Raw genomic sequence first — 72,089 nt, 5'->3', positions numbered from 1 at the left:
CCAGGAAAAAATCCCATGTCAATCTATAGAAACTTTTTCTCCTAACACTTTAAAAATCAACACCAACCCCTAACCACCACCACCACCACCACCAGTGACTTTTTGACCTCCAAGTCCAGTCACTGTCTTCTACTACTTCCCACAATAACCATTCCCTCTCCTCTCCAAAATGCAGTTCAAACCTTTTATGACCATGGTTCTATAACCATAGATTAGGAATGTCAAACAGCCCCTCCCCCTCCCCACACATGCCCATTCTGTTTTAAAGCAGATGTGGAAGAAAATCCGTTTTCAATCCTTGTCAATCCTACTGATCTGTCAGAGGATAAGTGTATGGACAAAAAGACTAAATGCAAGTTTAAACATCTCCCACCCTTTAACAATCAGACCCTGAGAGCTTGGAGCCAGCATATCCAGTGACTTATGATATCTCCTCCTAACAACCTGTGCCCAAATAGACAGTCTTAACAAGGATAAAGAGACAAACTATAAAGTTTACTACTTAACAAGATAGAAAGAATGCCTACTTCTTATATTTTCAAATAGGACCCCATACAATGCCACACATAAAAGGCTAAATAACTTCTCTTAATTATTCTCTCTGAGAAATCACCCTGTCTTTCTTGTAACACAGATGCTCTTCATTTAAACTTTCTTCTTGGTTCTGGTTTAGTAACTACTTTTAGCCCTCTGTTCTGAGCTTGCCATTACTGTCACATCAGTAAGGTGTAGTCAGACTTTCTTTGGACTGCTTGCTCCTGAATGATGACACAAAGACTTTTTATTAAATATGATGACACAAAGACTTTTTATTAAATATGAAAGCTTGCCCTTAGTTTAGGCTTGTTGTCAACTAGCTTTTATAACTTAAATTAGGCAATTTATATTAATGGACATTCTGCCACCTGGCTGGTTACCTCTCCATAAGTCCAACTTCCCCATGTCTCACTGGCAAATCCCACTTCTTTTCTTCTTTGAGTTCCTGTCTCTTCCACGAAGTCCTGCCTGTCTTCTCTCGCCTAGCTATTGGCTGTTTAGCTCTTTATTAAATCAATCAGAAGGTGTCTTGGCAGAGACACATTTTCACTGTGTGCAAAAAGATTATCCTATAACAGTAATGTCATAGGACTGGCATAATGAGTGGGCTAGTTCTTTGATGGACTCATAATATGATCTCATTTTGGAGCCTCACATCCTGGGTGGCTACATCCTTCTGTGACCTCTTCCTAGTCTCTCTTCACTTTCTGTCTGTTACGAGAGTGTAACAGTGTTCTGGACATGTTCCACCACTACTCGCTGTGTCTTCCCACAATTCCACAACAGATGGAGACAAGGACTGTGTGTTGAATCTCTGCATTTAGGCTTTATTCTCCTTGAAGTTGTGTCTGTCAGTCATTTTGATCTCAAAATGAGGACTCCCACTAACACAAGGACAGCAAAAGCCATTTCTATAAACAAAAGGCCTTTTACCCCAGCCCAGCCATCTTTCATTGCCATGTCTTATACAGAAGGAATTAACCTCTTGATTAAAGATGAAGATACTTTGTTTTTTTTTTCTAACATTATGAACTCTTACTTGACATCAATGCTTGTGTTTATTTCTTCATTCTCAAATTATTTGCTTTACCTCTAGGCACCTAGACAATAACATCACTGTTGAGCTAAGTAACTGTCTAAGATAATTGCACTTAAGTAGTAATTAACTATCTTGGCTGGCATATGATTGCAAACAATTGTTAAAACTATTAACTGATTATGGTGTTGCTGTGACTTTTCTCCCACAGGAGGCAATAAAAATTTCAAGGTAAAAAGATGACTCACAGGCAAGGGAAGTTTCTAAGAGAGAACAATGGGCAGGTGTTTCCCTCTGTTGCTTGATAGTTTACCCCAAGAGTTCCTTAATCTTTCATATCTTTGTAAAAAAATTACATAAATATAAATTGTTGCATATTAATATTTGGGCACAATTTTAATAAGAATCTAGCAAATAACCTTGCATCAGTTGGGTCTGAGAAGTAAAATCTAAATGGTCCTTACAATAAGACTCTCTGATTTCTCCTGTTAAGTCACAAGTCTCTCTCACTGTGAAGAGACACCTTGACCACAGCAATTCTTATAAACAAAAATATTATTTAGGGGGCTCACTTATGGTTTCAGAAGTTTAGTCCTTTATCCTCATCAAGGTGGGACATGACAGCATGCAGATATTGCACATTGTACTGGAATATGAGCTGACAGTTCTAAGTCTTGATCCACAGGCAATAGAAAGTGAAGTGTGTTGCTGGGTGTAGTTTCAGCATAGGAAACCTCAAAGCCCACCCCCACAGTGACATACTGCCTCAAACAAGTCCACACCTGCTTCAACAAGGCTGCATGTCCTAATAATGCCACTCCCGATGGAGAACCTTTTCTTTCAAGCCACCATATAATGTAGCACAAAGCTGCATCTACTTGGAGTGTCCTCACTGCTCCACAAACAGAATTAGGCAGGTGTCATGGAGCTTTTGCAAATGGAGCATCAGGTACCTCTGTCAAGGTGCTTCATTGTAGAGGGTAGAGGACATGAAACTAGAAAATATGCCCTCATCTAACACAGTAACATAACCTGAAAACTGATGGAATTCCTGCAGGTGTCCCTAGTGATTGTTGTAGGCATCAGCATTCTGTGGCCAAGAGGCTATTCTATAGCTTTATTTCATAATCTGGGGGTTAAAAGAACACCTAAAGATGAGGGTTTGCTAGTGAATGAAAACGGTGATGGTAAAATTTGGTTGACAAGTTTGACTGAATCTAGAACGAACTAGGAGTGAAGCTGCTACACACACAATGAGGACGCTTCTTGAGTTGTCTATCTGAAAGGGGAAGACCCACGCTAAAAGTGGCCTCCATTATCCAGATAGAAGGGATTTTGCCTTTAGTCTTCTCTGATGCTCTTGCTTCCGTTGATCCTGCTGTTTATGTCTCTCCATTCCATTTTTTGCCATCAGCATCTGGCTTCTTCAGGCTTCTGACATGGACTGAGGGTGAGCATGGATCTCCAGGACCTCTGGGCCCCAGCAGCCAACTCAGACTGCTGAGGTACCCCGTCCTGAGGCAAGAGCATGAAGAAGCCATTTGTTAGGTCAACTAGACCTTACTATGCAAGCAAATCTAATAAATATCCATTTAAAAGTATTCCTTGTAGCCAGGTGTTAGTGGTGCATGTTCTTAATCCTAGCACTTGGAAGGCAGGAAGATATCATTGAGTTCAGGGCCAGCTTGTTCTACAGAGCAAGTTTCAGGACAGCCCGAGCTGAACAGAGAATGCTTGTCTTGAAAAACACAAAAGCAAACAAACAAAACATTCACTACTTTGATTCTGTTCCTCTGGAGAACTGGCTAATAGCATGTCTAAGTCCCTCAAAGGAATCTAATTCTCTTCGTGCTTTGAGCTAATGCAATGTCCCCACATCCATTAAATATAGATACTGCAAATGTGTAATAACCTGTGTCTCCTAGAAGCCAGCCATATGGTTTCATCAATCAAATCACTAGTTCTTTTAATTGAGTAACTGGACAAAGCAACTGTCAGAAGAGTTGTCTAAGATTCCAAAGAGGGGGTTATTAGCAATATTGTTTCACTCCAGCTTATATTTGCATTACATTTAAAAGCATGTTTATTCACTCTATTTCTTGCTGCTGAATTCTACCTCCTATTTCATGAGCTTCTAGCACTAAATGAAATCAATGTTCCTGGGGCACATGGTGAAAGACTGTGCTCCTGTCTGATTTATAGGGAAGCACTGGAGAAGAGAGTCTCGGCTTACCATGGGTGAATCATGAAGCCACCTAAGCCTGCTCTTCCTTGGTTAAAATCATTCCCATTTTCTCCATTTCAAGCTGCAGTATTTCTTCCTTCTTATATGTCAAATTAATCTTTGCCCTTAGAATTATTACCACCCAGAGGAAACTTAACTGGTTTGGTAATGGATTTGTTGGAGTAAACAAAACATCTGTTATCTTTGGCATTCTATCTTACTGCTGGCTTGAGTGTGCTGATCCTTTGAGCTAACAAAATAGCTTCTGACTCCATTTTGGGAGAGGTCGGGTTCTCAGAAAGAGTAGCTCCAGGTATCTAGAAGGCCTTACTTAGGGATGCTTCCATGTAAATCAGGTGAAGCTCAGTATGTTTGAAGCATTAATTAGTTAAACCTTTTGCACACTGCATTATACAACTGTATCGTGAAGCTTTGCAGACTCTAATGGTTTCACCTTTGCTAAATCTATTGCTGTTGTCTACTTGACTTCACCATTGTTTCTTTTCCTTGACCAATGCTTTGAAACCCTGCTTCAGCCGTCTTCCTTCAAATGTTCCAAAAATAATGAGTATATTTATTTGGGGACGTTTGGGTGCTAGTTTTTTTTCCTTTTCTTTTTTTAAAATCATGTAACAGAATAGTTTTTATGATGGAATGAAAGTAATGGCTTTGATTTTGTTTTCCCCTTCTAGCTACATGGTTTGCTTTAACCTACACTGCTAATATTTCTCACTTCAATATACCTTTAAAAATATTGTGAGTCATAAATGTAGCCATATCACCTTGTCTGCAATTCCCCATATGTTCTAGAATGAATGATTTGATGGGCAAGAGAAAATAGTCATATTCCTATGCCTGCCAATGTCTGCTTTGGAAGCAAGTACACATCTGCATGCATTCATTTCACTTCTAAATTTTGTTTTTAATTTTTAAATGATAATTGCATAGGTTTACAAGTTAAAGGTAGCTCTAGGGTATAGATACACATTTTTTTTTAATTTAAATTTTCAACAAACTGCCTTTACATGTCACTCCCAGTTTCCTCACCCTCCCCTCCTCTCCTGTCTCCCCCCCCAACACCCATCCCATCTCCTTCCTGCTCCCCAGGGAGGGTGAAGCCTTCCATGGGAGGATCTTCAAAGTCTGTCACATCACATGGAGCAGCCCTCTCCCATGTGTCTAGTCTGAGAGAGTATCCCTCTATGTGGAATGTGCTCCCAAAGTCCACTTGTATGCTAGGGATAAATACAGATCCACTACAAAAGGCCTCATAGACTTCCCAGTCCTCCTAACTAACACCCATGTTCAGGGGGGGTTAGGTCGGTCCTATGCTGGTTTCCCAGCTGTCAGACTGGAGTCCGTGAGCTCCCTCTTGATCAAGTCAGCTGTTTCTCTGGGTTTCTCCAGCCTGGTCTTGACCCCTTTGCTCATCACTCCTCCCTCTCTGCTACTGGATTCCAGGAGTTCCTCTCAGTGTTTAGCTGTGGGTGTCTGCTTCTGCTTTCATCAGCTACTGGATGAGGACTCTAGGATGGCATATAAGGTAGTCATCAATCTCATGATCAAGGAAGGACATTTAAGGTAGTCTCTCCACAATTGCCTACATTTTTTTTTTTTGGTTGAAAAATTTTATTCTTGTTTTTTATAAGCTCAACAAAGCTGCATTCTAAAAGGATATCTTAATTTATACTCTTATCAGCAATACAGTGGAGATGTCTGTTTTCTCATTTTGTTGCCAACACCAGATATTATTAGTTTTTAAAAATTTGTCAGTCTAGTGGGGAAATAGTGTCATTTCGCTGTGTTTAAAATTACATTTGGGTTTGCAGTGACAGCAATATTTTACATGTTCATGAGACATTTCATCTTTTTTATTAATTACCTATCCATAACTTGTATTCAGTTTTCTACTTTGCATTATACAGTCATAAATCTCATAGCAATGTTCCAGTCAGTGATAATCACATAAAGATAAGAGAATCTACCGTATTAAAATGGAATTCACAATATTCTATTGCTAGTTACATGGTGCCGTCATAACATCATGGTGCAATTTATTATTATTGTCAGACTCATCATGATGCTGCTGTCAACAATCTATTGTGTAGCCAGGCGTGTGAAAGTATAGCAATATAGCCATACATATCACATAATTATAATTAACGTCTATTGCTGATTTTATATTAAATTAATTTTAGACAATACTTTTCCTAAAATAAGCGGTTCATGTCAGGCTGTGTTGGGCTGACAGGTATGCATCTCATGTTGCCAGCTCACACTGTGTCTCTGGGTTGTTTCAGGATCACATTGAGCTACTGACTCACACCATTTGGGTTTGTGTACGAACACCATATGATACTGATACATGACATCTCTCAGTGGATTTCTCAGAATTTATCCCTGCTGTGAGAGATGACTGTGATGTATGTGAATTAAAGTTATTTATGAAGCATATTTCTTCAGTTTGTTAAGCTTTTAAGTTTGCTAATTATATCTTGTGGGATATGATTTACAGTCAATCATTTCCAAAGTAGATACAGTTTTTGTCTTAATGCACTTTCTTCCTTCTAAATTGATATTTCTAATTTTCATATTTTATTGTCATTAGTATCTGTGGATTTTATTTATTGTATATGTAATGACATAAATATCAAAACTTATTTCCCTCCAAGTAGAGTTGGCTGTAAGACTTTCTTAAGAATAAACAACATTTTGTTCACAGACTTAAAATTAAAAATTATCAAACACCCAGGCTGCAAAGTTACATAAAACAATTTCTTGATTTTCTTCTACTTGTAACTGAGTTTTAATCAACTAGAATAAGCATCCATTTTTAACTAAGGTAATTTTTATTATGATATACTCCAAAATATTCTTTGCAATATTCATAGATTTTTTTTTCTCTTGATAAGGCTCTGAATTTAGCATATCCCATTTTGTAAGACAATACTGAGGGGTGGGATTCTGCAAATAAAGCTAATTTGGGAGCATCCACTGCCTTTAAAATTTAGATTTAAATAATTATGTGTTCTGTTTATATATATAATAACTGTAAAAGTGAAGTTTTATGCTATTCTTTTAACAGAGATCATGTATTTCTTAACACTTTGCATAGACACCTTGAGAAAACTTTTTTCATATCAGAAAGTTGATTTTTATTATTTTTATATATTAATTACACTGATATGAGGGATGATACTGATCTTGTAAATTCAGCAAACAAAAATTTTTCATTGGTATCATGTGGGATTCTGGGTCATTGCAGATGCTGATGATATTTACAGATACTTCTCTGTCATGTGCTGATTTCTTACTTATACTGACACGCAGGAGCCAGATTAGGAATGAGGTGTGCAGGCTCTGTGTCTTGCTCTGTCTTCAAGCATGACAATAATGGTATTTATAATTACGTATTGATTACTCTTCATTATTATTTTAAACAAACATACCTTATCAGTTTATAAAGTATTTCCATGTACTTGTTACCAAATATGTTATGATCATTCCTTTAAAAGGCAACTTTTGCATTTACTAAGGTAATCATGTTTTCTTAATTTATATCATGGTGTAATAAGTAACAATAATTGCTTACATTTGCTTGATCCATTCTTATATTTATTTTCAGTAATGTCTGACTCTTCAAAGTGTACCATTCTATTAAATGGTTCACTTACAAATGTACACACACACAATAAATACTCAGTACACCACAAACACATACCTACTGACTGAATATTTTGTTTCAATTTTCATAACTATATACATCAGCAAAATGGATGCATTCTTTCATGGTAATCTGGATTCATTTAATGAGTTTGAAATTCATTATTTTTTTTCTATTTGAAGTGTGGTATACTTAGACTACCAGATATGTCCCATGTCTGCATGACTGAGTGGACTATCTTGGGGCTGGGGAACTTTCTGTTGAACTTCCTTATGATACCTCTCTGTTTTTTAATTTCTTCATGTGTTCTATCACTTTAGGAGTCAGTTTGTTTTATAATAACATAATAAATATGATCCTAGGAAATAACATATTGGGTCCACCCAAACATGTAATGTTATTGATGCTGCAATGTGTGATGCATTTGCATCACCAAGGTACATGTCAGTTTGTCTCACTGCTGTGTTGCAGGAAATTCATTCCTTATACATGTCGATCAAGTAGCACCATTACTCTGAACTGCTAATGAACAAAATACTCAATGACACAAAGTCATTCATACACATCAAGGCAGAAAAAAATACCCTGTTTGAACAAAACACAAAATCTTTACAAAATGCAGATAATCTATAGTTAGGATCATCAAAACCAATGTTTAGAGAAGAATCTCCAATAATTTTTTTTAACAAAAAATAATTGCATCTCAAAGAACCGTCATTAATTTTCCTAGTGAAAGATATATTGTCTTCAATATAATGGCTTCATCTCATTTTATTTTTCAAGTTCCGTGTGTGTGTGTGTGTGTGTGTGTGTGTGTGTGTGAGAGAGAGAGAGAGAGAGATTTTATTTTTCAGGTTCCGTGTGTGTGTGTGTGTGTGTGCGTGCGTGTGTTGTATGTGTAGTGTGTGTGACATGTAATGTGTATGCGAGTGTGGTGTTGTGTATGTGTGTGTTTGTGGTATGCTGTGTGTTGTGGGGGGGCATGTGTGTGCGTTTGTGGTGTGTGTAGTGAGTGTGTAAGCACATGTGTGTGAGTGTGTACATGAGTGATGTGTGTGTATGTGGGAACTGTTAGTGTAATGAAGTTCATAAGTGCTCATCTCTTCCAGGATCTAGTACTCCTCTTAGTAAAGCCTTCAAGAGAGTTTGGCAATTATATAAAATCCTGGACCCAAGGATCAGGTAGCTGATTTTTGGAACTATTTATTGTAGTTGTTTTCTCCAAAGACCATTTTATATCCAGGATGTAACTAACTTATACAACTATAAGGAAGATTCAAATCAATCTAGTAGCAAGTGTGGGGTAGAAAATTATGTGCTTAGAAAGAGAGAGGAAAAATTAGAAAGGCTGAGATTCAATTAAGTGGGAATATGTAATTTGTTATGAAAAATTGAATAGCTTTTCCATGTTTAGTGTTTCCTGTTAGTGTCTCCTTGGGATGGTGGTCCTGTGCGTAAGTAGGGCTCTAACTGGGTGCAGATGGCTCACAACTGTTAAGCTGAAGGTGAATGAAGCATGAATTTGTACAGAGAATCCCAACTTAAGAAATATGTTTGCTGCATTCCATCAGCACATTAGAGATTCCACTTTGGAATTAGTTGTTATAATACTCTCTAAATTAAATAAATGCCACTCTTAGGGAAGTTTGGTACACAAGGTAATTTAATTAAACTGGCCTTGAATATCAATATATCAATTATGAAAATACAAAAAGAATTGAACAGGGAGATAAAATTGACCTAGGGTGGGAAATTGGGATGCAAATTAGGGTTAGGGGCAGTAGAAGGTGTTTAAGGTGAAGGTAGCAGTAGAGTTTACTATTTACTTTAAGCTTCCTTTCCTTCCCAACTCTTTTCTCTACTTCTATTCACTCAACATATATTTAGCAGGTTTCCCTACAAAATAATGTAAGTTTAAATGTGAAGACCTGTGGGTCATGCCTAGAGGAGCTTGCAGTCTTGCAACCATCCATTTGTTTCCATATGCCATAACACTGTGTGTTTCTAGGTTTTCTAGGCAGAGCAAAATGTTCTTATTATTAACTAAGCTGAGCAAGCCTATTATTGTAGTATGAGATTCACACTTACTCACCACTGGTCTTAGAGTTGTAATGAGTGATACACAAAGCTGGATAGTGGTGATGGTCCAGGCTCAGACCACCTCTGACTCCAAGGAGGAAGCTGGATCCTGGTCAGTGCTATGATATACTTGGCAGGACAAGACCCACATGCAGGCCTGGGATGGTCCATTCTGAGACTTGATGAGAAAATATAGGCTGCCTGGTATAGTGGGATATTTACTTTGTCTCCTTCTGTGTCACTGACCACGCCCATTGGGGGGGTGGAGCCAAGGGCTGAAATGACCTGTGGAAGGAGGTCTGGGGAGCCCGGAAATGCTCTCTTGCTGGTGGGTCACAAGAGGAGAGCATCCCATGGAACTTGGTGGTGTTCATCTGTCTAGGTTGTAAGTTATTTCTCCCTGAATAAACATCTATTCAGCCTATTTGTTTATCCTGATCTTTATTAAGCCACAATATCTGGTGTCAGAAGCGGGATCAGGATTTTCACGGGACCTGGGTTTCACCCAGGCTGCAGACGCCATTCCCGAAAGGGCAGGGTCCCTTGCCTAACCAGGAGGACTCACCACAGCTTTGGGACATCTGCCTCTGCCCTATAGCCTTGTGCTTTGTGGTGCAGGGCAGATGTTCACTATTACCGTGATCAAAAGTATGGTGTGTTTGCTGGAGAAAGAGAGACAGAATGGTTCATGCCCTTTGTGTGGACAGGGACATATCTAAAGAGGTGAAAGAGGTGAGGATCAGGTTGAGGTCGGTGGCTTGGGTGTCACCCAGGGCCATGGCGATGTCTGGGCCTGGGCTGCTTCTGGGCCCCAAGTCTGGGCTAATGGCTGTCTGTGATGCAGCTACTGTCTCTGTTGATGTCCATGGCTCCTGATACTACCAAACTCCTAGAGGATAGGGCTGTACAGAGTTGGTCCCACACCTCACTGACTACAACACTAGGGAGAACTGGTCCTGCTCCTCACCCGTTGAAGCCCTGAGGAGAGAGGGTCCTACACCTCACCTGGGCAGCACGGTACAGTTGAGCCTGTTCAAAGGGGATGGGACAACGGCCCGAGAGCATGAGAATCAGAGGGGAGGTCACATCTACCATGTGGTGAGAGAAAGATGCCACCCATCACACCATCATACCATCTTACCAGCTATAGCACTTAGGAGAATAGGCCCTGCACCTTGCCTGTGCACCACAGTAGAGTTGACCCTGCAGACAGGGCTGCACGTGAGCTAGCCTCAAAGATGTGAGATGGGCACAGCGTGTACCAGCTCCCTTGTCTGTGGTGTAGTAGTGGGTGTGAGGGAAAGATGCCCTCCTCCCTCACTCCTACTGCCTCCAGCAGATGAGGAAGCTGACCCACCCTTTTACCAGATGCAACACTCTGGTAAATCAGGTCCTGTACTTGCCTGAGCAGCAAAATAGGGCTGACTCTGTTGACAAGGGCCAGGGTGAGCCAGCCAGAGAACATGAACATGAGAGATCTGGCCCCACCCCTCATTGGCTATATGGTAGCATGGGTAGGGGTGAAGTGTCCTCCCCCACAACCCCTCTACCTAAGGTGAGTGGGAGAGTTGACTCAGAGATCATACAAACACAGCTATCACCGCCCCTGCACCTCACCTAGGCAACGCAGTAGACCTGTCCCTGATGGAGAGCCCCCACCAAGGGCATGAAAGCAGGAGAACTAGCCCCCTTCTTGCCTATTGGTGTAAGGGGTGAACTAGCCAGGGCAATGTTGGAGAGCTCACACTGGTTTTGAGGACTAGGGAGAGCTAGTGGGCTGACCAACCCTGCAACATGTCCAGAACCAAGCTTATGAGTTGGTACACCCCAACATACACCCAATCTATGATCTGCTGGAGCACAGGAAGGGGCCAGTCTTGCAGACCCAAAGCTGCAGAAGCTCCATGAGACAGGGCAATGACAGGATATCAAGTGAGGGCCCAACATCAGTAGTGTAGCAGAAAATAGAAGCCAGACCAATAACTCTTTGCAATGAACACTTGCAAGTGGATATATGGACAAAGGGGTTTACTGCATGACTCACTGTGTTACATTACCGCTTCCATGATGAGATTCGTTTTTTTCTTTTTCTCTCTTAAATTCTATTTCATTTTCGGAGGAGGTTTCATGGGCATGAGACAAAGGGATGGGAAATTAATGGGATTGAGATGTATGGTGTGAGAGACACAAAGACTACATAAAAGGAATGTTAAAAAAGTTGGAAGGCTAGAAATGTATGACTTATTATTTTGGATACATTATTATATTAACAAGTAGTCAGAAATAACCTTTGCCTAACATCGAGTGTCAAACTATTATTTACTTTAACAGAGATCAAGTTTGAATGTTGCGTTACACTCTTTGTATAAATCCAAGACTCTAGATACTAAACATTCATTATTTTAAAAATAGAGTTTAATGTAATCATACATTGCTCATAATTGTTGCATTGGTTAGAATTCATACAGTCATTTCAACCATTCTATGAATAGATACTTTTTGAGAAGAGAACAGAGTTTAACCCTGTCTCAAAAAAACAAGCAAACAAGTACACACACACACACACACACACACACACACACACACACACACACAAACACACACACACACAAAAAAAAAAAACAACCAAAGAAACAAAGCCAGATGTCTCCCTTAAGGATTTCAAGCTAGAAAATAGTAGACATGGGGCTTTGGCTCAAGTTTGAAAATTAAACCTTTTTCTTAGCCTCTATCTCCCACCAGAAGCTTCTAAAGATCATTAGAAATGAAGACAGAACAATATGAGTCAACTCGGGAATAAACAGAGTGCCATGGGGATCAGTAAGTAGCAACAATACAGGCAAGGGTAATCTACTGTGATAAACCATGATTTTGCTTTGCCCTACGGATTTCAGCATATACTCACCAACTGCATGCTTGTTAGGGAGACTTTATTATTCTGTTTCCCCTAGGGACCTAACTGTCCTTAAGTTAGATCACATAGCAACTTGATAGCATAGTGACTTTTGCAGACAGATGTCAACACTATTTACTTGAAATATTTTATGACAAAGGGGTGGTTACTGATGAGCATTGCTGAGGCAGACTGGCAATACCAATGGATGCAATCGAACAACAGTGTGATGTCCCTGCGTGATAACACAGTATTGGGCTCCTTGGAGTTGAAGAAGCTAGATCTTGGATGAAGTTTCTTGCCATGTACAATCTACAAATTCAACTAAGAACAAAAGGGCATAAGGCTGTCAACTACCTTGATTTTGTTGATGTATTCAGATATTTACATATGTTAATATGCACATAATTGTAAGTATTAAATATTCACAGTGCTTTACATATCAATAAAACCTAGATGATGTTGTTTAAGAAGATGTCAGTGAGAGAATATGACTATTTGTCTTGAACCAAATGGTGAATTGCTAAGAAATAATATCTATTCTCCTTGGCCCCTCTGGAACCTTGGGCACAGGGTATGGAGTTTCTCTGCAGAAGACAGTACCAGCAGGATTCTGTGTTGGTGACTCCAAAGTTCTTATCTGTCTGCATGAAGTTTTAGATTTTACAAAAGGTAGCATGCCTGTAGCTGGGACAGCATCACCTCCAAAAGTGCCCCTTTGTGTATTATAGTCTCCTAAAGGAAGAGTATATTTTGAATTAGAGGATTCTTTAATACTGCTACATGCTAACATTTCTATCATCTTTAATCTTTTGGTAAATGTTACTCATAATTGCTGAACTATACATAATGTTGAAGAATAAACAGTTTTAGGTAGATTTCTAGTTTATTTCTGTGTTTGGTAAGTTTTTGTAAGACAAAAAACACAAAAGTGGAATGGGTGGCAAGATACCCTGGCGGTTCAGGGCGTGTCTACCTTTTTTGATTGATGTGGTGAAGATCTTGGATGCCATTCCAGTGGCCCCAATTTTCCAAACCATACAGCCCACTCAGCAAATTAACAGGGCTTTCAGAGAATGTTTACTCTGGAGAGAGAGAAATTCCCTTCATCTCATTCAAGATAAGACCCTCTCCTACTACAAGGCTACACTTCTGAGAAACTCCCAAAGTGTGTGTGCTTGGATTCCATCCAGCTACATCTCCAACATCTACTGCTGCATCTGCCACTGAGCAGACTGCTGTCAATACAACACAGACTAAGACCTGGTTCCCACCAAGACCTCATACTTCCACAGAAAGGGGCAGCGTGCAGACAGATTGTGACATGAAGGCAAATGAAGGCTAAAGGAAGTAACTTCCAAATGGGGACACAAGGACTTCCCCAGACACTTCCCAAACAAGAAGAAGTAGATAAACTATAAATTATGCAGAAATAAAGGGGTGGAATATTCACTCAAGAAGAACTATCTGCCTGCAGGAAGAACTTCAGGAGTCCACACAACTGCGCTCTAATCTTCCCCACTAACCTTGCCAGCTCAATGTGATACCAGTCTTGCTGCAGCTCAGGGTGGGAGCCATGCTCTCTCCCTGCTCTTTGTCCTCCAGATTCAAGCAGAACACTCCTTTCCCTGGATTTTCCCTCCAACTATAGGAGATAGAGACTGAACAGCCTGGAGATCTGGCTTTCCATGTCCCACCTTGTCATTGGATGGAAATTTCACTCTTGAAGCAGATAGCTAAGTAGACTGGCTCTGTCACCTTAGGCTCAGCTCATTTGTAAGAAAGATTTCACGCTGACAGAGGATTCCAGGTACAACCAGCCCTATCTTGCAACTCATACCCATTCCTATGTGGAAGCTCCTCTGGGAGAAGTGGTCACCGGTCCACCTTCTGCTCTGAAGAACCAGTACAGAGATTAAATTTGCCTGAAGGTACAAGTAAATAACAGGAAGTTTGGTAAATTTATGAATAAATGAAAACTGAACATTAACAAATAATCAATAAGTCAAACACGCACATAGAAGGAAATCAGAAAGTATTTAGAAATGATTGAAAATGTAAGAATAGGCCAAACTAATGGTGTGTATAACTAGAGCATTTCTCAGAGGGAAATATATAGCTGTGAATGCCTATGTGCACAAAAGAAAATTCTTAAGTAAATAATTTAACATTCATCTGAAGAAACAGGAAAAAAATCAAACAAATCCAGGACAAAGAGGGGGAAAAGTAATAAAGATTTAGTCAAAGTGAAATAGAGAAATAAAATAGTATATAAAACCAACAAATAATGACATATATTCTCTTTTAAAGAACAACAAACTGGGAAGTCTTTAACTAGACTACCTTTCTAGAAACTCTGCCTTAAGATAATTAGTTAAGGCAAATAATAAAATCAGGAATTAAAGAAGGAACATTTTAACAGACTTTAAAGAAGCAAAAGGGTTATAAGTTATGCTCTGAACATCTCTATGTGAAAATTGTGAAAGCTCTGGACAATCACAACAAAACTAATCCAATTAAGAGTAAAAAAATCTAGAGAAACCTATAACCAGTGAAACAATAAATTAATAATTAAAACTACCTCTTATAGTAATTGGCCTTATAGCTCCAGGACCCATAGTTGCTTAATATAGGTATGGCCCTGAGTTCAACCCCCAGCATGGAAATAAACAGTAAAAGTCAAATATAATCATCTTTCCCTAAATTCACCAAGTCTAGATCACTTTGTAAATTATTAAAAAACTACTTAAATAAAAATGAACTTGTCACTAATTCCTCAAAACAAATTCTTTTTTTTTAAAAAGATTTTATTTATTTATTACATATATAGTATTCTGTCTGCATGTATGCCTGCAGGCCAGAAGAGGGCACCAGACCTCATTACAGATGGTCGTGAGCCACCATGTGGTTGCCAGGAACTGAACACAGGACCTCTAGTAAGAGCAGTCAGTGTTCTTAACCTCTGAGCCATCTCTCCATTCCTGGAAACGAATTCTTATGAAACAGTATTGCATGGATACACAAACACCATGACAAGCACAAAGAAAGGACACCCCCCTCCTGTTGTGTGTATGAGGGGGACAAAGCCAAAAAAAGTGCCCTCACCCCGTGTATGTGCTCTGTGTGTGTGTGTGTGTGTGTGAGTGTGTGTGTGTGTGTGTGTGTGTGTGTGTGTGTGTGTGTGCTATTTTTCTTTTGGAAGCAGGGTTTCACAAAACCCACGCTAACCTGGAATTTGCTATGCAGTGGAGAATGACCTCTGAACCCTGACCCTAGTTTTACTCTCAAGCACTGGGGTTACAGGTGTGCACCCCGAATCTCTGCTTCTGTATTTCTTAGGCACATGTTTAGATAGGAAGCCTAAAACTAACAAAAATTTGGATTCAAGATTCGTATAAAAATACTAACTAGACTCAGTGGGTTTACAGAAATGAGCACATGAAGTTGGGAGGGGAAATGGTGGTTGGTGCAGGGAGGGGAGTGATTTGAGGAAATGGAGGCTGGGTTTGAGCAAAACACTGCCTGCATGCAGGAAAATTTCAAGCAACTAAAAAATTCAAAACGAAAAAAAAAAAAAACCCTAAGCCAGTCATTTTCCTAAATGATTACTCCATTTACAACAGTATTACAATAGGAAATTGTCGTGAATAAACTTATTTTGAAATTTGTACTCTGAAAATGAGAAAATGTTGTTGAAAAATTTAAAGAACTAGATTATTGGTAAAATATTCCCCATTGCTAACCAATATTGGTCTGCTGAGTGATGGCTCCCTAAAAGCTTCAGGTGAACCGAGGGACTGCCCAGAGCGGAAAGCAGGCTTGACTAATAACACCTGTGGAAGCTTCTCATCAGACAGTCCACAAGCCCAACCTGTTGGTAGCCACCACTTACAGATTGCAGGGGAACTGACCTGCAGACAGCATCTCCCATCCCCAAAGTACTTCCTCTTCCGGCTTATAAAGCCCCCAGATTCCCAAGGGCTCAATCCCACTTCCACAGAGAGTGTAGTTATAAACAAACAGTTCTGCTTCTGGACATGGCTGTCTGTGTTACCTCATGGTCTCCATCAATCCTGATCTAAAGTTTGGTACCCAAACTTGAAAGGGGTTTGTAATACCACATCCCAGCTTCCCTTCCTGGGAAATGCCTCTCCTTTCCCTTAAACCATCCCATCTTTTTTCTGAGACCCATCCCATCAAGATGACTGTGGCCAGCCTCACTGGGGCTGGAAACCCCTGTTCTTCATGTGTTCAGAGTTAACGCTTTACCTTTAATTCATGCTCTCTTTCTCTTGATTTCCTCCCCATCTCTCTTCTACCTATCTCTATCTTCTTTCTGGCTGCCAGAGCAGAGGTCCTATACCACTGGTCTAGACCACATCTACCACAAACTCCCTGGGAAGTTTAAAGCTAGCCAACATCTGAAGGCACTCCAGACATAGGCTGTCTGCAGAACTCTGACATTCCTTGCCCTTTGTTACCTGCTTTCCACAGGTAGGGAACGCCCTTTCTCCAAATCAGGCTCATTTCTTGGACTGCTGCTGAACCCAGGTGACAACTCTGGGGCCAACTGTAGCCTCCGAGTCCCTTTCCTCCAGAGCTGGTTTTCAAGTTGTCAATGGTGAAAAACTCCCCTTTATCATGAATAATGAAACCTGAAAACTTTAGGTTTCACTGACCACTACCTGTGCTCAGATGTGGCCCCCAAACCAATTACACAGCAGCCATACCTTTCCTTTCGACCTGTAAATACTTGCCAACTTGGATGAATTCACTAGATAAAATGATAAAGTTCTAAACTCCCCTGCCAAGTTTCTCTGTAATCTTCACACCTATCCTCTGCTTTATTCCTCCGTTTCTGCCCTTCAGCTTCCACTAAACCAAACAGAGAAATAAGGGAATTTACTGATGTTAATTTACTGAAACAGACCTAACAAACATCTGCAGAACATTTCACCAAGCACTTCTTCTCAGTACCTCATGGAACCTTCTCCAAAATTGACCATATACTCAATCTCAACAGATCCAAAAAATTGGAGTAACCCCTGTATCTTATCAGATCACCATAGGATAAAGTTGGAATAAACCCCTGGATAATACTGGATCACCATGGTTTAAAGTAGAATTCAACAATAACACAAACTGCAGAACGCCTACAAACTCATGCAAACTGAGTAACTCTGTAATGAATCACCACTGGGTCAAGGAAGAAATGAAAAGCTTCCTAGAGTTCAATGAAAATGAAACTATAACATGCCCAAACTTATGGGCCACAGTGAGAGCAGTGCTAGGAAGGAAGTTCACAGCCCTGAGTGCCTACATAAAGAAACTGAAGAGCTTTCAGACTAGCAACTTAATAAATAGCACACCTGAAAGCTCTAGATCAAAAAGACGCAAACAGATCCAAAAGGAGTAGATTACAGGAAATAATCAAACTGAGATCTGAAGTCAGTATAATAGAAATAGAAAACAATACAAAGAGTCAATGAAATAAAAAGGTTGGTTTTTCAAAAAAAAAAAATCAACAAGAAAAATAAGCCTAAATGAAACTAACTAAAAAGCAAAGAGAATGTCCAAATTAACAAAATCAGAACTGAAAAGGGAGACATTAACAACAGAGACTGAGGAAATCTAGAGTCATTAGGTCATATTTCAGAAACCTGTACCTCACAAAATTGGAAAAATCTAAAAAGAAACTGGACACATTTCTTGATAGGTACCACATACTGAAATTAAATGTGACCAAGTCCTTAGACACACATTCAACCAGATGTTAGCTATTCAATTACTACATGCAAATACAAGAGACATTATCTCAGTAATTCAAAGAATATGTATCCTCTTCCTTAAGAACTGGAATTCATGCATTGTGCCAAAGGTTAAAGGTATCAAGATGGCCACCACCCTTCATACATAATAATCACTTCAGTAAAACTTACTTCCATTGTGAAATCTACCCACCAGATTACAAAGTTGTGCTGTGTATACCTAAGTCACATATGGAAATTTATCAACAAGTTTCCTGACTTTCATTTGTCTAATTCACTCTTTCTGGTTCTGAAATGCAATGTATTATGCTAAAGGTGATCATTCTGGAGCCAGTCAGACATCAGTTACACAGGGCACTGACCATGGCACGGGGCCTAATGAGGCTCCCTGCAAGGATTCAGGAGCAATGCATTTGCAAAGGTGAATGGGAAATCAAGGGGCCTCAAGACCCAGATGGATGATTTGATTGCTACTAACTGACTATTTATGGTATTTCAGAAATAGCTGTTATACCCAGAGGAGGCAAAGTTCTATTTGTGATTAACCTATCATTCTTCTACTGAAATTACGAGTAGGGAGAGAAGATATGCTAACAGAACCAATGCAATATTACCCCCTAATTTATATTTGTTCAATTAATTACTAATGTGTGTCAGGTAAAAAATAGCATGGTCCTAACTTTACAGATTAGATAATAGTAAGTTTGATAATTTGTCAAAAGCTAACAACCAGACAAGAGCTAAGTCTGAGACCTCACAGTAAATGACTGACAGGTTCTGGCCCCTTCTTGAGAGCCAGAACTCCCTAACTATATCTATGACCTAAAGACTCTTGTACTATCTCTTCATATGGAGTCATGTGGGGCCCATGCAAATCTCAAGCAGAGATCAAACCTTGCAAATGTGACTTTGCATTTGCCCCTCATCTGGGTCATCTCATGAAGGGAATCTCTTCCTTCAGACCCATACCTTAGGGAATGAATGTGCTTTGATCACCTGTGTGACTTCGTGATTATGGCCTGCAAGACAATGTGTCCCTTACCACCACATGCATCTTCCTGAAATTGTACTTGCTTAGGACTGCTTCCAGCAATGGTGGAATTTGGCAAGCAGGCGACATTTCCTCCTCTGGTGTGTGACTCTTACTTGGGTATTCCTTGGGAGACTTACCTAGTCAGTTTCCACATCACTCCTTCATTAGAGGCTGGAACTACATTCTGATGGATGATTCCCCTAGCTTCCTTTGTCCGTTATTCCTTTTTTCTAGGCAGGGTTTTGGTGCCTGTGTCTTAGCACTTCTAGACTCATGTACTTGTCATGTCCTCCGGTGGCATCATGCTGTATAGTGTGCCCACAGCTCACATCCCAGTTTGTAACATCATATTGATTATTTGGTTGATGTCTTCTCTTCTTCTGGGTTTTAAAGGCTTGACTTTTCATCTTCACTGTATTTATTGCTGTAGATGTTGTGTCTATGTCTTCTCTTCTGCTGGGTTTTAAAGGCTTGACTTTTCATCTTCACTGTATTTATTGCAGTGGATGCCGTATCTAGCATATGCAAACTGCTCAGTGGACTTACTAGGAGTGTACTGGTGGTGCATGACTGCAATCCAGTATTCAGCAAACAGTGGCATCTTGAATTGCAGACCAGTCTAGCCTACACGGAAAAATATTGCCTTAGAACATAAAAAAGGAAGGAAGGAAGGAAGGAAGGAAGGAAAAAAGAAAGGAAGGAAGGAGTCTTACTGAATAATATAGAAAACCTTGAGAAACAAAATCAAACAAATCGTGAAAGTTTTTATGACAGAGTACCAAGGGGTGACATGAAGAATTTTGACAAGCTTGCTGATCGTACGGGGGGAGAGGGGCGCTATCAACTACCAGGACAGCTGAGGCATGAGGTACCAGGGCTACCAGGTGAATTGAAGCCAGACCAAACAACTTAAATTTCATTTCAAAATAAAAAGCATATATATCCTAAATGGATGGGAAATATAGCTGTCTGATAAAGCCTTTGTCTTTCACTGGCAAAATTCTTGGTCTAATCCCTAGTCCTGCATATAAAAAATGAAGTTTGATAATTCCTTTGATATAATTCAAGAAGAAATATTTTCCCTCAAATGATTGACACTATATATATATATATATGTATATATATATATATATATATATATACACACATACATGTATAATCGCTAACACAACAAAAGGCAGCTTTGGTCATGAACAGAATCATTTCCTGCAAAAGTAGTTTCTCCCCTCCCTTTTTCTACTCACTGCTGCTCTTATCCTGTACCCTCATTTCACAATCTTTCTGTTCCAGAAGATCTGCTAGAATCTTAATTTGGCTGTTCTTAGTTATAGGACATTTGGTAGCTCTTAGTCTGTTTGAGAACTAGTTTTTACTTTGTAAAATTTGGGTTAGGCACAAAATAATTAATGATGAGAACAGCATCTAACTCACTAGTTACAGCACTGTGAGTTTAAGATGTTTTTCACATGGTCTAGAACAAGAATTCTACAGAGTGTATCTTATTAGTCACTGTATCACCAGAATTCCAGTTATTTGTAGTCAGACTGAAATCACATTTCTAAAACTCTAAGCTTATAGCTAATTCATTATTCATGGATTCACAAGTAAGGAAATTTCAGTCTGGAGCTTGTGTGCCAACAATAGGAATGCATTTTTACCACGTAATGATGGCTGGATGAAGAATTTGCTTTTGATCATTACACAGTTTTAAGACCATGGCATGAACTGAATGAGCTTTCTTTCTCCTGTAATCTAGCTTTCATCTCATTGCTTTGTTCTAAAATCAGATCACATAAATATCACAAAGGGTTGTATTCTTTATGTGCTTTGTAGCCAGAAATACCATACCTATTTGAGTTCTAGAGGCTTCTAGAACCATCTCTAGTCTATGCCCATGCTTACATCCCCTAGGTATTGACGCTGCTCCCAAGAGAACATCATTGATTATTTTATGATCTAAATAACAATACAGATCACAAGTGACATTTGCATGCAATAGAAAAACTCTTTTTATGAGTATCCACATGTCCATGCTTGGTGCCCCTAAAAGTCAGAAGAGGGCATCAGATCCCATGGAACTAGAGTTGCAGATGGTTGTAAAATATGTGGTGCTGAGAACTGAACATGGATTCTCTGTAAGACTCATATGCATTCCTAACCACTTGGTCTTCTTGTCCCCAAATCCACTTTGAAAGAATATAAATATAATGATGCAAATCTCTAAATTAAAAGCATAGGTTCTAAAGAAATAACAGATGTCTTAGAGGTTGTTTACTGCCACATTTCAACACCCTGACTCTCCTGAGCGTCACTGGGCACTCAATGTTTTGTCAATGTCCTTAAGCTGTCCTGGGAATGTTTTGATCAGGAGCACCAGTGGCCACAAGACGTGACTCCTCTACCAACATCTCTCTAAACTTAATGACACACAACTCTCTGAGGTTGTTTCCTTGTGATACAAGGAAGGCGTGTGTATGACAAGTGTCACCATAGACTGAGGTTGGCATTCTTATGACTTTTATTCCTAAGACAGGAATTCAGTTCCATCCCTACAGAACAACAAATAGCTGGCAGCATTTTCACCTTCAGTCAAACAACGGTTCGTGGCTATTCCCCGTGCTTTGATTTGCTTCTTGGAGTCACTCAGAATGACATGTTCTGCAAATATCTCGGTCCCCATGATGTGCTCTCACTGTTCTATTTCTTAGGCTCAATAGACTCACGGAACTCTGACATGTTCTGAGCACCATGAGTCACAGGTCCCTGTCATGTGTCTTTGGGAACACTTTGCTAGATATTCTTGGGTATAAAATGGCCTTCTGAGAACCAAATGCAGAGCTATTCACAACAGATAAAATAAATATGACCAATTTCAGTTACAGCTCATCTCTAGGTGCATGTGTTCCTTAGTCAGTACCTCACTGACTCTAGACTGCACGGAGGCTCAAAATCACATTCATAGGCAGGCAGATCTCATTTGTTTAGTCAGGCTTTGTTGTAAAGTCTCATCTCCCTGGCTCCTACGAGGGACGACATCCTGAGTCACAGCTGGGATCTTCATTTGAGAACATAGCTATTAATCAAGGGGCTCCTAAGTTGCTTCCTAGCATAGAGTTGGCAATTCTCAGAATTTTTTTAAACAAACTAATATAGGTCTTTGTAAGCGAATTTCTTATATATGTTCAGGATAACTTACCCAGAGAGATATAGTTGTTAAAATATCATAGACCAAAAAAAATGTTACTGGTGTTTATATAATGGTGTCATGGATTGGCCTGAGAACTGGGAAAAACAAGAGGAAAAATCCAAGTATGAAAAGAAATTAACAACTATTATGGAAGCCAATGGTCACAGGAAATCTCATTAGTTTCACAGTATCCCTACATGGCACAATTTCAGATGTCTTTCATGTCTCTAACAATCCTACTACAAGACAAGGATTGAATGTAGTCAGTGCATGGAGTCAATCGTGATATTCAACATATATAAAATATTTGCTCAATTAAGTTGTAATAAACTGATAAACCATTTGGAGCCACACCTATTAATCACCTTTAGAATGAGCTAACCTGCACACAGAAATATAAAAGAAGTCATGGTTGTTTGCAATAGTCTTAGCTTTACTAATTCACCTGGCTATTTGGCATATTAATTTACTTGGGTTCTTTTTCTGTAAAAGAAGGCCAGTAAACGTCTCTTTTTTTAAATTGTTATGAGGAGTGAGTAATTGAAATAATTAAACAAAATAGCTTTCAAAATATCTGGCAATAAAAATATTAAATTATAGGTGGAAATTATGTGTGATAAACTTGCAAATAGCCAGAATATTTGGCCAATAGCATTTAGAATGTTAAAGAAACAGTTATTGTATTCATCCAAAGACCAGAAAAATGTCCCTGGAAATTGTCTATACTTACCTTAAAGAGTTTTTAAAAATCCACAACAGTAATACAACAAGTGAATGTAATATGCTTTCTAAGTGGCTCACATTTGTTAATCTGATTTAGGAAGGAGAAAAAAAATCATTAATTATACTACTCAACTTCAAGAGATACATTATCCAGCAAGAATCAAATACATGCTGTTTGCTTTAGCAACTGGATGATTTTTCTTTGCCTGTGTGGTGGTGCTTAATTTTGCATATTTGGTAATTTAATGATTAGGTGAATGTAGATTCATTTAGTAATACACTGAGTTGTCCATGAGTGACCTCTTGGGAACTGAACTCACTCACTGTCTCCTAAGTTTGCTTATCATTGCTTTTGATGTTAGAAAGCTAATTGTTTAGTGTGTGCTTTTATTGCCTATAACAACCAAAAAAATGCTGAATTAAACAGACCATAGAGGGTTTCTTGAAGAAAATGCCCTCATGTGATATTAAAAATTGGGAAAGGAAATGGGATTCTTTAGGGACTCTCAGAGCAGTAGTCAAGAAGATTGAAAATGTGGGATGTGGATTGATCCTTTATTACATTTCCAGGGGCACAATGGGATGCAGTTTTCCTGCTGAGCCTCCATGATCAATCTGTTCTAAGATGGCAAAATCTCACTATCCACTATCGTGCAGGGCAATCATTTCATTTCCAGCAGAGAAAAATAAAGACAGCATTTGGAGACTGCTCCCCATGCAGATATGGTTTCCTCTGTGCCTCTGTTTTCACTTGTCATCCCAGCCAGGATTATAGGATAGTCAGAGTGAGCTCAGTCCCTCATCTCTGCATTAGAGAGTTAAAAATACTTTCTGTCGAAACTAATTCAAGAAATGTCTATACTGACAACACAGTTTATTACTAAGTCCTGTACCAAATCCCCTGCATCCAGGATGGCAAATAAGTTGTAAAAACAAATGGATGAGTTGAAAGCCTGAGAAAATGGCAGATTCCTCACAGGCCTGAGCTAGCCCTCAATCAGAGCTATTACTTTCTTGTAGGTCTTCACAAACTTGCTTCTGGAATATTTCTTTATTTTTAATGTTAAGTTGTAAGGTGCATTTCTTTCTATTCAGGGTTTCACCACCTCTAATAGTCCTGGCTACCCAGAGATGGCTTATTTAGACCACTCTTCTACAAGCCTTCCCTATGACGGCAGTCCCCACTCCGAGGCTGGTATGTTTGGGGAGAAGTAGTACTTTGAGGTTTGTGTTCTAGAAGGTGGGGTGAAGGTTTTAATTCACATGCCAAAAAAAGGTCAGTCATGGACCCAGGAGTCTAAAAGCCACTGGAAATCAATACAACAATGCATAGTCTGTTTCTAACATTGCTGCCTCCCACAAATGAATTTATTAGCATGTTTCTCAATCATGTTGTACATTTCCAGTGAACTCAGAAGCTTTATAAATGTTGAGATGTAGAATTTTTGTAACATCTAGGATATACTCCTAAATTTTTCAAAGAGCCCTGGGTATTGGTTACTGACTTATTTAACATTGCTAGAACTGTTTCTTTTTTATTTTTATTTTTATTTTTTGAGTTAGGGTTTCTCTGTATTGCTTTGGAGCCTTTCCTGGACCTAGCTCAATAGACTAGGCTGGCCTTGAACTCACAGAGATTTACCTGCATCTGCCTCCCAGGTGCTGGGATTAAGAGTCTATTATGTAAACAGAGCCTTTGTGACTTTGACATGGACCAGAGTACTAAACAAGAGGCAGAGTAAGTACTGTGTGTGCTCTGTTCAGAAATGTCAGCATCATAGCCCCTGGAACTCTCAAACCTAACCAACAGAGGCACAGGGACTCAAGGATGATCACTGCTTAGTGTTCCTACTGCTGTGAAAAACACCATAACCAAAGTAAAGGGGAGGAAATGGTGGCCTATCTTCCTCATCATAGTCCATCAATTGAAGGAAGCCAGGACAGGAGCTGAACGGTAGGAACCTGAGGCAGGAGCTGATGCAGAGGCCATGGAGGGGTGCTGCTTACTGGTGTGCTCTTCGGGGATTGCTCAGCCTGCTTTCTTACAGAACCCAGTTCTCACCGAAAGTGCTGGTCCCACCTGAATACATTACTAGTTAAGAAAATGCTCCACAGGCTTGCCTACAGCCTGACCCCATGGGCCAGGGAACAGGGACAGTGGCTCTCTCATCTCCCATGACTCTATCTGGAACATCACTCCGAATAGGTTAGGTTCTTAAAGTAGAAACCAAAGCGAAGGAGTTACAGTTGGAGTGATGTGTTGGGATGAAGACATGACTGGGATGGCTTTGAGGTAGTAAAGATCACAACCTCCAACGCTGGGAGGAGGGAAGAGTTTCTTCTCTAGAGCTTCCAGAAGGAATGCAGCATTATCATGCCTTGATAGCAGCTCTGGGAGACCAATTTGTATTATTTCTAGAACCTTGGGATGTTGTGCTTCTGTAGTGAGATATCCACCCGTTGCACTGACCACCCGCATTGGGACTGGGAAGTCTAGGTCCGGGGTCCTGGACCCCAGCTCGTCTCTTACTTCCTGGCCGGGTTGTGGAAAGCATCTGGGTGGCATCCTTGGAGCAGGAATCCATTGTGGTCATCGGTTTCAGGTCTAAGTGGTATTCCCGAATAAACATCATTCAGCCTATACTGTGCCTCAGCAAATCTTATTTCCCATGCAATGTGCTTGTATTACTTTGAGCCTCCTTTTTGTGATACCATTATGGTATCAGAGGAGTTCATTCAAAATTGCATCTTGGTTTCTCTTTGCATACTCAGTATTTGGTAGCTCATTTATGAGGCACAGTTTCTAAAATGCAAATCATGAATGGGTAAGTGGATACTATACATACTACACAAGGAAGTGATTCACAGTTCTTACGTCTGAAAATCCAAAAAGCCCCCGGCTTCTGCTCTGCTGCCACCGAGGACCTTTTCACTTCTTGCAGTGTGGTAGGGACATCCCATGGAGACTCATTGTGAGCTTCTGCCTACCACAGCCATTTGCTATAATGGCACTAATGCCACTGTGAAGAATTCCTGAAGCTATCTGCATTGACTGACAAACTGGCAAAAACTTCAGACTATAGAGAGTTTGGAAAGTTGCTGATCCTGTAGCCTAATTACAACTTCCCTTGGGCCATCTGATCCTCACAAGACACATCCTTTGCCTACCTGTGTATGAGAGCTACCTCCCAAATAAACAAATAAAAACCTTTGTAATAAATTCACTGACAACCACACAAAACAAACAAACAACAACAACAAAAAACTATTCTTACCAATGCAAGGGCTGATAATATCTGAGGCCTATGGAAAAGATTTCCCATCTGGCTGTAAGCTGCCTCTTTGATATTTCCAAAGATTTAATTTTTTCAAAATGCCTTGGTTTAAAACTTTCTTTGGTCTGTTACTAGAAAACTCCATGGAATTACTTCTTTGTTGGAGCACTATATTTGAGGGGCCCTAAGTACATGTGCCTGAGAAATGATCACTCATATTGTGCTTCGGAATAAACTGTCTTTTATTCCTTTGAGGTGAAAGCTATTTATTTGGATAACAGTTCTTGGCAGCCTGATTGTCACAGAGGAGCCAACTGGATTGACCAGCTGTGGGTTCCCATACCGCTCCTGAGGCATAACCTCCCAGCCTTGCATCCTGGATGTCATGGGGCTTAGACCTCCCTGATTTCCCTGGGAAATGGTATAGTGACTTCTGAATTCATTAATCTCAAAAATTAGCTTTTGGTTTCAATAATTTTTTCTGTATTTTTCAATTTTTATTGTATTGATTTTCACTCTGGTCTGTATCAGTTTACTCTTCTGCTTATTTTGTGGGTCTTTGTGCTTTGGTTTTATTTTTCCTAAAATTAAAATGCTAGTAATTGATTTGATTTATTCTTAATTTCTTAAAGATTTATTTTTACCATTTTTATGAAACCAATATTTAAATTTTTATATATGTGTATTGCATTTATATGTTTCTCTCTCCCATCTCCTCTCTCAAATGCTGTTGTTACTACCTCTCAAATTCATAATTCATGCCTTATTTTTAGTTGGTTATTTTCACATACACACACACACACACACACACACACACACTCACAGTCACATGTGGATAGACATAAAAGCATAAACTGATGAGTATTTTAGTGTTGCTTATATGTATATGTTTCTAGGGTTGACATCCCTGAGGAAGAATAATTCTCCCCCCCCCCCTTAGCAGTTACTAATTGCTTGTAGCTCTTCATCTAGTGGTGGAAATTTGTGAGATTTCCCCCACCCACATTGTCATGGTGTTGTCATTGTTCAGATTTTGTTTAGGCAATCATACTGTGAAGATTTCATGAGCATAGCTTCTCTGTCCTATGCAGAATACACAGTCTCTTAGCAGACTCATTAAATATCTGGCTCTTACCATTTCTCCCTCTCTTCTTTCGCAAAATTCCCTGAGCCTTTGGTGTATGGTTGTATTGCATTTGTAAATTTGGGGCTAAGACTACTACAGTCAGCTCTCTGTGCTTTGACTACTCGAGGCTTCTGCAATTGCTGTGGAATAATGACTTTGTACACTGTGAAGATTTGTTGCTGTGATTGTTTTATTAAAGAAGCTGACTGGCCAGTAGCTGAAAAGAATAATGCTAGGCAAGAAAGCCAGATCAGGAGCATGCCATGAGGAAGAAGGGCAGAATCTGGAGACCTCAGACGATGCAGAGGGAACAGGAGATGAATGCGCCATGGTAATAAAGGTACCGCCTCATGACAGAGTGTGAAGAGGGATATGGGTTAGCTAAAAAATGTAAGAGCTAGTTAGTAATGAGCCTGAGCTATTGGCAGAGCATTTACAATTAATATGTTTCTGTATGATTATTTGGTATTGGGTATTGGGCAGTGGGGACAGAAAATTTAGTTGTCATGTAATGGTCTCCATCTCTGCATTTTGACTAGTTATGCCTTCTGCAGTGGTTTCTCTGTTGTAGAAAGACTCCTAGAAGTTCTTAACACAGGATTTTTGCAAACTTCTCTTCAAGAATAGTTTAGCATATTCCACAAATTTGCACATTATTTTTTGTATTTTTACTCACCTCAAAAGTACATTTTAATATTCCTTTTGAATTCTTCGTTTGCTTATGAGCTCTTTAGAAGTGTTCTGTTTATTTTTTTTTTTTAAGTACTCGGGAATTTCCAGAGAATTGTTATTGATGTCTAGTTTCCTATCATTATAGTCTGAGTGCATACTTAATATAACTGGAATTCTTTGTTGACATTCTTTTGATGGCACAGAATATTACCAGTCTTTGAAATATTCTCTATGCTCTTAAAAATAATGTATATTCTGCTGTCAACAGCTGAGAACTATTAACTAGGTCTAGTTCGTGGAAAAGATTGCACAGGTCTTCTACATTTTACTGATTATTTTCTTCTTTTACTTTCTCAAGACAGGGCTTCTCTGTGTAGCCCTGTCTGTCCTGAAACTCACTCTGAATACCAGGCTGGGGTGAACTCACTGAGATCTGCCTGCCTCTGTCTTTCAAATGCTGGGATCAAAGATGTGTGCCACCACCACCCAGGTGATTATTAACTTATTAATTGGGAGACTCCTGCTGAACTCTCGGCTGTAAGCTGTTCTTTAAAATATATTACTTGAAAATTGGATCTGGTTTTGCTGTTGCAGTATCTCTGTTTGCACAAATGTTTAGTATTATTATATCTTCATAATAAAATGACCTTTAGTCCAGTGAGCAAGATTCACTTTATTCCTGAAGATTGCAGCTTGGATTCTATCCTATTTTATATCAGGAGAATTGCGTTGTCTTTCTTTGATGTTACATAATGTGTCTCATTTTATTCTTTTAACCTTTCTATATTTTAAATATGAAACTCTCTTTTCCTAAGTTGCAAATAGTTAACACGTGTGTTATCTGTTATGAAACAGTCTTGCAATTGTGCTGTTGAATCTGCTTACTTTCATCATAGTTACTGGCTAAGTTTAAGACCATCAAGTGACTCCATTTTCAACTTTCACATTTTTTTACTTATTCCTCCTCTGCTCGTCCTCTCTGTTAAGACTCCTGTGTGATTCTGCCTGTAGGCTCAGCTTTCCACATGGTTTTGTTGGGTTGTGAATATACACCCTGGGCTGGCCATCTTCCTGTACAGTGGAGATAATGAATGGTTTAGGCTGCATGGTTCACATACTGGTCTGGATTACATATTCTTTATACTTGAAGTTTTTCCTTCTTACTTTTTTTTAAATATATATATATATATATATATATATATATATATATAACCTTGCCGTCTTGCAGACCATGTAAAACCAGGTTCTGTGGGCATGAATGACACACATGTTCATCTCTTTGTAGTTTAACCTCTCACCAAAGTCCATGCCCAGGCAACAAAACTAGTCCATGGTCTCACTCAAATGTTAAAAATATGCTTTCATTCCCGCCATCCTCACTTCAGTTCTGTCATTTCCACAACTTTTCCTTTAATGGCAATTATGAGCACCACAATATATGGTAGCTTTGGTTAAATAATGGCCTTTAAAGTAAACTGAAAAAGAGTGATCCATGAAATAGTAGCTACAACTTGTGCCATGTGTTATTGTGCAAAGATCCAATCCAGATTCCTGCCTATTTAATTTCCTTTTCTAGCTAAAGGATTTCCTTTGATATGTCCTGTACTGCCGGTGGTAAATTCTTTCTGTGCTGGGAGTGTCCAGTTGACAAATTCTTTCAGATTTTGTTTACCTGGCAAGTTTACCCCCTGGATTTTAAAATGTAATTTTATAGAATATAGAACTCTTGGGTTACATGTTCTAATTTCTGCCTTAATACATGTTCTATGAGTACTTGGAAAGAACATCTATCCTGCTGGGTTTTGCTAGAACAGTCTGCAAACATAGATTAGATTAATTTGGTTGATGATGTCTGGTGATTCTTTTCATTGTGGAGAAAAGAATATTAAGGGCTCTGTAATTGTGGATTTGTCCTTTGTTTCTTTTTATAAATAAATTTTAGCTTGGCTGTCATGAAGCTCTGTTGCCTAGATACGTACTATTTGGGATTGCTAAGTCTCTAGGTAGATTGACCCTTTTATCCGTATGTAATATCATTCTCTCTGCCTGGCAATTTTCTTTGTTCTGAAGTCTATCTAATATAAATGGATCCATTCCAGCATTTCCTTTTAAGTTCATGTTGCATTGTCTTTACTGTTTTATTCCTTTACTTTCTGCCTATGTATATCATGGTAGTTGAAGAGACTTATTTTCTTGTAGACAACATCTGGCTGAGTCATAGTGCTTTTACTCTACCAGCATCAACTTTAAATGGTATATTTCAGCCATTTCATGTAATCAGTGAAAAGTTAAAAATTAATCTTGTCATCGCACTTAAGATTAATTTTGTCATCTCCTTATTGTTATTGTCTATGCTTTCCTGACTAATTTTTTCATATTTCTGTCATGTGAAGAGTTTTCTAAAAGAGTATTTTATCTATGGTATTTATGAGCAAGTCCCTTTGCATAGTGATGTCAGTGGCTTTTCTGGCTATTACATTATATAACCACAACATAAATGCCTACTCATACTAACATTTCCCTTAAGTGAAACAATGAAACCTTATTTCTGCTTATATCCCCTCCCCTTTACAATATACTTCCCCTAAGTAGTGTCTGTTCACAGTGAAATGTTACAATGTTTGCTTATACCACTATGTGACCTTTAGAGAACTGGAGAAGTCTTTCACATGAAGAATTTATAATCTGGCTGTCTTTTCCTTTCTCTTCATTTTCCAGAAAATTTTCAATGGTATTTCTTGGCATTTATCACTTTTAGTTATTTATTCATTAGATTCATTCATTTTCTTCAGTCTGCAAGCTTTTGTTTGTTGCCAAATAAAGGCAATTAGAAACCATCATTTCTTCAAACAAGTTTTCAGCTCTATACGTTCTCATGGCACTCTCTAATTCCAATGGTAGGGTTGGTAGATATTTTGTTATTGCTCTGAGTCATTTGGGCTTTGGTCAGTTCAATTTTGTTTACTTTTTTCCTGTTGTTTAGGTGTGGTGTTTTCTGTTTTGCTATGACCCTATGTATTGATTCTTTCCTCTCTAATGTGCAGGTGAAATCATTGATTGGGGTGTATCATTTTGCAGCTATTGTAAACAGGGACAGAATAGTCATAATGATGTTTATTCATTCCTATGATGATTATCGAACACATACTAGAATGATCCCCCAATCCTTTTCAGAGTCAAGACTATCTTAAGTACTCTACCCAATGAGCTATGAACCAAGGAAGTTTTCTCTCTCACAGGAACAGGTATCATCCCCATCTCTGTGGGATGCTGGGCATGATTCCTAATCCACTCTGTTGGTTTTCTCCAGCTTTACATTTGTCCCTTCAGTTATGCTGGTAGACTAATGACTATATTGACTATTTGAGGAAAATTGAACATCATTAGAATGTTCTCATGTTATGACTCCGGAGTTTGTCTCCACTCTGTCTTCTGAACTTCAGCCTTTCATTTTTCCACTGTGGTCTCCACTGCATTTGCTTAGCTCCAGAAATCTTTGTCTCAAGCTGCCTTTCCTCTCCCTTTGCTACTTTCTGCTAGCTGGTTCAAGTTTGTCAGCTTGGGTGCTGCAAGGCTCACCTCCTGTACTCTACCCGCATTTCAAAGATTATTGTCTTTTAGAACCCAATATCCAGTGAATTGAGAACCATAGTTTCATAAACACTTTCTTCTTTCAAAATTATTTAAGGCAGGATATAAGATGCAGATCCTATTACTCCATCTTGACTAAATATTTCATTAAAGCAACAACAAGAACAACAAAACAAACAAAGAAAGAATGCAAGGCAAATATTGTTGGCAGAGAATCTGACATTTATTGAGCATTTAGTTCATGAAATTTCTTGAGAACCATATTATCTTAGCTATTGAAAAGATGACTTCTGTTTGATTTATCTACCAGAGGTAATTGGAAAAGGTAAATGAGACATAAGGAGCTCACAGAGCACTTTAAGACATCACCCTTCCTCAGTATTGTTCTTGCTTGTTCCTGTGTGTAGCTGACCATGTGGTATAAATATGGACGACAAATAAGACATGTTGAATGAATATGTTAATATGTGCACATACACACACACACACACACACACACACACACACAGAGAGAGAGAGAGAGAGAGAGAGAGAAACCGAGACAGAGAGACAGAGAGTTTTAACTCATCAGCACCAACCATTCTTTGACACTGGGGCCATTACTAACTTTTAACCAAATGATTATGGCAAGCTAGAGAACTTTGAAAATAACTAACACTTTGTTTTTTAATTGCATTTACTATACTATAGTAAGAGATGTCCAGAAATCATTAAGCTGGACAAGATAAAACAAATTAGGGACACAATAGGGTATCAAATTGTTTTTCTGATTTTCTGCCCAATATTCAATGTTTCCTACTAAGATACATTAGTATAAACTCTAAATCTACTTTATTTCAAGTCTTAAACACATCTTGCCCAGAATGTCAACAGCAGAAGAAATAAGTCGTTCTCAGTGTTCTATTGCTCTGAAGAGACACCATGGCTAAGGCACCTCTTATAATGGAAAGCATTTAATGGGGGTTTTCTTACAGTTTCAGAGGTTTGGGGAGCATGGCAACATATAGACAGACATGGTGCTGGTAAAGCAGCTGATAGTTCTACATACAAATGGAGAGGCAGTAGGGAGAAATAGAGCTACTAGGTCTGGTTTGGGTCCAGTGACACACTTCCTCCAACAAGGCCACATCTCCTGATAGTGCCACTCCCCCGTGACCAACCATTCAAATTGACGAGTCCATGGAGGCCAATCTTATTCAAATTATCACATAAGTCCAATGCACTTATTCTGCTCGTGACTTTTATGTGTGCACTGACCTCAACCTTAGCATTAAGGAAACAACCGACCAAAACTGAAGGGCTTGCAAAAGGTGGAGCAGGGATTTCAACCTACGCTTGACAAGTCTCAGAGTATTTATTCCCTATTACCACACCACCCTGCTGTCTTTCTTCTCATGCACTGTGACCTTAGTTTTATTTACTTAATGTACTGTATGTAACCTGAGGACACACACAAAGTGATAGAGCATGAAGAACGCAATAAGGGATCTCTTCTTCGAAAGTGCAATAGTAACAAAAGCTATAGTTTTACAATTATTCACTTCTGCTTTAAATATTGGAAAATCATATGATGCATCAGTGTATTAGTGGCAGGACAACATCAAAGTCCTCAGATACCTAGTTTTCATCTTCCTTAAATTGAATTGTCAGCTTTTGCTTTGTATTCATTAAGAAAAGAAATGAAGCATTTGGCAGTTCTCTTTGACAAGGAGATTAGATGAGAGTTAGCTGTGGGAACAATAAGCAAGGAAAATAGCTTTTAAAGAAAATACCTCTCATTGGAGCCAATGAAGACCTTGGTCCAGAAATCAATCAACAACGAAAGAGGATGGACTGGAACAAGCCTAATCCTCATTGGAGTCTAAGTGTTATTGTGGCTTCATTTATTAATTCTACTACCTTGTCTACTGGAATTGTCTTAAAGGGTAATGCCTTACATCAGAAGACTTGTTTCTTGTGTCATTAAGAAAGTGTTCATCAAAAGTAGGACAAAAGTCTAAATATTGGAAATACGTTCTATTTAAATAAGAGCTTACTTTGCCTCAACATGATGTATAGATATTTATTCCAATTGCATTTTTATAAGGCAGAAATGACTTGACTTTAACCTTTTATACCTGTGGAGATTCTCTTAACTATCCAGGCCAATGTGTGTAAGCTATTACATACAACAGCATCTCACAAAGAGACAAAAGACAAGTTACCTCTTTGTCCCCAGCAAGCCTCTCATAAAAAGTACAGTGGTCCTTTTGCAGCCACAAGGGGCATACTTCTTACAAGGCAAGTTCCCTGTTGCATAAAAACTTGAAATCTAACTGGAAAGTACGACTGCCAAAAACGTAAGAAATACCATCTTTGAGAGACCCAGCATCAGCTTTATTTGAATTTTCAAGATGTGAACATTTTGTCCTAAGCAAATTCAAGGATGAAATTTTGTAGAAAATTATCCCATTTTGCTTTACTGGCACAGCCTCAGTTTCATAGATAAATTGTATGTGTGTTCACTCGTAAGGTGCCAAGGACAGAAGTCGAAACCTTGCATACCTTAGGTACATACTCCTCAAATCACGTACTTTTAGACTCTAAAGTGCTAATGAGACACATGTCTCTCATCCTGACTATCAAGCTAATTGAAACAATTGACCCCAAAGAAATGGAAATTTCCCTAGGACTGTCATATGCTGTGAGAAGGGAAAGATGCCCACTTAAGGGTGTTGGGCTGTAAAGTCTCAGGAAAGAGATTTCACACAGTTCTAACAACATGTCAGATCACCTAACAGTATGAGACTGAAGCTCTGCCAATGAGCGGTCACTGGGTCTCTGTCTCCCTCTTCCCTATATGGCCATATTGAATGATCTCTAGTCTTTGCTTTCCATTTTAATTTTGTTCTTTTACTTGGCTTATTGAGGATGGGTACTTGGACCTAACTTGGGACATAGGTTGTGACCCCTTCTGGGCTCCACTTCCTCTTTGCAAACGCCTCTTTCTGCTTCCATGTCTAGAGAACTGTGTTCTTTTGCCTTTGTTGTGTTCTTGCGTCCTCAGCACTGAGATTTCCTTCCTGGAGGAAAGAGGCAGGCTCACAGGTGAGACTTACAAACTGACCAAGCCTTCCCCGAGGTGTTATCGCGGTAATTATTGCTGGAGAGGCTCTGCACTCAGCCTCCATGCCTGCGATTTGTGCAAGGAGCCCCAGCAACGCTGCTTTCACGACTGATCTGACACGAGAGGTGGGCTTTTCCACCATGCCGCTGTCTCTTGTTCATTCATGTTCCTGAAAGTCCTTGATTTACTAAGATCAACGTGGGTGACACCATTTCTTAAGTTTGTAATTAGTGCCCTATTTCAGCAAGGAGATGTTTGTTTGCCTCTCTCCAGGAAGAGTCTCACAAAAGGCTTTAACTGCAGCCTTCCTTTAAAACCGATAGGAACATTACATATATACATGAAGAAAAATATGTAGTGTGATGTTTTTGCTCATTTACTCTTTGGCTTTTTGTAATTTTTGGGGGGCCTGCCACCCAGCTCCCAAATAAATCATACATGGAGGCTTATTCTTAGTTATGAATGCCTGGCCTTTGCTTGGCTTGTATCTTGTCAGCCTTTTTTAACTTAAATTATCCCATAGATCTTTGGCCTTGGGGCTTTTATCTTTCTCTATTCCTGTATACACTGTATACAAACCTTTGCTTTCCTTCTTACTCTGTGTCTGGCTGGGTGGCTTGGTGGCTGTGTGGCTGCATGGCTGGGTGGCTCATTGGGTGGCTGTGTGGCTGCATGGCTGGGTGTCTGTATGGCTGCATGGCTGGGTGGCTCGTTGGGTGGCTGTATGGCTGCATGGCTGGGTGGCTTGTTGGGTGGCTGTGTGGCTGCATGGCTGGGTGGCTCGTTGGGTGGCTGTGTGGCTGCATGGCTGGGTGGCTCGTTGGGTGGCTGGGTAGCTGGGTGGCTGGGTGGCTCGTTGGGTGGCCCCTGAAGTCCTCCTCCTTCCTTTCTCATTCCCATGTCCTTTTCTCCCAGATTTGTCCTCTTATTTATCCTCTCTGACTAGCAACCCCACCTGTTTCTCTCTGGTGCCTCTCTCTTGGTTGCTCAGCTCTTTAAAAGACTGTTTGAGACAGGCACAGTAACACAGCTTCACAGAGTTAAAGAAATGCAACATAAACAAAAGTAACACACCTTAAAATAATATTCCCCGACAAAACAAATTAATAATGATGATACATAAGTAGGAGCAATGCTGTTTACCTTTGCTGCTGACTCTGAAAAGAGAAAAGGCATCTTTTGATCATGAAAGTTCAGACAAAATTGTTACATATTGCTGAAAGAGGCTCTGTGCCAACTGCTTCCTCTACTCTCAAAGACAGACTGCCTTGCCATGATCTGACAGGTTCCAAGGAGAACCCCTTATGCCTCCCTTCGTCTATCAGATATCTATGCTTCCAAAAATTGGAACTTCCCTTCTGGGAGACAGGAAGGCCTGGTGGCAGCCAGAGGAGCCTTGTCTTCCAGGGTGAGACATCACACAATTCTGACAGCTTGTCAAAACATTTTGGAAGTGAGGTTGCAATCCAAACAATAATGACATATGTAGGTAGTGTTTGGGGCCGCATCTTAACAAAGATGCTGAGCTGACCTTATCTAAACCTTTCGAGCATCACATAAAGATCCAGAAGATAGACCTAAGGTCATTAGATCTCTTTATTTGTGCCTCTTCCCACAGTGAAGCCATTGAATGAAGTTCCTCTCTGACTTCAGTTGACCTATTGAGGACTTTGGCCAAGCCTAGCTTGCTAGAGCTGTCAGTGCCCAGAATTTGGCCTTAACAATACCAACAGCAATAGGAAGAGCCTGTGGGTCTAAAATGGACATCCTGGAGGTAAACACAGTGTCACGGGTCCTGTATTTACTGTCAGACTTTGAAAGAAATGAAGTGTTGACAGGCTGGTCTTGTGAGGGTTTAGAGTTTATGTTTATCTAAAGCGTCTAGCCAGATGATGGCTGGTAGAACAGGACCCTGTCTTTTAACAGACGAGATGATAAACTGTGGAAGGGGGAGAAGGGAAGAGAAGAGAGAAAGCAGGGGAAATAGGAGTAAAGAGGATATGAAAACCCCCCTTTAGAATCCCAGTGAAGAGTCAGCAACTTAGTTCTCTGTCAGGCTCCTCCCAGCAGGAGAGCAAATGCAGCTGTCTGGGTGCACCCGCCTGAACTGGCATGGTCACAGGGAGAGGCTGTCTGCAGCTCGAGCACTTTAAGGCTCTTTTGTTTTACTCCTGCTGTTTTCAGATCAACTAGAATTCTGGCCTTTAGAGACTGAGCAAGACAAAGCTACCAATCTCTCCCATGTGAATAGCAGTTCACACTTGGTGAGTCAAGAGTAGCAAAAGAAATGCCTTCTGAAAACTAGACACCCAGTCTGTTGGTTTAGAGCTGAAATGTCTGCAAGAAGCATTTTCTCAACCAGAGCTACTGCATTGGTGTGCTTAGTGAGTAAACCCACCCTTCCTGTAAAGGTCACAGGATGTTTGAATTTTCTCATTACCTAAATAACAAGTGTTAGTGTTAGAAAGTTAAATCAAGCTCCTAGGCTGTTTATTTTGTATGTAATTACTTTGTTTACACATATGTTAGTTTCCTGAAGTGATTTTGAATATGCCCTATTAAATATAAGAGAAGTTTAAGAAGCATATACAGGGCACAAATTATTGATAATAATAAAAATAAAATTCTTGGGGCTGGAGAGACAGCTCAGTGGTTAAAAACACTTGTAGAGGGTTTAGGTTCTGTTCCCAGCATCCATAGAGCAGCTGACAACCATCTCTAACAGCAGTTCTAGAAGATATGATGCTCTCTCTAGCATCCTAGAGCACCAGGCATGTACATGTTGCACATAGAAACATGTGGGCAAATAGTTATACACAAATAAAGAGGAATGAGTCTTTTTTAAAAGTAGGGCATTTTAACAAATCATGAACATAATTTTCAGACATTGTAAAAGATAACATGCTTCTGGAAAGTATGTCCTGGGGATTTTGAGAATTGTGCACATCAGCTCTTAGTGACAATACTAGTGCCTATGCATACATGTATGCAAATTATAAAATCTGTGTCTTACCAATATAGTTTAGAATTAGCTTTAGAAGCTTTTTGGCCTTGTTTTCTTTAATACTTGAAGTGACAATATTTGGAAATATTGTTTCATTTGGACATACAAATGAAACTCTTGAACCATCATTTTGTTCTCCCATTCCAGAAAGCCACCCAGTATCTGCTAGAGTTCCTGCCGTCTCACACAGCGCCCTGTGCTCAGTCATTGCCCTAAGTAATTCCATTAGGAATTGCTGGGGTGTTCACCGCCACGTGCTTAACATGATTCCTGAGCATTCTAGGCATCCAAGTCTTTTTAAAGTAGTTAAGGTATAATTATGAAAGAGCATTTTTCTTTTTGTCAAAGTATTAAAAGTATTAAAAGTATTAAAAACAAATGGATTTTTATGTGACTTTTTAAGTTGTGTAGTTAATGCTTAATAATTTTGTGAAAGACCACTTAGCTCAAACATGTTACAGTTTAGGAGTCTTTAAATTTGCCTACAGATATTGAGGGGACTACTGAGACTTCCAGTTTTTTTGTTTTCCTTCTCTCAATAGCAAACAGTTTTGTTTTTCCTTTATGTTTTGAGCTCAAGCTATACTGACAAAAATCTTGGCTACGGAATAAAGACTTTGAATTAAAACTACATAGATATAACCATATGCATTTGTATAACCTGTATGTGTACCATGTTTAGTTTAGAATTGTAGCTGCCATTGGCCATGGTAGACAAGTGTTTTGGTGTGGACGCAGAGTGTCTCATGTCTCATGGAGGCACATGTGTTATTGATTTCATTAGAGAATGGTGTCATTGGGAAGTAGAGATTTTAGAAAATGGGTCCTCATGAGAGAACCTAAGGTCACAGATGATGGACACTTGAATCTGGTAGTAGGTCCCTAGTCCCTTGATTATGCTCTGTTATTCTTTTGCTATGAGTGAGCAGTTTGCACTGCCATGAAGCTCCTGTCCTTGCCATTCAGTAGACCCACCAAGGACCAAATCTATGTCCTCCAATCATGGCCAAGAACCTATCTAGCCACAAGCAAGACAAATGTCTTCTCTATAGAATAAAATTATCTCATTAATTTGTTATAGTGATGAAAAGCTGACTCACACACTGGATGACAGAATTACACGGATGGCACAAAGGAGCATTAGGGAAAGAAACACAGTCGTCCAACTTCATTACAGACCAATGAAAATATGAAAATATTTGGTACACAGAATGGGATAATGCTTTAAAATGACTTATCTGATGAGAAATTAAGTCTCATAGATTAATTATTTATATAGATTACAATAAAAAACAACCTAATTTGAAGTTGGACAATAGACTTCAAAAACATTTGTCCAAAGAAGACGAAGAGATGTTAGATCAGAATGTAAAATGTTCTTCGTAGACTTGTGAGTCTAAGCACTTCATCCCTGGCTGATGGCACTGCCTCGGGAAGCTAGGGAACTTTTGAAGGCAGGAAGTAGCTAAGAAAACCCATCTTCTTGACCCAAGTGTTCTGCCTCTTGAACATGGTCTTATAAGCAGCTACCCCACAATGACATAAAATGTAGGTAAGTTCAACATAGCTCCAGGGAGAAGAAAGTGCTATTGGTGGAAGCTAATGGGAGAGAAAAAGAACCAAGTCTGATGTCTAAGTTAGGTATCTAGACATACAATGTCTTGTCAGTGCTGGGTACTGAACCCAGAACTTTGCACACAATAATTGGCACCCTACAATGGAAATATATTGCCATCTTAAGCATCTATGTTAGAACAAAACATAAAAATAACTTTTCCCACCTTCACTGATTCTTGGAATCAGAGGATGGTCTATATGCTCACTGTTAACCAAGGGATTATCCAAGTGGCTCTTCATTTAGGAGATCCTCAACTTAAACTTTGGTATTTTATTGTATTTAAAATGCCATTAGGTTCTTTTTTGTTTGTTTGTTTGTTTGTAGGTGCAGTGAACTTTGTTGATGTTATTGATGGTATTCAAGAGACTATAGCTCCCTAATCCCCTTGTGTTATTCTGATGGTCTGGGATTAAAACTGTGAAAGAGATAGATGCTCAGTTTTGAGGTTGAGTTGGGACAGAGACTTCTCAGCAACTGAGGATCTCTCTCTTGTTCTCATGTCCTTGCCAGGGTGAGTTGTCCAGGGTTGGTTCATCCTTGGAGGCATGTAAGCCATGAGGTACACCACTCAGTTGCTGTAGCTATATCATTGTCATAGCAGGAAATGAGCTTTAGTAGACCTCTCATTGAGAGCAATGCCAGCCTCACTTCACAATTTGTTACACATGAATCCATTCTGCTTGATTTATTTTAAATAAAGCCATAATCACTTCTACAAATGTACAACCTATATTATAAATCTTAAACCAATGATAGCTAGAAGTAACCATTTCTTTTAAAAAGAACCAATGTGAGTATATTGTAGGTAGATCACTTTCCCTGACAAAGGTTTTGGCATACGATCAGATTCTTTGTTATGAAAAACAGGGGTTATGAAAGTTGCATATGAATTAAGGGCACTATTAGTATGATGAAAGCAGGCTTTATGATGAGGCATGCAGAGATTTTTTTTCCATCAATTCCTTAAGCTACAACAGCATTTTGCATGGCATGCTTGGGAAGCATTGTAGTGGGTGGTCATTGTTGCATGTCCACTTTTAATGTCCTACTGCCAGTCTGTGGCTCAAACTAATGTGACAAAAAAAGAGAATGTCATGTCCTCTGAGGACAGTAAGTGCTCTTGGCACCATTCCAGTGCAGTATGCTGCTATTTCTGAGCCCAATAGTCACAAGAATTTAGTGAACTGGAGAAACGAGATATGTGTGCATTTCCACAGTGGATTTAGTTTTATAATACCAAAGAGAGAAAGATGCTTACAAAATACAATGTTGAGTGCCTCCAAGTGATGCTCTGTGATGGTCTGTAACTGAGTTCATAGACTCTGTGTGGCTGTCTGAAGTCTCTCATTTATGAGAAAAGCTACTACTATCTTTACTACACACTCTGTTGACTTAGCTAAGATGAACCATGGGAGCAGTTTTCCAAACTAAATGGGAAGAAGCTCCTGTCTTACAACCCTCCCCTCCATTTATAAACACGATCTGTTAGCAGGACTCATTTCCTTCAGCTCTCAGCCCACTTCAGGGAACAGGAAGAGCCCAGCTCCTTTGGGCAGATCCCCAATAGAGGTGGCATGTAGTTTGAGGAGGAAGCTGCTGTCTGCTTGAGACATCCACATGGAACAGTACATTGGCTTTCTTTGTCATCTTAAGAAACTCTTAATTTTTAATCTCTAAAGTTTGTGTGTGCATGTGTTTGATGTGCTTGTTTGTATATGTGTGCATTGTGTGTGTACAAATTTTGTGTGCTGTTTGCATGCATGTGTGTGTATGTGTGCATGTATGTGCATGTGGTATATGCTGTCTGTATGCGTGTGTGTGCGTGTGTGTGTGCGTGTGTGTGTGTGTGTGTGTGTGTGTGTAGTGACTGTAGTACCTGAAGATGCCAGAGGAGAGTTATTGGATCCCCTGGAGCTGTAGTTTCAGAGTTATGTCGGTTCTTACAAATGAATTGGAGTCCAAACCACTGATCTCTCCAGCCCCATCTTACTATTTACTTTTTTGTTGCTGAGAAAGGATCTTGGTGTGTAGCCCACACTTCTCTGGAACTCTCAGCTCTGGTGCCCCAGCCTCCTGATTGCTAGGATTACAGGTATACACCATCATTACTCACTTTTTTGTTTAACTTGTTTAAATCACAGCATATACAATTTCGGATTTTATCAATAAGGCTGAGAAGGATCTAAGATGAGAAATTCTACCACTGATACATGGAAATAAGCACTGGAACTGTAAGGTAAACTTATGGGTATTGATCAGGGGGAAAATATCTAAGCACTTGGAAGGATCTGTGAACATATGATCTGCTTTTCAGACAAAATGGACTGTTGCATTTCTTGATTTCTCACTAAAGGAAATGCATTTTAAATCGTCGCCTTCAGTTTAAGGTGGCCTTCGCTGTGTCTTTGCCTGCTTGAATTAGGGTTTCCATTGTAGCCTATAGTTGCTTTGAACTAATGTTCCTCCTGCCTCCATGAATCCAGTGCTGACTTACAGGTAGGCACCATGACCAACAAGCGGTCCTTCAGAATGGAAAATCCTTTTACTCTTCTGTCATTAATGATGCTTTGCAGACTTAATTCTGATAAATGTCAAGGGGATGAGTTACTAAATGAAAGTGAGTCATACATGAATTATGGGTAAACATAAAATGGGGAAATGAACAAATAACAAAAGGTATGATGACTACTTTCAAGGGACAGTCCCTAGAGATGTGGGAGAGAAGAAAGTACACGGCTCGGGTGGAATGACAGTGGAACAGGCAGGGAGAGACAAAGCTAGCACTGTGTGTGCACAGGGATGTCTTCCTTATGCAAGCCATTCTTAAAGAAGCCAGCAGTTGTGACCACATGATCTGCCATTCATGAATATTGTCTGTAAATTCTAAACTCTGTCCCAAATCTGCGATTTCTTCTCTTATTATTCCCAAGGTGACAGAAATTACCTTCTCTAACAGAGAATGAACTCTTGGGTTTCTGATAGACAGGAAATGACAGAGTTAGCTCTGAGCTCCTACCTTATTAGAACACCTATCAGTGCAACCCAAACATCTGAATCAGGTTTTTGAAACACATTCAAGATTCTAAATCTATCCCCTGCAAGTAACATAGATGGTACTTATGAGTTTTCAGAGAGTTGGGATCTCTTAAGGACTATAAGAAGGTATCTGGGAACATGGGGAAATGTTTGGCTTTCACAGTGTACTTTGACTAAAAAGAAACTTGAGATGCTAGGGACAAATAAGATGCCTTCCACAACCTTCTTCTTGTGAATCTAGGTCTGGGGCTTCATGTTTCTTCTCAGTGTAAGTATTCATAGGTTTAATAAATGACAAAAGCTCCACTTATCAAAGATATCCAATGTGTCCTCTCAGTAATAGAAACTTTAACTGAATTTTCTCTTTATATTTTATCAACTTATTTTCAAAAATCAGTAAGCATCTCTCCCATCTCATTGGTGTAATTTCAAAGGGCTTTTTTAATCATCAAAGTTTTATCTTCTGACACGTGTAAATAATCTGCATAATTTCCAATTAGAATTGAATTTGCAATGTTTATGAATGTTTACAGCATATAAACTATTAGCATAATCATTTAACCTGTCAGTCAAATTAGGAATGATTCTTTCATATGTGGAAGTTTAAAAGAGAGGCCAACTTGAATGCAGAAAAGTGATTATCAGAGGTTGGAAAAGATGGGGAAACATAGAAGAAACTGGGTGGCAGGAATCAGGACACAGTTAAGCAGAATCAGTTCTCAAGTTCCACAGCACAGGAAGAGGAGTATAGTTGCTGAGAGCTGGTTGCATATATTACAGAGAACTTGAAAGTCTGCAAACACAAAGACATGATGAAACAGAAACACCGTTTACCATGATTTGGCCATTGGTTGCTGTGTTCATGTACTGAAACACCACACCAAACACTGCTAGTATTTATCATTAATATACAGGTAAAATTATGTAAAAATAAAAACAAAGAAGTGGTCATTCCCAAATATATCAGTGAACATGAGAGACAACAGGATGTTCAATCTGCCCTTACCGATAAAGATGCACAGATAAAATACATTTTAAATATTTTCAACAACTCATAGATGATGAGGATAAAATGCTGTCCTGGTGACAGTCCAGGATACTCTGTTGCAATAATCTAGGACCCTGATATATCATTTTCTTTAAGACCATGAGACCCCTGGAAACAGCCAACACTGAATCAGGAGTTTTAAACCTGCACCATGCCTCATAGTGGACCCAAATCCCAGACAGAAAGCACATGTTATCTTACCAGCAGGAAAAAAAATCTTTGATACTGATTTCTATCAATTATATTTCTGGAATATTCTTTCAGATGTTAGTAATAGTGTACAAGAAAATTCTGCATAAAGACCAGCAGTGAATATTTACCCAGAAGAGTCCTCACAAATCTCAAAGAGAGACAATGCTAACCATGTACAAAGAAGAACAATGCAAGTTTCCAACGTCTTCAGAGAAAATAAAGTGATAAAGACAGATTCAACAAGTTAGAAAAGAACTAAGTGTAGCTGATGTTCGGAAGACTCCAATGGGGTCATCAGCATCTGTCTAGTGCATAGTAACAGGGGCAGGGTTTAGTCTCCTCTCAAACAAGTAACATACACAAGCTTCACTGCTAGGCTTAAGGGTAGATGGCAGAGACACTCCTAAACATGGGCAATGAGTCAGAAGATGGTGTGAACGGAGTCTCAAAGCATAGTAAGGAAACCTGAACAGATACTAAGACAAAGAAAAGTGGATATGACACATGTGAAAGGCAGGTGCACATTTAACTATAGTCCCAGGAGGGAGAGAGAGGAAGACAGACTCTGGGACTGTGGACTTTATAAGATGAAAGTTAACATTTGTACCTTGGGATGTTAATAGAGCCACATGGAGTTATAAACCAGGAGAGAACATACTGGTTTTCAGAATCCCATTTATTTCAATCATTTTTTTACTGTTATCTCCAAACTCTATAATCCAAGTAGTTTATAAAGGACAGAGGCTGGGAAGGCTGGAGCCGGCATCTTCTCAGTCTTCAGCCAGGCTTTTGATGACAGGACTCTGTAGACTCTCAAGAAGTGTGGGGCCTCACGTGAGGACCTAAGTGTGCTAACTCTAAACCCTTTTCTCATTCTTACAAAGGGAGTCAACTTCATGACCTCAGCTAATTTTACCTGCCTCCAAAGGCCCTGTCTACAAATGTCATTGAAATATGGCTTTGGGGGTCAGAGGCCAACATGAGATTGTAGGAGCAAAGAAACAGATCATAAAAACATCTTCCTGGGGGCACAATGTATTGTAGGAATCCCTGTGTTATTTTTATCATTATTAAAAATGACCACTGGAGATGGGTAGGAAGTAGAGATGTTCCTTGTACCACATCTGACAGATGCTATATTTAACTTTGTCAAAGGCTACTAACTTATGCTCTATTGATGCCTTATGCCCACTATAAAAAAAAATTGGCATGACCTTGGGGGTTCAAAACAATAGACGTTTATTTCCCCATATGTATTCAGTCCAGAAGCCCAAGATAGCCTTTATGCAACCAAAGTCCAGCTGTCACAGGACCCTCTGTCTTTTAGAGATTCTAGGGGACAATGCAGTCCCGTCTCTCCCAGTTTTTACCAGTTCTGCCATGCCAATGCTGGTTGTCACACCTCTTCCACCAAGGCCATGTGCTTTGTCTCTTGTGACTTAGGTTGAGACTTCTCCAGATCTGTGAACTGCAGAGTGCCATAAGTGCCTTGCAGAACAGAAATGTGTTAGATTGGATCTTACCTTCAGTAAGGAATATATTAGAATATTTAGATGCGCATATCTTGATGTATTGCTTATAAGTAATCGTTCTGAACTAACATAAGTATGAATACAAACAACCCCCATCTGAAGCAGAGTAAAGTGGATAATCTCAATGGACTGCTGGAAGTCCTTCTCTTTCTTTACTGGGTGAAATAGGGCTAATGATAGAAACTATCTTATCCAAGTGAAAGTTAAAGGAAATTGTTACTTTCAGACTAAATTACTCGTAGTAGGGGTTCCCTAAGCAGTAGCTGCTGCTGCTATTACATGTGAGTGCTGACTTTGTGACTGATAACTTACAAGCATCTACTTAAAGATTGAGTGTGTGTGTGCGTGTGTGTGTGTGTGTGTGTGTGTGTGTGTGTGTGTGTGTGTGTGTGTGTGTGTGTGTTCAGATGTCTACAGAAGCCAGAAAAGGGTGCTATATCTCCTGGAGCTGGAAGCTGGAGTTATATTAAATGGTTGTAAGCAAAGCAGCCTAATATGAGTGCTAGGAACTAAACTCTGATACTTTGCAAAGTAGCAATAACTTTTATCCAGTAAACCAGATCTTCAGGCTTAACATATGACATTTTTAACACTTCAGAGTAAACATCTCACTTCTAAATAATTTTACTCTTTAATTCCATCATTCAGTACACAGAGGCAGGCAGATCTCTGCAAATTAGAGGCCAGCCTAGTCTACAGAATGAGTCCCAGAACAGCCAAGGCTACACAGAGAAATGCTGTCTTGAACAGAAAAATTTGTTTGCATTTTATGTGTCTATGTGTTTTGCCTGAATGTATGTCTGTGTGTCATGTAAATGTAGTGCACATGGAGACCAGAAAAGGCTCAGGTCTCCTAGAACTGGAGTTACAGGTACTTGTGAGCCATTGTGTGGGTGCTGGGAATCAAACCCTGGTCCTCTGGAAGATCAGCCAGTAATCTTAAATGCTGAGCCATATTTCCAGCCCACCTTTTCATTTTCAATGAGAATGTTCTCAAGCCCAGTGATTTGATCGAACTCAGATCATGTATGAAGGGTCATTGCATTTGGGTGGAAATTATTTCCCTAAAAAGGTGGAAGTGAAGGGCTCTATTTAGCAAGCAATGTTTACCTGATATAGTGCAAAGGCAGGAGAAGCTTTTAACTGATGTTTTCAACACTGAAAAACAGAAATGTATAGGTCAGTGCATGGTTTTTCCAGGCAGTGGGAAATTTTCGTGGGTACAGCTGTGATCCTGGCTGTGTGTGTTAAGGTCACTCTCTCTGGAAGAGTAGGGGCAAGTTCTCCAAGCCCAGACTCAAAGGTCCTCCCAGAACACACACATCAATGTTAGGCTAAAGTCACAGATCCACTGCTGCTACTGGTTGGTTGGTTGGTTTTGTTTTTGTATTTGTAGTTATGATATCACTGAAGTTGGATTTGGCACGAGAGTTTTCTTGCAGTACAGAAATGAGGACAGACATAAATTATGTGGATTCAGTGCTGTGAACAACTCTAGAGGAATTACAGGCTGTGAAGCTGAAAACAAGAGGTGGTTTTAATTCTTCCTTCATGGTTTGGATGCGATTAGTTGCTTTCTTATAAAATTTGTCCCCCGGTGTCTTACTGTGAAGAGCTGGAAGACCCTTTAGGAAGTGATGGGATAGTGGAGAGGGTTAAGTACAGCTCTTATTGAGACAGCATTAGCTACCTCGAGGGTAGATTTTATACAGTGTCTAGATACATTGGTCCTTCCTTGCCTGTCCTCCTTCCACATTCTACTGCCGAGTTATAAGCCTTGCAGGAGACTTTATTGCTGAGTCCAGGGATTTTGCAGACATTATCCAAACCAGGGCTCTTTCCCGTGTAAACCGCCACTCTCAGATACTCAGTTGTATGATGGGACAGATTGAAATAGTTGTCCTTGCCATTGATGTGTAAGGTTACCCCACCCACAGTTCCATTTTCATTTCTGTTTTACTGGTATCTGTCACTTAATGATTCAGAGGCAGGTTACAAACCTCAGCGAAATGTTAGCAGTTCCCCCAAGGCCCTTCATTAATACAGCCCTTGTACCTTTCACTGCATCGGAGGAAGGAGGTGTGTAAGAAAAGGTCAGACTCCTTTACTTTCTGTGGCTGGCACTTATTAAATGAAAGTATTTATCTGTGTTCATAACCCGGGGAGAAGCCCTGTCTGCTGTGAGTCATTGTCAGAGTTTGAACTGTGAGTCACTGGACATATTGGCAGGGAAATTGATTATCTCAAGAAACAGGGGAATACTGCCTGTGGCGCTTCATATTATATAAATATGGATGTGAATAGAGCCATTGTTCCTGCAGGCAGAGACAGTCTGTCCCCCTTATGGAGAGCCCTTCCCTCTCCTGTACATATGCCTTCTCCTCCTCAAAGCTGGCTGCATGCTGAGCTTGTATCTCACCACTAACTACAACAGCCCTGTGTACAATGAGTGTTTTGTTATTGTTCTTCCTTCCTTCCTTCCTTCCTTCCTTCCTTCCTTCCTTCCTTCCTTTTTTCATTTTAGAGATGACACTGGCTTCAAACACATGTCCCTCCTGCCTGTCTCAGCCTGGAAGTTTATGAGCTTGTACTTCTGTACCTTCTCTATACATTACTTTGTGACCAAGGAGCTTCTGTGCTAGTTTCCAAATAACTCCCCTGTGCTCTCATGTTGGTTTTGTCCCGCCGCCGCGCCAGCCCCAATTAACACACAGAGACTCTGTATTTATATAATGCTGTTGGCCAGGTACTAGTTTCTTATTGGCTAGCTCTGTCTTAAGTATTAACCCATGTCTATTAATCTAAGTATTTCCACGTGGTCTTATCTTACTGTGGAGTGGAGCCAGCATCTGGTCTCCCCAGTCTCTCCATGTTAACTCCTCCTTACTACTTCCTTGAATCCTCCTTGTCTCCTAGTCCCACCTATCTTGTTTTCCTATTGGCCAACAGTGCTTTATTTATTAACCAGTATGAGAAACATATTTACAGAATGACATCCTCTAACAGAAGAGTGTCTTTATTTAAGACAGTCTAGCACCCTCCTCTATATCTAACCTCTCTGGGTCTACAGATTGTAGATTGGTTATCATTTATTTAATGGCTAATATGCACATATAAGTAAATACAGACCATATTTGTCTTTCTGGAAATAGGATACCTAACTTGGGAGGATTTTTTTCCTAGTTCCATCCATTTGCCTGCAAATTTCATGATTTAATATTTTTAAATAACTGAGTAATATTCTACTGTATGAGTGTACCACAGTTTTTATCCATTCTTCTATTGAGAGACATCTAGGTTGTTTCCAATTTTTTGGATATTATAGATAGAACAGCAATGAACATGGTTGAGCCAGTGTCTTTGTGGGAGAATGAAGTATCTTTTGGACATATGCTTAAGAGTGGTTTAATTGGATCTTAAGATAGATCTATTCACATTTTTCTGAGAAACCACCACAAGGATTTCCATGGTGGCTGTACAAGTTTGCACTCCCAGAAGCAATGGAGGAGTGTTTTTCTTACTCAACATCTTCACCAGTATGAGCTGTCACATGTTTTATTGATCTTGGCTATTCTGACAGATATAAGATGAAATCTCAAAGTAGTTTTGATTTGCATTTCCCTGGTGACTAGGGATGTTGAACATTTTTTAATGTGTTTCTAGGCATCTGAGATTCCTCTTCAGAGAATTCTCTGTTTAGATCTGTATCCCATTTTTAGGTAGGTTTGTTTGCTGTTTTTATATCTATATTTTAAGTTCTTTAAATATTTTGTATATTATCCCTCTACTTGATGAATACTTTGTAAAATATTTTCCCATTCTATAGATTCCCACTTTGTCATAGTGATGCTGCCTCTTGCCATGCAGAAGTTTTTTGATTTCATGATGTCTCATTTATTAGTTGTTGGACAAGTTAGGGCTTGTGTTAATGGTTCAGAGACATTTCTTGTGCCAATGAGTTCATGGCTATTTCCCACTTTAACTTCTATAAGATTCAGTGCATCTGATTTATCTTGAGGTCTCAGATCCATTTGGGGTTGAGTTTTGTGCAGGATGATAAGTACAGGTATATTTGGATTCTTCTACACGGCACCATCCAATTTGACCAGCACCATTTGTTGAAAATGAAGTCATTTTTCCTCAGTGTGTATTACTGGCTTCCTTATCAAAAAATGGGTGTCGATAGCTGTGTGAATTTATGTATGAGTCTTCAATTAGTGTTTGAAAATCAACATATCTGGTTTTTTGCCAATTCCATGTCCTTTTTATTAATATAGCTCTGGAATACAACTTGAAATCTTGGAATAGTGGTATTTCTAGTGGTTCTTTTCATATTTTGGAATGCTGTAGATATCCTAGGTCTTTTATGTTTCATATGATGCTGAAAATTGTCCTTTTAATATTTATGAATAGTTTGGTTGGGGATTGCTTTAAACCCATAAATTGTTTTTGGTAGGATGGTCATTTTTACTATGCTAATCCTACTGATCCATAAGCATGGGATGAGAATTTCTTTCATCTGATATCTTCTTCAATTTCTTTCTTTGATGGTTTGAGGTTTTTATCATATAAGTCTTTCACTTGCTTAATTAGAGTTATCCCCAGACACCTTATATTGTGAGGCTATTGTGAAAGGCATTGCTTCCCTAATTTCTTTCTTATACCATTTGTTATTTGTATATAGGAGGGGTACTAATTTTTATGATTTAATCATGTATCAAGCTACTATGCTGGAAGTGTTTTTCAGTTATAGGAGTTTTCTGGTGGAATTTTCAGAGTCACTTATGTGTATTATCATATTATCGGCAAATAAATCTACTTTGACTTTTTCCTTTCTGATTTGTGTCCCCCTGATAGCCTTAAGTTGTCTTATTGTTCCTACTAAGACTTCAAGTACTATATGGAATAGGTATGAAGTGGACAACCTTGTATTGTTCCTGATTTTATTCAGAGTGCTTTGGGTTTCTCTTCATTTAAGTTGATATTTGGTTTTGAGATTGCTGCAAACTGCCTTTATTATGCTTAGGTATATTTATTGTATCCCTAACCTCTCCAGAACTTTTACCATGTTATGGTTTGGGATTCTGTCAAAGGTCTTTTCTTCATCTAATAAGATGATCATGTGTGTTTTGTCTTTCAGTTTGTTATTTAGTGAATTATGTTTATGGGTTTGCATATGTTGAACCATCCCTGTGTCTCTGAGGATGAACCCTATTTGATCATGGTAGATTATATTTTTGATGCGTTCTTAGATTCAATTTGAAAACATTTTATTGAAAAATTTTACATCTATGTTCTTACAGCAACTTGGTCTGTAATTCTCTTTCTCCTTCGAGTCTTTAGTTGTTTGAGCATCAGAATAACTGTGGTCTCATAAAAGAAATTGGGTGATGCTCCTTCTGTTTATATTTCGTAGAATAATTTGAGGAGTATTAGCATTAACTCTTGTTTAAAAGACTGGTAGAATTCTGTGCTACTTTAGATCTGGGCTTTTTTCCCCCCCTTGGAAGATGTTTATTTGCTGCTTCTATCTCAGTAGGAGTCATGGGTCTATTTAAATTGCTTACCTGATTGTGGTGATTTGAAAGAAAATGCCCCCCAAAGGGAGTGGCATATTAGGAGGTGTGACCTTGTTGAAGGAAGTGTGTCGCTGTGGAGGCAGGGTTTGAACTCTCATATATGCTCAAGCCATGCCAAGTGTTTCAGAATATTCCTGTTGCCTCTGGAATCAAGACGTAGTAGCTCCTTCTCCAGCACCAGGTCTGCCTGCCCACCTGCACCGTTCCTGCATGATGATAATAGACTAAACCTCTGAATGTAAACTGCCACCTCAGTTAGTCCTCCTTTATAAGAGTCTCTGTGGCTATGTGCCTCCTCACAGCAATGGGAACACTAACCAAAACACGGATCTTCATTGTTAAGTGGTTTATATCAAGAAAATATTCATTTCTCTTAAATTTTCCAATTTTGTAGTGTATAAGGTTTTAAAGTATGCTCCCATGATTCTATAGATTTCCTCAATGTCTGTTATTATGTATCCCATTTCACTTAAAATTTTCTTAGTTTGGATACTCCCTTCACCTTTTTGTTAATGTGGATAATGGTTTGCGAATCTTACTGAATTTTTCAAAGAACCAACTCTTTGTTTCTTTGATTCTCTTCATTATTTTTGTTTGCTTGTTTGTGTCTGTATTTAATTGATTTCAGCCCTGGTTTTATATACTACTGTCTTGTCCTTTTGAATGTGATTTCTTCTTGTTCTGGAGTTTTCAGGTGTGCTGTTAGGTTAGTAGTATGCGGTGTTTCTACTTAGGTCAATGAACGTGCCTTGTAGAACCACTTTCGTTGTGTCCCCTAAGTTTGGGTATGCTATGTATTCATTTTCATTCAATTGTAGAAAATCTTTAATTTCTTTATTAATTTCTCTTGATCCAGTGAATTGTTCGGTTTCTCTGAGTTTGTAAACTTTCTGTTGTTTTTTTATTGTTGTTGATATCCAACTTTAATCTGTGGTGATCAGATAGGATACACAGTGTTTTATTAATTTTTCTAGGATGCATTTACACTTGCTTTCTGTCTATGTATGTGGTCATTTTGGAGAAAGTTCCATGAGGTGCTGAGAAGAAGGTGCATTCTTTTGTGTTGGGGTGAAATGTTCTATAGATATCTCTTCAGTCCATTTGGTTTATAACATCTGTTAGCTCCAGTGTTTCTCTGTTCAGTTTTTTCCTAGATGATTTGTGTAATGGTGAGAATGGAATATTGAAGTCACCTACTATCACTGGGTCAATATACGGTTTAACATGTAGTATTTCTTTTACAAACTTGGGTGCCCTTGTATTTGGTGCATAGATGTTATGTTAAGAACTGCACTGACCACTTGGTTGATGTTTCCTTTGATGAATATGTAGTGTCCTTCCTATCTCTTCTGATTTGTTTTGGTTTGAAGTCTTTTTTGTCAGCTACTAAAATAGCTACACCAACTTACTCCTTGGACCCATCTGCTTGGAACATGTTTCCTTCCTTTAATCCTGAGGTAATGTCTATCCTTGTTAAAGTGTGTTTCCTAGATGAAGCAGAGGGCAGATCCTGTTTTTGTGCCAATTTTCTTAGCCTGTATCTTTTTATTTAGGAATTGAGACCATTGATGGAGAGATATCAATGACTAATGGTTGTTGGTTCCTGGTGTGTGCATGTGTGTGTGTGTGTGTGTGTGTGTGTGTGTGTGTGTGTGTGTGTGTGTTCTTCGGGTTTTTTAAATTAATTTTTATTTAAATTAAAACACTCTTATTTTACATATCAATCCCAGTTCCCTCTCCCTCCTGTCCTTCCATTCCCTCAACCAACTCCCCATCCCAACCCCATCCACTCCTCAGGGAACATGAGGCCTCCCATGGGGGAATCATCAAAGTCTGTCACAACATTTGGGGTAGGACCTAGGCCCTACCCTGTGTATCTAGCCTGAGAAAGTATCCCTCCATAGGGAATGGGCTCCATAGACTGCCCAGGCACCCTAACTGACACCCACACTTGAGGGCCTGGTTCAATCTTATGCTCGTTCCCAGCTGTCAGATTGGGGTCCATGAGCTCCCACTTGCTCAGGTCAACTGTTTCTGTGGATTTCCCCAGCATGGCCTTGACCCCTTTGCTCATCACTCCTGCCTCTCTACAACTCGATTCCAGGAGGTTGGCTCGGTGCTTAGCTGTGAATCTCTGCTTCTGCTTCCATCAGCTACTGGATGAAGGCTCTAGGATGGCATGTAAGGTAGTCATCAATCTCATTATAGGGGAAGGTCATTTAAGATAGCCTCTCCACTATTGCATAGATTCTTAGTTGGGGGTCATTCTTGTAGATTCCTGGAGATTTTCCTAGTACCAGATTTCTTGCTAAGCCCATAATGGTTCCCTCTATTAAGGTATCTCTCTCCTTGGTCTCCTTCTCTGTTCTTCCCCCAACTCAACTTTCCTGATCCCTCATGTTCTCCTTCCCCTCCCCTTCTCCCCTTCTCTTTTCCTAGCTTCCTTCCCCTCCCCATGTGCTCCCAATTGACTCAGGAGATCTTGTCCCTTTCCTCTTCTTGGAGGGTCCATGTTTGTCTTTCTTAGGGTCCTCTTTGCTACCTAGCTTCTCTGGGCTTGTGAATTGCAGGCTGGTTATCCTTTGCTTTATGTCTAATACTCACTTATGATTGGGTACATACCATATTTTTCTTTCTGTGTCTGGGTTACCTTACAGCATCCTTAGCCTACTTACTTCACTGGTTGAAGTCACCTGCAGGTTCCCAGGGAATGTCTGTTGGCGCTGAGGGCTCGGATAAAGGAGCACACAGTAACAAGTGAGGCAAGGGATGATTGGAAAGGAGGATCTGTGTGATGCACTGGATAAGAGAATGTAGCAGACGGGACTGTGCAGCAGGTGGTCTGCAGCAGAGGTGGTGATGAGAGTGGCAGATTGGATTTGAGGGAGCTGAGGACAGCTCAGCCTGCCTGTTTAGCTGGCTGCAGGAGCCTGCAGGTTCCCATGAAATGCCTGTTGATTTGGGGGGTTTAGGATAAAGTAGCAAGTGGGTCAAGTAAGTTTTGCAGGGGGAGATCTATGGGTTCCACTGGAGAAGGGGGCAGAGAGTCCCGGGAAGCTACGGTAGTTTCTCTATCGCAGAGTTGATGGGGGATTGGATTTTGGGGTGTTAAGAGAGAGGTGAAGACATACAGTTAGCCTCCCTGGTTGGAGATGACATAATGCATTCTTGTTGTGTCACCTGCTTATTTGTGGAGCTTTGATACATCAGGTCCCACAAGTTAGTAAGTATTTCTACCCTAGCCCTAGTAGTTACTTATCATCCTGAACTCACAAGCCTCTGTCATGTTCAAAGGCAGCGGTGTCAAAGTCACCTAGCCACATCTCCCTCCAGCCACCGCCAGAATTCTCCAACTTTTAAAAACTCCTGTAACTGGATTCATCTGGATAATTCAGAATCATTACATCTAGTCTGACTCCAGGGACTTGACCCACCCAGAACAGCAAAGGAACAAAGAAATGACAAACAGAAAAACAGAAGAGCTGGGATCAGGAGCTGTGGTCTCTTTGGTGGAGAAGCCACAGTATCTGGAAGTTCAGTGTGTTTATTCTATCATCTGTCTGTTTGTCCATCTGCCGGGCTGTCTGTCTATCTGTCTATCTATTTACCTATCTATCATCCATCTACTTATCTTTCTATAAGGTTGAACACAGAGGCAGAATTATGGCATACATCTGAACATGGAGGTGGGGATGGATATAGGATTGTTGCATATATTTGAGCAAGGAGGTGGGGTTATGTCATACGAATAAACAAGGAGGCAGTGTTATTATCAGATAAACAAGAAGGCAGGCTTAGCAAATCTCAACAGAGTAGTCCCTGTGAGGGACCTTCAGGCCATAAACACCCATGGGGGATAAAACCACGGTAGGCATTTTCTGCACATAGTATCAGTATCCACACATGAACCAACAAAAGGCTTTTCCATCCTTTTGAGCCTCTGCCTGGGAAGAAAGATAGGCTTTGATGTTTCCATGGATCTGAGGCTTTGGAATCACTGACATGGTATACAGTACATATTAGCATAATTGTAGCTATCACTTATTGAAAATGTTTGAACCACCTTAATCTTAACTGGTTTATTTAAATATTACTCTACCAAAGTTTCCATAACAAAGAATTATAGGCTAAGTGGCTTAAACAAAAATATGTATTATTTAAAATTTTAGACATGAGGAAGTTCAAGATCAAGGCACTAGTAGATGTGATGTCTAATAAGAGACAACCTCATGGTTCCTCATTAGCTTCCTATGATAGTACCAATCCCAAATATAAGGTTGCCCCACACATCACTAAAATCACCACCCAAGCACTGACACTCTGACACCATCACACGGGATATCTATGAATGGAGGGAGGGAGTACTTACATATAAACATGCAGTTTACAAAACGAAATAATTGGAAAGAGTGAAATTTTAATACTATATTATGTTTATTATATTTAATTTATATATGTCTTGGACTCTTGATTTATTTGAAATTAATACTTAAATATTTTACATTAATAAATAGATAGTACACAAATATGTATGTGAAGTATTTCATTTTAATATACAGATATACAGACAGTATGTCATGTACAAGGAGATTTCTAAGTCCCCATTTCTTTCTCTATGCATGAACACTATTCTTCATAGAGAATATGATTAAGTATAATTCAGGGCAAAGTGGAATCTTATTTTTTTACAGCCTGAAAAGTTTTTTAAGATAACTTTGAAATGATTATTCAAGTGTAGCCAGGTAATTTTTTCAGACATGATGACATTTAGCCGCCTGGTGAGTTAAAGAAAAACAGAAAAAGCAGTTAGAGATTTCATTTTTCTTGAAGATGCACAAAACCAGTTTTCTTTGAGTTTCTTGTTAAAGTAATTCCACATGCATTTGGAGAGGTTCTTGGAAAGTTCAGATTTAATCATTAGCGTTTTAAATACAATCCCAAATCACAGTTACTCAAGTGGAGGCCTGTTACTGGAGAAAAATTCCCAAGTAATACTGGAGATAACCAGGCTGGAAGATGGCCATCCCAAGTGCATGACTTGTGGAGCATTGAGAGGATGAAGGTCATTATCTGATCAGGATCATGCCCAGACACCAAGGACAATGTGTGCTCAGTTGATACCCAGGAGATGCTGAGATTGCTACATACTGTGAAGGAAGTTTTCCCTCTCTTGTCTCATGCCTTCCTTTCTTCTCACTAGATAAGTGTGCCTTTGCATTATAGATCTTCTGTAAGTGAGGACTTTGCCTGGCAATTGTACTCTGGATCCCTGGTGCGAGATGCAAAGTCTTAGTAGGAGGCAGCCTTGTTTTCACTTAGATCCTTCCCAAGTACAGAATGGTAATGACCTGGGAAAGGTATGGCTGCCCTTCCACCATTGATCCAGTCCACAGACCACAAGACTTTGAGGGCTTCTAAGAGTGCTGCTCGGCCCAAGCAATAGAGAGTAGAGGAAATGAATTAAAGGGTGCAGCAGAGCGAAGTGAAGAAAACAGGCTCCATTACCTGTGAAAGGCATCCCAGCACAGCAAGGAATCTATACTCCACACTCTAGACTAGAGCACCACACTCTAGACTGGAGCACCACACTCTAGACTGGAGCATCACACTCTAGACTGGAGCACCACTCTCTAGACTGGAGCACCAACACTCTAGACTAGAGCATCACACTCTAGACTGGAGCACCACACTCTAGACTGGAGCACCAACACTCTAGACTGGAGCACCACACTCTAGACTGGAACATCACACTCTAGACTGGAGCACCACACTCTAGACTGGAGCACCACTCTCTAGACTGGAGCACTGTATGCACTCATTTCTACTCGGAAGAAGACTTGGTCTTGGCCTGCCTCCCCTTCAGAAGACACAGAGGAGAGTCAGTTCAGTGCTAAATAAGCAATGTCCCTTAAAAGCTTGTCCCAAAACAAATAATGACCTTTTGGTCTGATGTTTAAAGTGTTACAAAGGACAAAGGCACTCAGTATATGATGAAAAGTCATTCTCAGTGGAAGATTCAGAGATATCAAAGAAAGAGCCTTATCCACAGTCATCTGCAAAAGAGGCTGCTGTAAGGTTGATGGTTTTGTGTTAAAAAGTCACTTGATATTCAAGGAAAATGAACTGTGGTTAAGTGATAAAAATCAACTACACAAATAGGAGACATATGTGTCGCTTGTAGCTAAATATCACACAGGGTATACACTGTGCCCCACAGTGTGGATGTAAATGTGGCGTGTGTTCTATTAGAAATGGAGTCAGGGCCTTTGAGGTGGCCCTGTGGGTATAAAAGATTTCCCACAGCAGGCTTGTGTTCTCTTCTTAAAATCCCACTGGGAATGTCTGCCTTTGCCTGGTGCCTGGAAATACAAAACTGGAACTGTTCCCACTGGATGCTCAGAGGCTAGACTAGTGATAAAATCATTCATGCTAAATAGTTGCTTTCTCCCCAAAGCCTGGAGTTTGAATGTATCCCAGGCAAAGAGTTTGCAACACCAACACCTAATAAAAATATGAACTCAAACTCTCCCATGAGCCTCTCTGGTTGGCACCAATTCACAGATATTTCCATTTCCTGGGGAATTGACACAGCTTGTGAACCTCTACTGGAGAAGACCTAGGAGCTTGCCATGGGCTTCTCCTGATTTTTCAACATGTATTTTTTTCACCTTGATGGTTTTTCTTTCTGTTCTCCTATGTAACAAAAATTCTGCATGTCCAACTGTATGCCAAATCTTAGGGAAATGATCAAACCTGAAGTGTGTAGAGGAATCTCTCTGGCTATCAGCCCCCTGCGGAGTTCTACCTCTGCTCCTTAGTGTGAAAGGAAAGAACAGTGAATACATACTGCTGGTCAGTCCAGGATCATGGTCATGGTGTGCCTACAATGGGTGGGTTTTCCTACAACAATGTAAACACGATAATATGCCAACAGGATGACTAGCTAGTCACACTAAGGATGTGATGGAACCAGATGCTTCAAGCTCCTGTTGCCTTAACAACCAAATGATGTTGTACTGCATCATAGAACTATGAGCCAAAAAGAAGCCCTTTCTCCCTTAAGCTGCTTTTACAAGAGTGTTCTATCACAGCAAGTCCTGGAAAGATGCCCAGTGTTTAAGAGCACCCACTGTTCTGTTCTTAGCACTCATGCTGTGGTTCATAGCCATAGGTTATTCTAGTTCCAGGCTCTTCGATGCTTTCTTCTGACTTCCTCAGGCACTAGGCATGGATGTGATGCATGTACACACAGGAAGAAAACTAGGACAACAAGAGAATATATATATATAAAACTTTAAAAAGAAGTGAGGCCTAACCTTCAGTAAATTTTAAACACACTCAATGATCTGAGTCCTTTTGTATTCACCACAAGGTTACGGCGGGTAATAAAAACTGTTTGTTTAGTGGGTCAGGCTAGATCCTGAAATTTATTGTGAAAATGTCTTAGTCTTCTGTCAGTAAATGTAGATGTGAGAACATCTCTTGGGCTAGTCAAACAGGAAGCACAAAGCAGTATCCATGTGAGGGTCTCCTCTGGTCTCCTTAAGGAGGACCCGCCTTTCAATCACAAGGAAACTCAGAAACCAGGCTTCTAACATGTTGTCAGTGGAGTGGACCAACTGTGACATATACAATCTTCCTTTGTAAACATATAATTCCATACTTGTGGGATTTAGTTTCCTCTTGTGCTTTTATTTCTTCACTCAACATGTATGTGATTAAACATGTATGTAATTCTTGATATGACAAGAGAATGCTAATGAGCAAGATACATGCTCCAAGGAAGGGATTTTACTTTTTTCTCTGGTAGAAAACACATAAATAAAAAGTTGAACCTAGGAGGAAGAATACATAGATGGTAGAGATAGATGATAGAGATAGATAGATAGACAGGCAGAGAGTAATGTGTTGTTCTAAAACATGACTTTTAGAGTTAGAGTGGCCAAAGCTCCCACATGTACCACACAAAAAGAGCTGCCCATCTTCCCATCACTGTGCCTCTCTCTTCTTAGCATGCATACTATTTCTAATAATGTTTCATGGTTTTTACAGTAATGGAAAGCAGCAAATTATACTTTAACCATAGGCAAAATGAAGCTAATTCACTCTGTGATTGTTAATCTTTTTAAGCTGTTGCTTAAATATTGGTTGATGGTGAGGGATTAGAACAAAAAGTTAAGTCACCAGATTCAAGGGAGGACAGCCAGAAACCTGACAGCAATTTGCCAACAGTATAATTGAGTCTCATTTTCTTTTCCAGAGATGTAGATAAATAATGCCTTCCCTTGTCACATGTAATGGTATGTGTCTAAGAAGTCCTATTTACCATTATTGAGTTGTTATTTTATTACATTTATTGACATAATATTTCCATAATAATGAACACAATCAACTCTAATTATGTGGGATTGTTTTTATGTGGTTTATATTTTAGCTCCCATAAAAGTATACAGTTCAACATGTCAACAATAAGATTATACAATGCATTGTTTAACTGAAATAAAATCATTCATGAAAAAATGGGAATATGTTGTCTTGCCCAATTCAGTTTTTTCTCTATTACAAAAATATTTTTAAGTTGTCTCCAAGGACTTAGAAATTTTTTTTTTTGTTTTTTATTCGGGTAAAATGGAATAGGAAGAGAGAATAGAGTTCATCTCCTTTTCCATTCCTTGGTAAGAAAGAGTTTTCATTTTTAAAAGATTCATCGTGTGTGTGTGTCTGTGTGTGTGTGTGTGTCTGTCTGTGTGTGTGTGTGTGTGTGTGTGTGTGTGTGTACAAATATGTGGGGAGTATATTTGTATATTCACATGAGTGGAGGTGCCTGTGGAGGCCAGGATAAATCTGGGTATTCTGCAAAAGCTGGAGAGCCCTAAGCCATCTCTCCAGCCTTTGTTTCATGCCAGCCGTCTGCCCTGTATGCGGCTGGACTCTCTAGTAAGAGTCAATTTAAAATAGAGGAGAGCAAGCGAAGTGACCATCCCAACTCATCTGAAAGAGTCTCACACAGAAGAGACAGTGGAATTGTCCCCTCTTTTCTTACTTGATGTGCCTGCTCTGAGGAAAGCCCCCCAAATCCCCAGCCCCCACCCCAGACATAGTAAAGAGCAAACAGCTCTGGCCAGAAAACAAAGTGGGCAGAATGCTGATCTTGCACTTCCAGTTTTTAAGACTCAGAAAATAGATTTCTCATGCTTAAGCCAATTCCCAGTACATTGTTATGCAGCCCAAAAAGACTGCTGTAAATGTGATTTGGTAATCTGGAAGTATAGCATTAGATCTTGACAGTTTCTCTGTAGACAGGCTGTCTTTGATGCTTACTGATGTGCTCCTGTGGCCCTATGGTCCTATGGTCTACAAGGTCCATGGCCTCCCTCTTGTTTCCTTCATTTCCTAATCTGTAGTCTGATGGGTCCTAACACTCTCTTCAAGTACCAGTAGGTCCTCAGCTCTTTTGCAATTGCTTGCTTTTAGCTATTATTTCTCTTTCTTATTTTAAAGGGGATTGCCTACCTATGCATAAATTATTTTTTTCTGTAATAATAACACTGATAACCAACATGAACCTATGGCTAAAAGGGTAGAATGTCTAGGGCAAGAAGACATAGCATGAAGTAAGAAAGGCCTACCTACCTACCTATAGGTTAAAATATTATATCACTTCTCCCAATAATAAGTAATATGTTCATGGTTTGCAAAGACTTACAGGTAGAAGGCAGAAGAGGCCATGTGTAAGTACTGCAACAGCCGCCCAACAAAGACTGTGATCAGTGCTAAAAAAGTTCAATTATCCTGAAATACGAAAGTAACTAAAGGAAGCCTATTTAGAAAATACACAGAAAAACATAATATTTATATTCTGAAATAGGAATGAGAAAATGGAGCGTGGTAAAGGAAAGGATTTTAGACAGAGAAATAAGACTGGTGCTCTGTACATGTGGGCTCAACCAACCATGGGATGAAAATATTCCTCTTAGGAAAAAACATGTCTGCACATGGACACATATGAACCAATTCCTTGTTATGATTCCTTCATATAAAAGTTCATATAAGTTGTACATAGATGTTTCGGTGTATGTAAGAAACATGAGCATCCACACAGTTTGATATCTGTTGGATTTTAAACCCCATGGGAACAAGGTACCATTTCATCAGGAAAAGGTGAAAGGAATGTAGAATATTCTTAAATATTTGGGGTTTCCCATAAATGTGCTCATTATAAACATGTTTCATTTGAAGCAGCTTTTTTTTCTGGGATACCACTTAAAAACTGTATCAGTTACAGTTGACGTTACTTGTTGCTTACGCCTTGAACTTTGCACAAAGTTATTTTTTTTAAATGATCACTTAAACGATCGCATTGTTATTCATTAACATTTTACTAATTCATGCTTCTTTTCCATACATACTCGGTACTGAAAGCATGGAATTTGAGAGATGAGGGCCCTTTCTTCTTATCTCGATTCTGGTGGCCGTCACGTGACAGTTAAGAGTTGTGAATATGCCAGTGAAGTCAATTTTATTGTTGATTAAATGATAAAACAACTAAAACCCTCAAAATGGATACATATTAGATCGCTGATAACAATCAGCATACACAGCATACATGGCTACTTTATCACTAGCCAGAAGGTTTCATTTGTATTGCCCTCCAATGCCCTCCACATTGACCTGCTTTTCCAGACAGAATTCAAAATCCCTGCTGTTTGAGATAATGAACTGAAGTCGTCACCCTGTCAGGGTACAAGTCCAGCTGCCAGGGAGTATGACTTTGGACTTGCCAGCGATGAGAGGACAATGCTGCAGTACTGCGATTTTCCACTCAGGCACAGACTAAATGCAGTGATTATCACTGGTAAAGTAGGATGATTAGTGCTTGAAGAGAACAAGCCAGTAATTGATTAGAAGAACTTTTTTTTTTCTTTTCAGAGTAACGGAAGTGAGATGTTGATGAGGCTCACCAGTGCAGAGGGAATGGCCCTCCTGGGGAATATTGACATTGGTTAGCCTGGAAGGGTTCTAAGTCCCTTGGCCATGACACAAAGAGCAGATGATGTTTTTGATAGGGGAAACTTACCATTATCCAGAGAGACAGATGTTGGGGTTTGGCAGCTGGCCTCCAGCTCTAGAGCAAGTACTGAGCCATTCAGTTTAGTTCTTCTGCTATGCTCCCCAACTGGAAGTTCACCATGCTGAGGTCATTGACTTTTGCTTGATTTTTCTGCTTGGCTTCTGAACTATTGTGAATGGCCTGCAGAAAAGGAGAAAGAAGAAATACTCCTCGTGTCTTTTTCAGATTCAGCTGCCGATGAGTGTAACTCTTAGAGGGAACCTAAATTTCTATTTTCCTTCTTATCAAGCATTGAGGGAGTCATCATCACCCTGGTGTCCTTAAAAGTATACTAAAACAAGCAAGGGTAACTCTCATGTGGTATGGTCCTGCTGCTGCGTTGAATCAAGATGGGGTGAAGAAAATGCTAAGTCCCCATCTCTTAGCACCCAAGCAATGTACCACTTTGCAAACCTCTATCCTATTCCTTGAACTTCTGCCTTCGGACTCCACACCCAGCTAGTGGGGCTTCATGGGGCTCCAGGCAGGCCATTCGCCTGATGACACTTTGTACCACAATACAAACAAGTTGTCTTTATTTCCTCCTATTTAATATAGTTACTGGGAATCAGTATTATATTTACTGTCTGAGTTTTCTGAATGTTCTCTGAACTACTGGATTATGTAAAGTTAGTAAGCATCTCGGTCCAGGCTTCAGACTTTGGATTCAACTTTCCATAATCTGCTTCCCTTAAGTCCTGCACAGAAGCTTTTGTTCTAAAGAAATCACAGTAGAGACTTAAGAAATTCTAAAAGCAATTTTACCCACCGAATTCAGAGTGAGGTCTCAGTTTTGTTAACCCACCTGTGATACCTGGACACGTTCTTTTTAAAAAGAAATATATGCAGGGCCCTTAATGGAGCAGTTACATCTCACTGCCGAACACTGCAGTCTCCTAACACACATTAATACATTTAGTAGACAACACTTATGAACTGCTTTATTATGCCCCAACCAAAACATACAGCTATCTTTGGAATTTGCCTGAATGAAAACTTCTTTCATGATTATGAAAGTTTTGAATCATTTAAAAACAATTTTCTTATGAATGTTTATTTCTTGAAGCAATTTTTCAGAGAAAATGGAGTTTAAAACACTTTCCCCTTATATTTGGAAGTTAAATTAAATGAAACTGTCAGTGTTTCATCCCTCTTGGGATGGTCCTTTCTGAATCAATTGTCATGAGTCCCTGCATCACTGGACAGAGCTCTGTACAAGTTCAAATTGAAAATGAAAGAAGAATGTAAATATATCTTGGGATATCTTAATTTTAAATTGTATAAGACTTTATACATAATGACAAGCCAAACACTATCGTAAATATTTCTGTTTGTTTTTTATAACAGTAAATTTTGCTTCCACTGTGATAGAAATGAAAATAATGAGTGTGTGTGTGTGTGTGTGTGTGTGTGTGTGTGTGTGTGTGTGTGTGTTATCCTATGTGCCTGACTAGGGACTAGACATATCACTTTAAGTGGGAACTGGTTGGATTTTATTCCAGTGTTCTTTTCTACAGCACAAGAGCAAAGCAACACTGGAGATATTTCTTTTAAAAAAATGTATAAAGGTGAAGAGATGACAAAAAAACAGCCATTATTCTCACAAAAAAATTAGACTGGGAGATTGGGTATGGAGAAAATCTAGTATGTTCTTTTCAAGTTATGGACTGTCTGTGTATAATTTTTTGAATTTGTCTTTGACTCATATGTGGCCTAAGATCTTGGTCTATTGAAAATTAAGATTTTTTTAAATGTAAACCAGAAAGTTTGAATTAAAGGGAAAATGTAAACAAATAAATGAAGTAATGTCTGATTCCCTAAATAGCATAATTGAAGAAGTTGTCATTTTTTTTCAGTGTGGAAGAAAATAAGGAACAATGAAATAGTTCCCATGATGAAAACATAAAATAACATTGTTAGGAGAGTAAGTTGGACAAAAGGATTAAGCCCAGTAGTTAATCTTCCAAAAGAACATAAGGGAAATCTAAGTATAAAATGAATGCTTTATTTAATAAAGTTAAAATACAAACATAATGAATTTCAATATAGTTTACCAGAATCAAACATATGATGGCAAGAAAAAAAAAAATAAAACAGAAAAACAAGGAAGCAGACCATTCAACAGAAGGAAAACCATGCCAGATACCAGCTTTTATTACCATATTATAATATTAGCTATGAAAGTTGAGAAAGCTATTGGCTCAAATGTGATAGGGGTTACCCTGTCTGTGGGTTTAATTTTGCAAAATAACATCCTTTCCGATAATACACATTTAGTTTTCCAAATAACATTAACTAAATTATATGGTTTTCAGAGTTATCTTTAGTTTCTTATTAAATTAAAAATAAAAAGAACTATGGAAAGTATGGTGCATCAGATTGGGGGCATGAATCTTTGAATGATTTGACTATGGCCTGGGGTCAAGATACAGATCTAGCTCTTTTTCCAGGTGCCCCATGTCACGTGGCATGGCTCTGTGCATCATCATTGCCTTTCATTTAATGTTAGGGTTTAGAGTGAGTGAAACATTGGCAAGGCATAGCCGTCAGATGCTTTGTTCTAGTCTTATAGGCTTTTTGTAACTTCAGTAGACAATAGGTTCAAGTTTGGGGGGTCAATGGAGAACTGAGTCTGGGTTGCTTTGAGTTATACCCAGTGGCTTCACACAAAGGGGAGCAGTGGAGACTTCAGACGGAGATCTCAGCCATCTCACAGGGCCAGGTCTCCTTCCCAGGACAGAGGACTTCCTTCCTTGTCACTGCTAGGAAAATCATTAGGCCAGAGGAACACAATTCACATGGATAAACCTCCACTACCTTTTAGAACTTTTGCTACCAACAGAAGAAATTCAAGCGTCTTACATCAAAGAAAAATGTAATTGATGAGAATTTTTACACGATGATGATGTAACTTTTACACGACCTCCCATGCTAACAATTCTGGAATAGGCAAGAGAAGAAAGAAGCTATCTCCTCGCCGTGATAGTAGTTGTATATGGGTAGGAAGAGAGGCCTGACTTCTCAGAGCTATGAATCTTACATGCCATGGGTTTCACGTGTGTCTCCAGGATATTAACAGATACTCTGAGGCCTTCCACAGCTCTCCTCGTCTTGGGTCTTGGTTATCAATGCACTAAGTGATTGAAAATGTCAGGAAGACAAAGCTTTCCGAGATGTAATCAGTGTCAACTGTTTTCGACTGCTGCCTAGAATCTCATTACCCCTCTCTGTGTAGAGCAGGAGCCTCCAAGCTTCTATGCGATGAGATCCTGGGGGCCCTCACTGTCTGGAATGAACTGGGTGTCAGCGAGCATGAATCCTAGCACAGGGTGTCTAGTGGCATACTGCCCAAACTGAAGCAAAGCAAATCCTTCTTTTCTTAAGCAGAAGCAAAGGAAAGACTGATGGTTTTAGCACACAGTTTCAGAATGGCGACTAAAGATGTGAGCGGCTACAGGTGGCACAGATTACATGTGAGCTCATTAAGGAGCAGGTACTTCTCTTCTTTAATCCCAGGCACGCCTTTAACCCCAGCACTTGGGAGGCAGAGGCAGGCAGGTGTCTGTGAGTTCAAGGCCAGCCAGGGCTACACAGAGAGAAACTGTGTTGAAAAAAACAAAACAAAATAAAATACGCCCAGCAGGTACAATTTGTGCACACACACACACACACACACGTGTGTGTGTGTGTGTGTGTGTGTGTGTGTATGTGTGAAAAGGAAAAAGAAGCCATAAAATTTGAGAGGTAGTAGGTGCACAAGGGAGGGGATTGGGAAGGGGAAGGGACATAATTATATTTTAATTAAAATATCTTAAAATAATAAAGTAAATATGTTTTTAAAAGAATTTAGGGAAAATTTCAGAACTCCTGGTGCTGTGCATATAGAAAAGTGAGATGAGGAGGGTGCACATAGAAAATATGAATCCAGTAAAAGGAGATGAAGTGGATAGGAAGGTAAACAGATGCCCTGATACATGGAGAAGCTGATTATGAAGTCTGAGTGACGGCTATAGGATTGTTCTTTATAGAATCCTATCTATGCGAGGAAGCTAATACGGTGTCTGAGTTGTGGCTATAGAAACATATGCTGTAGAATCTTGTCTATTCAAAACTCATGTTGGTGCAAAAAGAATAAAAAAGAAATGGGTATACAAAGTGGGTGTAGTGGCACACTAATAATCTCAAGACCAGCCTGGGCAACATAGAGACATCCTGAATCCAAAATATTCAGGAAGGAAAGGAAAAGGGGAGGGAGGGGTAAAAAGAGGATAAAGAATAAAGGAAAAAAATATTTTTATTTTTTAAGTTATAAAAAGAGAGAATGGGAATTTTATTTCTTGTACTAGTATAGACAAAGAGAAAATACTTGTTGGAATCAAACACTAAAATATGTTAGGTTTATGTTTTAAAAGAAACCTATCTTTTTTTAGTTCAACTGAGTGAAACAAAGCAAACAAAAACTAACAAACAAAAGATACGGGTTTCACATAGCCAGAGAGTAAAGAGTCTTCTTGTCTAAGAACACCACTCTGTGTTTGGATGACATAGGAACCACAAAGCTTATGACCCAATCACAGAAGGAGTTCTGTCTGTATAGTACCACACATCTTTGAGTAACTCTGGAGAAGCTGAAGACATCACATTTAATTTTCTTCATAACATGGTTTTTCTCTGAGCTATTAATGACAAGTCAGCACAGGATGTCAGCTAGAATTCCATCTGTCTGTGTGGTCTGCTAGTCATTTTACTGGAAGTCCAGTCCAATATGGTTCAAGTTTAGGGGGGGGATCCCCAAGTGCTGGCAACCGGATACATGATCACTCCCTCTAAACAAAAGTTATAGGAACCCTCAACAAAACGCCCCAACACACTTAGAAAATGCAGCGCTGAAAACGATACCATCTAAAATTGCATCAAAAGATCTGGTATGTTGGAATGGATCCAGGAAAAGACATTAAAATCTTACATAGAGGAAAAAAATGTACATTGCTTTAAAAACCATTTAAGATATTCTGTGTTCGCTGGCAGGGAAATTCAATAAAGATGCGAGTTCTATCCACACCAAGGAGTCCATGAAATTGGGGCGCATGCCCCAGCAAGGTTGTGAATGCATTTGCTAGTATATTCTACTGTGAAAGAAGACAGAGAAGTAATGGGGACAGGTGGTGATGAGCATAGAGCAATGACTCAGACTTCAGAACCTAGTAACCAAGGCAGGGAACTGCAAAGAAGAGATGTCAAAACGTTGGCTGAGCCTGCACATGTAAAGAGGGTAGCAGGCTTTCTTGGACCTAAGCCCCAAACCGTGACACAGAGACTTATTATTAATTATACATATTCAGCCTTAGCTTAGGCTTGTTGCCTAGGTAGCTTTAAAACATAACCCTCAAATTAGCCCATTTGTATTAGTCTATGTGCTGCCCCAAGGCTCATTTACCTCATCTTTGCATCTTGCTTCCCTGCTCCTTCTGTATCTAGTCAGCTAGCCCCTGGCTCCCCTTTTCTCTCTGCCTATCCCTCCTTTGCCTAGCTATTGGCTATTGAGCTTTTGATTAGACCAGTCAGATGCCTTAAGCAGGCAAAGTACAACATCAACACATTTTTACGTCGTTGAATAAATGTAGCATCAACAACACCAGTATATCTTTGCATAGTTAAACAAATACAACACATCTTTACATAGTAATTCTGCAACAAAAACAAATGCAACACATCTTTACATAGTTAAACACACATTCTATTCCACAATACAAAAGTACCTATCCTAGCTCCCTAAGTGCTCAGTGCTCAGTCAGTAGCACAGAAATCTAATAGATCTGTGTAGCCAATTCTTTTTTTAAAAAAAGAGGATTTGGGGTTTTTGTTTGTTTGTTTGTTTTTGTTTTTGACAACATAGAGAAAGCATTAGTAAGAGGAGTCCCAGTGAGGGCCCAGCATCAATAGTATAGCAGAAACCAGAGGCCTCAAACCAGACTGATGGCTCTTTCTAATGAACACTTGCAAATAAAGATATATAAATTAAAGGTTTATTATGCCACCCACTGTGTCACACTATATCTTCCATGACGACATTTTTTTTTTTCTTTTTGTCTTTTTTTTTTTCTCTTAAATTTTATTTTATTTTACTTTGGCAGGGAGGTTGCAAGATCAGGGGGCAAATACAAAGGGATAGTGTAATGACTGGGATGGAGATGCGGGATATGAAAGGCACAAAGAATAAATAAAATGAAAGTTAAAAAAGAAAATATTAGTAAACTAAGTTGATATAACTTAAAATATTTTTTATTAAAATCAATACAAAATGCAGAGAAAGTGTGGATCTCTATGAGTTGGAGGACTGCCTGGTTTACAGAGCTAGTTCCAGGACAGCCAGGGCTATTATACAAAGAAACAAAGCAACCCTGTCTCAAAAACAAACAAACAAACAAACAAAACAAAAACAAAGAATGAAAACACTAAATTTCCTCAATTATTGTCAAAATACCAGTGTTGGCGCAAACCTGAACAGATCCAGCCTCACACAATACCTTCTAGGGACCTCCACCCAAGCAAAGTCAGGTGCTGGGATTCAGCACAGAAAAGTTGCAAGATCAGACAGGCGGCAGCATGGTTTATTAAGAGAGATTCTAATGTGGAATTAGAGGATGAGAGAGATGCCAGAGGAGGAAGGAGGACACTGAGGTTGTGGACCGAGGAGAGTCACAGAGTAGTCATACACTGATTTTGGTGAAGGTACATCTTCAATGGTTGCTGACAAATCTAAATGAGGTGATAAAGTAGGTTAGATCACAGGCCGAAGGGCAAGAGAAGATGTTCTCACTGCTTAGTCTAGCTTAGGAGACTAAGAAAATATCTCAGAAGAAAGCAAAGTTGTACTTTAAAGCCATGTAGTTTTAGGCTATTAACATCCTTCTTTATACAAAGGGAATATTGTCCACAGCCTAACACTACAGCTCATTTCTGCAATTCCAGCACTTGGGAGGCTGTGGCAGGAGAATTCAGGCATAGTTTGGTCTACTCATTGAGTTCCAGGCAAACCAAGGCTACCTAGTGAGATCCTATGTCAGAAAACAGAATGCAGAGGGTGTTATCCTGTGTTAACAAACTTCACAGCAAGTATGAATTACGTTGGAATTCTTGATTCTTAGCTGGCAAGAAGCTTCGATCACACTCCATAATTTTCTCATAAATGTACCAGGATGCATGGAGAACTGCTAAAATTAATATAAGAGCTAACTGAAAATCTAACTGAAAAGTAGACCTGTATTAACATTTCACAGAAGAAAAACTACACAAATCCATAAACAGATCATAAATTACAATCTTCTGTTTATTAAATGCACTCTTTTGTTTATGATATTTCACAGTAAATTCCAGGAATCTGTGTAGATGTTGTATAAATGGCCACAGAATGATGCATATCACTTTTATTACAGACAGATCTTCAGGAATTGGGAATATTTAGAGATGCTCAAATTCTGGCCTAAGAATGGTTATGATGGTTTCTGGGGTGATATAAGCCTCTGTCATGTTCAAAGTGTATGTATATTTAATCTCTGCTCATGGTAATTCAAGTGCAAGTTGCTTGCTAATCAGAAGGTCTATGATCCAAAATGCTCTAAACTCCAGAGCTTGCTGAGAGCCATCAGAATGCACATGAGAAAGTCCTATGATGTCATATGACAAGTCATAGTCACAGGGAAATACCATAAAATTATTTCATGATGTACATGAAAGGTTGAGTGAAACACAAGTCATTTTTGTGTTCAGACTTGAGTCCTAACTTCATGTTATCTCATTATACATACATAATTGTTTTTTTTTTTTAAATCTAAACTCTAAAACACCTGTGTTGGCTCCAAGCATATCAGACAAGGAATCCTCTGCCCAAATTTACCTAAATTGCTGGTACTCTTGAGTAGAGCTGCTGAACTACCCATCATTGCTGTATCTTAGACATAGCACCAGGTAGACAGAAAAATGTGGAATAAACTGTACAAATAAATGGTAAGATCTCACAGGTGGTAGCCATTGCAAGAGCCATGAGTGTGACTGCAAAACAGCAAAAGCCAGTTACAGGAAAGAGATAAGACATATTCATCATTATTGCCCCTGAAGATATCTTTCTGTGTTTCGGGACTATCGCAGTTAGCTCATCAGTTATTCAACCAAAACTGAAATGCTGTGGTCTCTACTAGGTGTTTTGCTCTTGCTGATAGCCTTGTTCTTTCATGTCCAACTTAGTCCATGGCCCTTACTTTATCTCACAGTCTGGGAGCCTGGAGTCAAAAGATCCAATCTGGTTTAAGGCTTTTGCATCTGTACAGGCCAGCATCCTTCATGTTACATCACAGATGCTCTGACGCAATGTGAGATGAATTGATGCTGAACTGCTTCACCTGGATAGCAATACCAGCTCTCATTCTTGTCAGGAAAGTCTTTGTCTTTGGCTCACACAAGTGTGGTTCTCAGTTACATTCTTCCTGTGCCATGCCTCAGCCTTGGTCTGGATGCCAAAGTGAAGAATGACTGAGAAATCTATCTGCTTTGTCAACAGAGCTGGAAAAGTGAATTAAGATTGAATGCTAGGAAAACAGATGTTAGGAGGCCAGATCCAAAGTAAATAAAGTTGCCATGGGAAAAGAGATGATGGTTTCCAAAAGTCATGCCAAACAATGCCACTGGAAATGCTAATAGACAGGATAAAAAGCTCACGTGTGCCACCAGCTCACAGTACAAATGTGACGGTTACTGTTTCTCAGTGCAAAATAGAGAACACATTTAGAGCTTTTTCTACCATAACACCAGCTACGAGTTGCCAATTAGAAGTGAAAGGCTTAAAAAGTCACACCCCCTATGCGGGATGAAGGAAGGGTGGATGCAGTCCTGCTTCTGAAGACACGCTTCTGCTTCCTACTGACTTGGGACTTTGCTGCTGTGACTATTGCATCATTGCAAGCATATGTCCCTTAGCCTTGCTATCCTGTGTTGTCTCCAGTGGATGCTGCACGTGAGTGTTTGTCCACATTCAACATTCTCCAAGTGACAACACTGTCCCAAGATAGCAAAGTCCTAAAGACTGAGCAATACAAAGAGCCCTTATTTTAAATCCTTACGACCGCCACCCTCACTCAGCGTCTGCAGTTCGAATGCACTCTGGCATCTGACACAGGTTCCATTTTAGCCACCTTGGTGTCTGTTACTCCAGACTCTCCTTTGTAAAACATGACAGGTTCATCCATGATCCTTAGGTACATCAGCTAGAGGCATGTTCATTCTCCTTTCTGAAAGAACTTCTTCCCTATTTTACTTCACATGAAATATTTGTCATCTGAGTGTTCTCCTTCTTGAGCCCCAGTGAGTTCATCCTGTTCTTGCCCAAGGCCAAAGGGATCATCAATTTTGCAGTTACACTCCCCAGGTTTTACACTGCAGCAGCAACAAAGGCAGGCAGGCAACGCAGACATCAACCACACGTGTGTCCCAACCTGGTTACCCCATTACAACTTCACTTTGATTACAAATAAGGCAATGTAACTCTAACACAGACTCTTACCTTAAGATCAGTGGAGACTCAGAAACAGAATGTCTATTGACTTCAATGCCAAAAGCATCAAAGAGCAAACTAGACTGCCACTGAAACCCTTCTGAGTTTGGGTTTCTCACAAATCCCACACAGCTTTGAGGTGTCTCCTGACACACACACACACACACACACACACACACACACACACACACACACACACTCACACATAGTCACATCTTTGGTTCTCACTTCCTTGTCACTTAACCTTTAATCTTGAAAAGTTCAGTCTTCTAGAGGAGAGGTAAGAATAATCATAATGTAAACTACCGTGTTTCCTCTGTAGCTCCCTCTTCCTCTTTCTCTGCATGGATTGTGTTTGTCTTCTATTTGCTTAATTTTTTTGGTCGAACCATTTGAGAAGTGGTTCCAGCATCGGAATGTTTGCCCTCTAAATATTTCATCATATAACCACCAAGAATAAGAATAGACTTTGACAAAACACAATAACGTTACTTCCCTTAGGCAGCTAA

The sequence above is a fragment of the Phodopus roborovskii genome, unplaced genomic scaffold (genome assembly GCF_943737965.1).
Source record: "Phodopus roborovskii unplaced genomic scaffold, PHOROB, whole genome shotgun sequence".
Taxonomy (NCBI): Eukaryota; Metazoa; Chordata; class Mammalia; order Rodentia; family Cricetidae; genus Phodopus; species Phodopus roborovskii.
The sequence above is the reverse complement of the archived record's forward strand: the minus strand, read 5'-3'. Positions refer to the sequence as shown.